The 72089-nt window shown below is 44.7% G+C and overlaps 1 protein-coding gene and 2 long non-coding RNA genes across 5 annotated transcripts in view; 2 read left to right on the top strand and 1 right to left on the bottom strand.

Annotated features, from left to right (window-relative positions):
- LOC127341231 (rust resistance kinase Lr10-like) overlaps nucleotides 1-239 on the top strand; it is a 3993-nt gene extending 3754 nt beyond the window's left edge. For all 3 annotated transcript variants that reach the window (XM_051367026.2, XM_051367040.2, XM_051367054.2), the window contains one exon: nucleotides 1-239. This exon is cut by the window's left edge and continues 1081 nt beyond it. The gene's annotated coding sequence lies outside the window, so the exon portion shown is untranslated.
- A 21944-nt stretch (nucleotides 240-22183) lies between these two features.
- Nucleotides 22184-25244, bottom strand: LOC127341225 (uncharacterized). The gene is made up of 3 exons (XR_007875357.2): nucleotides 24837-25244; nucleotides 23649-24190; nucleotides 22184-23556 (listed from the first exon to the last, which is right to left on the bottom strand). It is a non-coding gene; the product is annotated as an uncharacterized lncRNA (long non-coding RNA).
- A 1323-nt stretch (nucleotides 25245-26567) lies between these two features.
- LOC127341218 (uncharacterized) lies at nucleotides 26568-29353 on the top strand. Its single transcript, XR_007875349.1, has 2 exons — nucleotides 26568-29096; nucleotides 29223-29353. It is a non-coding gene; the product is annotated as an uncharacterized lncRNA (long non-coding RNA).
- The last annotated feature ends 42736 nt before the right edge of the window (nucleotides 29354-72089 follow it).

Genomic DNA, 72089 nt, shown 5'->3' with positions numbered 1-72089 from the left:
ATGGAGCACACAGTACCATGATTCAGTCAGCATTCAAGGGTTTAATTCCTCTACACGCGCGTCGCAAATCTATGCATAGCAAGCAATCTATTTCGGTATTACCATTCCATTAGCTCTGGACATGTACGGATAATCATGAGTCACCACCATGTAATAACACCACAAATTACCGGAAAATTAACAATAATCGTGTGAAATATTTTATTTGGAAGAGATACACGAATCGCAATTGGACTTGACTTGTGTTTTAATAGCTGCTTCCACATTTATATCCAAAAGTTGGTGAATACAGTTATGTGCAGTACGATAATTTGATGATTACCTTGTTCGGTACTTTATCACCGCTCCCCATATTCTCTGAAGGTAATAATGCTTCTATGCCTTCTCCATTCTTCAGCAATCAAACCGAAATCTCCTCTTCACATTTAGTAGAGGCGATGGGCCTGACGGAGCTTTCCATGTCGGCACAGAGCCATGTCCATGAACTAATCTGCATTTCGATAAACGTCATCAACATATCAAGCATCCACACCAATTCATGCTCTACCTATTGACTGAAAATGAAGAGGCCCAAACCATAGCACACGCCGTTTGGAAAAATGAAAAGGCAGTGACTGACATACAACTTATGACCTAAGAAAACAAAATCAGAAACTGTGAGAGGAATCAATCACAAGCTGTTGCAGTGGTACCTCTCGACCTTCGATTCTCACGAAATCGAAGCGCGGCTGTGGTTGATGCTGCTGCTGGGTGGGTGGTATCCGATCCATCCTGCACATGCTTGCTGCCGCTGGGGCCTGGGGGTGAACTGGGCGGCGGACTGCTGACCACAGCAATGTCGGTCACCCGCGTGGGCGGCGACTGCCGGAGATCGGCTTTCGGCGACCGGCGTCATCGTCGACAGCGGTGGGCCTGTGAGGACTGTCGGGGGAGCAGCAGGGGCGGCTGAGATTCAGAGTTTCGTTTGATCCAACGTGAAGGCTATCTCCACCGACGCGCCCTATAGCTAACGTGTTTTGGGGCCACATCGGTATGGCTAATGAACAGGCGCGCTGGCACCTCACATCGTCTTAGCAGCGAGAGTAGCGTGTACCGAATTAAATGCCCGTGTGGAGTTGGCCAGTCGTCGCTACAGTTCCCGAGGCGAGGATAAGACGACCATGCTATGGTTCCCAATGAATGCGACTTGCCGCCCGCTATAAACCGGCCGTCCCTAGCTCCCTGTCTCCACCCATTCCACCACTCCCCTCCTCCATCAAGTACTAGCCGCCGCAGCAATCTTAGCCTCCATCGCCATGGCGCATAATCACGAGGTCGACGGTAGCGGCACCGGCATCAGTGAAGACATGCCGCACAACCCGAGCCTCGACGAGGCGGAGGTGTTTCACTGAGTCCACCTGCTCGTGCCTCCGGAGTACCGCATCATGCACGGGTGGAATTTGTCGAACATCGGCTTGTAGGTGGGGGCGGAGCTTCACGCGCTCATCGACAAGCGCCGGGCACGGATGACTCCGCATCAACGTGCACAACTAAGGTGGTCACGGACAAGCCGCGACTGGGTGGACGTGTTCCACAGGGAGCGCGAGCCGGAGATCGCCGGGTTCGCTGGCCCCGACGCTGACCGGTACAACTGTGTCGGCCGGTGAGCGTGGTGGCACGAGCGAGGTGTCGATGATGTGCTCGTCGCATATGGCTACAGCGGGCGACAGCCTTGGTATCCTCCCCGACGGCCAGTGTGCTGCCCGACGGCCCTGTCCACCCCTCCAGGTGTGCTTTCAAACTCGTCGCGCTCCGGCTCAAGTTCCAGCGGCCGGCAGCGATCGGTGCCCTATCATAGCGGAGGGATCTTCATCCGGGATGGGACAAGGTCGTCTTCATCGGCACCGGTGCCCCTCCGCCCCAAGAAGGAGACGGCGGTGAAGAAGGAGCAAACGCCAATCCTCGGGCGCCGATCCTCTCATCCCAGCCGCCATCGGGGAAGAAGTGGTGGGAGGTGGAGCTGGAGATGCAGGCGGCTGGCCGTGGCGCCGACGACCTAGCGGATGAGTAGGGCCAACATCTGTCGTTGCGATGTTCGTTCAACGAGGACGTGCCGACGGTGAGAGGTAGGCAAGAGGAGTGGTGGTTGGCGATCGACGGCAACATCGTCGTTGACCTTGACGGCCCTGGTACTACTACGACACCGACAGCGGCACCGGTAGTGAAGAAGGAGGAGGGGGCTTCTTCGTCGGATTTCGAGTTCGGCTCGGACGACGACGATGGCAACAGTGCCGACAACGCCCTCGACCGCCGCTAGATTTAGTCTATTTTTTCTAGATTTAGACTTATTTTTTAAACTTTCTATAAATTCAAACGAAATCTGACGCTTTGTGTTTTGGGGATCTACGTTTCGGGCTCGCCGGTGTGTGTGCCCTCTCCCCAAATTGGGGAGCAGGTGCCGGCAGCTCTGGCCTTCTCCCCTGGCTAGCGCTCTGCTCCTATTGGGCAGGGGCTGAAGTGTTGTTGATGTCTGGGGTGACGTGTTGTTGATACCTGGGTTCCACGCCCAAGAGTGGAATTTCAAAGCAGGTGACGTGTTGTTGATACCTGGGTTCCACGTCCAAGAGTGGAATTTCAAAGCAGGTGCTTGGTGAGCACTCGTATCCAGATCGTCTATACCGCATCAAGATCCGTGCAAATTCCTTTTATTCGCCTCTCAAACAATTTCTCAATTTTGTATCTCCAACGCCACACATTGTTTGAATTCGAAAATCTGCGGATCACTTAAACATAACAATTGGAATGTGGAAAACATATTTTAGATTTTTATTTCATTATATATATATATATATATATATATATATATTCAAGAATGTATTTTGAATTTTTAATAATTTAAAATTTAAATTTGCACATAAAAATTCCTAACTATCTTTCCTCCATTATATTAGTTATTTTTGAGTGACTTGCAACAAAATCTAATCGAAATATTATATAATTTGAGAGATAAAAAAAAGAAAAATACAAAAAAGAGAAGGTGTGCGTGGAGCGCACCTGCTCCATTCATGTTTTCCCCCAGCGATCTCCTGGGTGTTAAGGTGGTCTGATCCCTCAATTTCAGTGTATTTTGCCTTTTTTAGTTTAAATTTTTGTGGTAAAATTTACACTAGAACAAACTAAATGTGCAATAAATAAGACTTAGGTGCGATCCCACTTGACACCCAAGGGTGGGGCGGTGAGGTGAACTCCAGGAGAGATCGCCTGCCCCAGACGAGGAAAACGTTTCGCGACTTATAAAAGTGAATCAAGGGAGTACTATGTTTTCTAAAACAGCATATATTCATCTTTGCTACAATGATAATCGAACGTGTTTGAACGGTAACAAAGAAACTTTTTTCTCTCGATTCAAAGAGCTAGCTAGCCAAATAGGGAAAGTTGAAAAGGCACCGGTTCTTTAATAGGGCCCCTTATGAATTTTATGTAATTAATTTTTTAGTAACATCAGCAAGTAAGAATCTTTGGGTGAAGTTCGAGCTAATTTACGGGGACACACTCTTTCCACTATATCGAGGCGCCATGTACAAATCAAATGCTTCCACTTGTGTTTGGGGTCATCCAGGTCTTCTTCTTGCAGATCCCCAACCTCCGCAAGATACCCTCGGAAAGTGGACTTCTTCCCGATATAAAATCTACTAAGAACACACGCTCTTTGGTCTGCCCCGTAAGTTAGGTTTAAGATTTTGTTTCCGGAAGTAAACGATGTGCAGGACTAATCTAGGAGTGGTTGTGTGGGGCAGGCTTGTTTTCAACACCGGTCACCAACATTAACACTATAGGCAACAGTGATTAGGCGAGTCAGCTTCGTTTTTGATGCGATGTTTTCAGTTTCCTCCCACATCTCAAACATGATGATCAGAACACAGAGGCCGGAGGTACCATCGCTTAGCTTGTCTAACTATTTTTCTTTTTGTAGGGAGAGATTGGCTAGTTTTGTTTCACTCTTATTTGGAGTTGCTTATTTATAGTCAAGAATGTAGTAGGAGCTCATCACACAATTGTGTCGGAGTTGGTCATTACTGTTGTGGAGCGTGCTTAATATTGTGAGGAGTCATGCATGCAGCAAGAGTGAAGTCATGCTTTTGTTTTAATCCATGCCAACTGAAGAGACGAAGAAAAATAATATTTGTATTGGGTGCATCTCTGAACTTAATGCCTATCGTGAGTGTTAGTTGGTCATGTGTATCAACAAGGGAAAAGAGGTGAAACAACTGCATGGAGAATGCATGAATGAGTCGGTATTTAAGTTAGAGCCATGTCAAGCCAAACTTGTCTAACAATTTAGCATACATAAGAAGATCAGCAAAGGCACAAAGCTATTGACGGAAGAAAGTTAGCTACCATGCTAATACAAGTAGAGATGAAATTAATGGAAGAAAAATACACTGTGATGTTGGAGAACTGATATAGAGGCGAAGGTTTTTCTTTTTGATCAGTAGACATCTTTGCATTATGTGCTCTTTATCAGCTGATAGTCGGGCCAATAGACGGGCCGGGTCTTCAAAAAGGACAATGCACCCACACACGCCTTGTCATGCTCCTGAGCGTGCGTGTGGAGAGCCTAACCCGCACCATGAGCCACAAGCAAACGATGGCCTACATTGCCTCTTCCATGGCTGTTGAACTTTACAGCTCGTAGGTTCTTGCCAGGGCCGGCCCTGGGGAGGGTCTGGCGGGGCGGCCGCCCCGGGACCAGAAAAATTGGGGCCCATATTTTCTGTATAGGCTTATTATACATTGCAAAAAAAAAGCAGTTTTACGACTTGCGTCAGCGCCTGAAATCCGTTCCATCTATCGATATGTGAAACATTGCCAATTTTCCCGAGCCCGACGCCTCGATTCCCTGCCTGCCCTCATGCGGTTCGTGGCTATCGTGGTTCCTGCCCTCGCTCTCGTCGATCGCAACCGACTGACCGCGAGATGATCCGTTGATTGTTGCCCTCCTATGAACTACAGTGTCATCGCAGTTGGCAGTCCCAGCCCGACCATCGTCAATCAGGCAATCATCCAACCTGCGTATTAGATTAATATTTCTCTTGGAATTATACTATATGCTCGCCTATAATTCAGGTTCTGAATTTTGATTAGCATCCGTTGTTCTTATTTGTAGGAGCGGGGTTAACTGGTTTGGCAACTCTATACATCGACAAGAAGGTAATGGACAAGTTTAATATTGATTCCATCGTCACGTATTTTGCTTCTAGAAATTGGCGGAGAAAATTTTAAGGTATCATATAAATATTATTTTATATGAATATTGAAGTTGTGTATACTTAAAAGTATTTATTTTTCATCATCTCATGCATGCGGAAAAAAAATTGTAAGAGGGGCCCAAAATTTTAGTTTGGCCCGGGCCTTCGAAATGTCAGGACCGGCCCTGGTTCTTGCGGATGACATCTACGATCATTCGGGTGAAGTGTTATGGGTCGTGATGCTGATACTGAAGCCCTAAGTGCCCCGCGCGTGACATCCAACCAAGACCACTATCGTGTTCGCGGCGAACTAAACTGAAGGCCGATATGTGCTCTTCAAGGTGCTATCTGCCTTGCCTTCGCCTTGAGGAACATCACTGTGACTAAGACTGAGAGTTGGTCGCACTGCCTCCGATTCTAACTCCTATTCTTCTTCTACCTCTCAAGTCACAAGAACAAGGGAGAGGCTGGAGTTTGGAGCCGGACTGTCTCACATCAGCCTGACGTTTTCTTTTCTATCTATTCTTGTCAAAGTAAACATACTGATTACAAGAAATATATATAAACTCACACACGCATCCACTAAACCATGTACTCACACCACATAGGCCACTAACTAAGCCACGAACAAGTGGCACAGTCTTCTCCTAGAATCACTCCAAGACATCAGCCGGCCACACATGCAGTTAACAACTACTCCATGTACATGCATGCACCATCGCAACATCACGCGTTCAGGTGTTTAATATCTTCAGCTCCAGTGAGATCATTGGTCCCACACAGAGTGCATTTGTGCCGGGTCCTCTTATCACAGATAATGTGCTGGTGGCCTATGAATGCTTTCACGCCATCAAGAAACGGAGACAAGGAAAGAAGGGCTTTTGTGCGGTCAAGCTGGACATGCATAAGGCGTATGATCGGGTGGAGTGGGGCTTCCTGGAGAAAGTGATGCTAAAAATGGGTTTTGATCGTCGATGGGTCAAACTCATTATGAAGTGTGTGATGACTGTTCGTTACAGGGTTCGAATCAATGATGTGGAGAGTGAGAGGTTCACACCGTCGAGGGGTTTACGGCAGGGGGACCCTCTTTCCCCGTACCTGTTTTTGCTTTGCGCGGAGGGTCTGACGGCCTTGCTAGCAAAAGCAGAGTTAGAAGAAGAGCTCGTTGGGGTGAAGGTCTGTAGGGAGGCGCCAGCTATCTCAAATCTCCTCTTTGCAGATGATTCTCTTATTTTAATGCAAGCATATATGAGTAATGCGAGCTGCCTGAAAAGAATCCTCGATGAATACTGTGCAGCGTCGGGTCAGATGATTAGTGTGGATAAGTCAAGCATCTTCTTTAGCCCAAACACCAGGGTGAGGGCTGATATTTGCACTACCTTGGACATTCTGACTGAAGCATTGACGGATAAATACTTGGGACTTCCGGCTACTGTAGGGGCTGATCGAAGTGATTGTTTTCAGTTCCTTGTAGACCGTATATGTAAAAGGATAATTGGGTGGAAGGAGAAACTCCTATCAGCATGAGGGAAAGAGGTTTTGATCAAAGCAATAGCACAAGCTATACCATCTTACGCGATGTCGGTCTTTAAGATTCCACAAAAAAATTGTAAAGGAATCATAGCAGCGATGTCAAAGTTTTGGTGGGGAGATGGTGCTAATCAAAGGAAGATGCACTGGTTAGCATGGTGGAAGATGTGTGTGCCAAAATCAAAAGGAGGGATGGGTTTTAGAGATATTCACTGCTTCAATTTAGCTCTACTTGCAAAAAAAGCGTGGAGATTAATAGAAGAGCCAGATTCTCTATGTTCCAAGGTTCTTCGAGCCAAGTACTTCCCATCAGGATACTTGCTTAATGCAGAGATGAAAAAATGTAGCTCTTTCACTTGGCAGAGTATATGGGCAGGTTTACAAACTCTTAAAAAAGGGCACATATGGAGAGTTGGACAAGGTACATCAATCGATATTTGGGATGATGAATGGATTCCTAGTAGCAATTCAAGAAAGGTGATTACACCAAAGGGGCAACATATTATTACAAGGGTTAATGAACTCATTGATCCGATCACTAACACGTGGGATATAGACCTGGTGAATCAGACGTTTTCGTCTGTAGATGCAAGAAGAATTCTGGCTATCCCATTATCACAACACATGATGGAAGATTTCGTATCCTGACACTTTACCAAAACAGGCATCTTCTCGGTCCGGTCCGCTTATTTTGTAGAATGGGGAAGCCAGTTTGGTCACAGGATAAATCGTTCAGATGATGGATCAATGAAGGAGCACCCGATGTGGGCGACGATTTGGAAATTGAGAGTACCTAGCAAGGTTAAAATTTGCATATGGCGGGATCATGCAGGAGACCTTACCATGCACGGTGATATTGGCTAATCGGCACTTGAGAGTTAGTCCACAATGTCCGTTATGTCTCACTGGAGCTGAAGATATTAAACATCTTCTTTTTTGGATGCCAGAGAGCCCGCCAGGTATGGGATCATCTGGGACTAGGACAGGTTATCGACATTGCATGCGATATCGATCGTGCGGGGCTGGCGGTCCTCGAGCAGATTCTAAGCAATGAGATCCATGTCATGCCACCAGAGGGAACTGCTAGTATTCCTGAGCTTATCGCGGTTACAGCGTGCTATCTGTGGTGGGAAAGATGTAAGGCGACAAGAGGTGATGCCTTACAGGATCCTGAGAGGACAGCAAGGGCGATAGAAGCCTTATATTCCAATTATTTTGCTGCAAATTCGCCCAAGGCGAAATCGAAGCGGGGAGGCTGGGTGAAACCAATTAGTGATCATGTCAAAGTTAACGTGGATGCCTCCTTCGATGAGGACCAACCGAGAGGCACCATTGGAGCCATAATTCGGGATTGCAAAGGCAACTTTGTCGCGGCATGCAATACGAAGTTAGACTTTGTTCTTGATGTGTTATCCGCTGAAGCACACCCACTGAAACAAGGTTTGATCCTTGCAGAGACTATGGGTTGCAATCGCATCATTATGTCATCTGATAGAAGCGAGGTAATCAAGATTATGCAAGACAGAGGCTACTTTAGCGGGGATACGGCGGCCATCTTTGATGACTGCGACCATCTTTCTTCTGAATTTTCGAGAGTGTTGTTCGAACATTCTTTTCGGGAAGCTAATGCAGTAGCTCATGAGTTGGTTAGGATAGTTAGAGGATCGAACACTCAAGTTTGGACTGATCAAGCTCCAAATTTTCTCTTACCTTTGTTGCGATCTGATGTAATCCTGATAACTGATAAATAAAGTTGGTTCACTTGTTAAAAAAAACATCAATTCACCAGGCTGCCGCATCGCACAACGCCTCTCCGTGCATGCCTATACACGGACCTCGCTGGCCTTGCATAAATCACACATACGTCTTGCCGACTCACCACGAAAAACTCACCTAGGGTTAATATTTCTGTGGGTATTCTTGCCGACTGGCCTTATTTAATGAGTATTTTTTGTCACGTATTACATTTATATATGAAGCAGCCACTTTATACGTACGTTCCGTTCCTCCCAGCTTCTTCCACCTGTGACTGAGTACGCTGCTTGTCATTGACTCATTGTGAATGGAAAGGAGATTGCCAAATTACGCCGTGATGAAGAGGCTAAATGGGCCCAAAGAGTGAAACTGAGGCATATTCAGAAAGGGGGTGGCAATAACAAATACTTTCATCTTATTGCAAATGGGAAACATCGCCGAAAACATATTTTTCAGTTAGAGCAAGATGAAGGGATAATATTAGGTCAATAGAACCTAAAAACTTGCATTTCAAATTACTATAAATCTCTGTTCGGCCCCTCTGATCCTACTTCTGGTACTATGGATGAGACAATAACACATGATATTAAACAAATTTCAGCAGAAGAAAATAACATTTTAACGGCAAATTTTACTGAAGAAGAAATCTTTCGGGCTCTATCTCAAATGGAAAAAAATAAAGCTCCGGGGCCAGATGTGTTCCCCGCGGAATTTCACCAAACTTTCTGGGAGGTTATCAAGCAGGATATCTTGTCTATGTTTGTTAGCTTTCAAAATGGCGAGTTACCTCTATTTCATTTAAATTTTGGGACAATTATTCTGTTACCTAAGAAAGAAAATGAGATTCAAATTCAACAATATTGCCCTATTTGTCTCCTAAATGTTAGTTTTAAGATTTTTACCAAAATAGGGACAAATAGAGTGACAGACATTGCCGAGAGTGTGGTTCAGCCAACCCAAACCGCCTTCATGCCAGGGAGACATATATTAGAGGGGGTGGTTATTCTCCACGAGTCCATTCATGAGCTTCCATAGGAAAAAGTTAGATGGAGTTTTTCTAAAAATAGATTTTAAGAAGGCTTATGATAAGGTAAATTGGTCTTTCCTGCAACAAGCATTGCGGATGAAAGGTTTTGATCCGAAATGGTGCGCATGGATCCAACGTTGTATTGAGAAAGGGAACGGGGGAATTAGAGTAAATGATGACATATGTCATTATTTTCAGACAAAAAAGGCTTGTGTCAGGGAGATCCTCTCTCTCCAATTTTATTCAACATTGTTGCTGATATGTTAGCAATTATCATTGAAAGGGCCAAACAAGATGACCAAGTTCGCGGTTTGATTCCTCATCTAGTGGAAGGGGGATTTCAATTTTGCAATACGCGGATAATACTATCCTATTTATGGAACACGGTTTGGAAAAGGCTCTTAATATGAAGTTGATCTTATGCATATTTGAAAAATTATCCGGCCTCAAAATAAATTTTTATAAGAGTGAAATCTTTTGTTTTGGGAAAGCCAAAGAGGTAGAGAATGAATACAAGATTCTTTTTGGGTGCGATATTGGATCCCTACCTTCCAAATACTTAGGGATTCCTAATCATTTTCGCAAACTTAAGAATGGTGAGTGGAAGCCAGTGGAGGATAGGTGGATAGGTTCGAAAAGAAACTTAGTAGTTGGATATGTAAGTTACTATCTTATGGGGACCGGCTTATACTAATTAATTATGTTCTTACGAGCCTTCCGATGTTCATGTTGTCATTTTTAGAGATTCCGTTGGGCGTGAGAAAAAGGCTAGATATTTTGCGGTCCCGATTTTTTTTGCAAAGTGATGGACACAAGAAGAAGTATAGACTAACAAAATGGGATGTAATTTGTAGACCAAAAGAACAAGGGGGTCTGGGAGTGGAAGTTCTAGAATTAAAGAATAAAAGTTTACTTAGCAAATGACTATATAAGATCATGAATAAGGAAGGGGTTTGGCAAGAGATTTTACAACATAAATACTTGAAAACTAAAACCCTGTCACAAGTTTCAGCCAGACCAACAGACTCCCCGTTTTGGAAAGGCTTAATGAATGTTAAAGATGAGTTTTTTAGTCGAGCCACTATGGTCATAGGAAATGGACAGAAAACTAGGTTCTGGGAAGATATTTGGTTGGGAGATACGCCGCTAAAAGATCAATATCCGATGCTTTACAATATTACGAATCATACAAATGTGACGGTTGCTCAAGCTTTAGCCTCTAATGCTCTAAATATAGGTGAAGAGTGCTAATGCCTTACAAATGGGATAGATGGGTTGATTTGGTTACAAGAGTTATGTCGGTCCAGCGTACCGATAGTGAGGATACTTTTAGATGGAATCTCACAAACTCCGGGTCGTTTACTGTTAAATCTATGTATCTTGATCTACTTAATGACCATACAATGTACTTAAAGAAGTATATCTGGAAAATTAAGGTTCCACTTAAAACCAGAATTTTTATGTGGTTCCTCGATAATGGGGTGATTCTAAATAAAGATAATCTCATAAAACGTAATTGGCATGGGTGTACCAAATGTTGTTTTTGTGATCAAGAGAAGACAATACAACATCTTTTCATTTCATGTCCTTTTGCAAGAATCCTTTGGAGAATTATTCATATAACTTTTAATATTTATCCTCCAGCTAATGTTACAAATTTATTTGGGAATTGGTTAAATGGTGTTGCTAAAAAGGATAAAGGTCTCATTAGAGTTGGTGTGTGCGCTTTGTTATGGGCGATATGGAATATTTGCAATGATTTTATCTTTAATCAAAAAAGTTTTCCATCATTCTTGTAGGTTATCTCTATGGTTACGCATTAGATTCATATGTGGTCCTTTCTCCAGCCGGCCATGGACCGCTTGGACATGGATTCTGGGTGCAACCGTTTGGCGACGGTAGCACGGGATTTTTACAGCCGGTGCGGTTGGCGTTCTGAGCGGCGTCTCACATAGATATGTTTTCCAGTAGTTTTCTGAGTGTTTTTAGGTGGCTTATCCACGTGGAGATGTTGAGTGATCCTTGAGTTGTAACAAGGTTGTAATAATGCTACTTATTTGAGTTCGCAATAAAACGCCGCATGCATCAATTGATGCAGAGGATGGGGAGTTTCCCTATTTCCAAAAAAGAAGCTTGTTTTTTTTCGAAATGGGGCAGTGCCCGGCCTCTGCATCTATTGATGCACATAGCCTTATTTATTTATTGCAGAAAATATAGTATCAAGTCTAGTACATCAAGGATCGGCGAAAGTTGAGACAAGTATCAACCATCGGAAAGTAAAAAACAAAATAAAATTATCCATCTTGGATTCTTCTAGTGTGACGCCACCCAGTAGCCAGGAAGAAGAAATCCTGTGTAACCGTTAGCAGACGGTTGCATCCAGTAGCCATAGTTTCTCGTTGATCCTCCGGGAGAAGGTATGCCCATTGTTGAATCCAATGTGCTGCGCGCCTGATCACCTGCAAGAAATTAGTTCCGGTTTGTTTGTTAAAAAAAAAAAATTATTCCGACTTGTCCAAAGAGACCAGCATAAAGCGGACACTCCAATGCGAATCCTTGCTCTATCATCTTTATTAACCCCATTAAGTCAATTTCCAAACATATTAGTAATATTAGCAGGAGGGTTATATTATACGTACAATAAACCATGCGCCATACGATCTTAGCAAAAGGACATGAGAGGAATAAATGTTGTATCGTTTCAGGTTCATCACAGAAAACACATTTTTGACATCCATTCCAATTTCGTTTTGCCAGATTATCTTTTGTGAGTAACACTTTATTGTTAAGAAACCACATGAAATTTTTTACCTTGAGAGGAATCTTTAATTTCCACAAATATTTTCGAAGAAATCTAGTATGACCATTCATGAGATCAAGGTACATAGACTTCACCGAGAACTGCCCTGATTCAATGAGTTTCCAAACAAATCTGTTAGGGCTCGTGGATAACCTCACCGTCATTAGACGTTGATAGAGGTGGACCCATTGGTTCCACTTATACTCATTGAATGTGCGTCGAAAACTAATATTCAGCGGCGTTTGGGCCATCACAGTAGCTACAAGAACATTTTTTCTCTGAACAATATTATACAATGACGGGTATTGTGAGGCTAAGGGTGTGTTACCCAACCATACATCCTCCCAGAACCGTACCGTAGACCCATCCCCAATTTTAAAAAACCCTCTGTTAAAAAAATCATTTTTAACACGCAATAATCCTTTCCAAAAGGGGGAATCAGTTGGCTTGACCTCAACTTGAGCTAAAGTTTGATTCTTTAGATATTTATTGTGAAGTAGTTGCTGCCACATTCCCTTCTCAGTGAGAAGTTTAAACAACCACTTAGTAATCAAGCATTTATTTTTCAATTGTAACACCTCTATCCCTAAACCGCCTTGTTCTTTAGGCCGACACACCATACTCCATTTAGTTAGCCTATATTTTTTCTTTGCATCATCAGTTTGCCAGAAAAAACAAGACCGAAAAAAATCCAAGCGCTTTCTCACAACCACAGGGATCTCCAGAAACGATAACATGAACATAGGTAGACTGGTCAGTACTGAGTTTATCAACACCAAACGATCTCCATACGAGAGCAACTTGCTGCGCCAACATCCTAGCTTAGCAACAAAACGACATTCCACAGGATGCCATTCCGAATTTCTAAGTTTTCGATGGTGGACTGGTATATCCAGCTCGCCGGGCATAAATCCCGATACCCAAATCCCGAACCCGAATTTCCCGATCCCGACCCGTATAGCCCGAACCCGAAAAACCCGAACACATTTTCGGGTGTCAAATCTGATTACCCGAATTTATTTCAGGAAATTCGGGTTTCAAAACGAGGTACCGAATAGCCTGAATATCCCGAAATATAGAAAAAGCCTAATTACAAAGTCCACCCAAACAGCGAAGGCCCAGCCCAACTAGTCAATTCTGGGTCACGTATATCTACTTTAGCCTATGTTCGTGCCAAGATGTGCTCTAACCCCAAATCCCCTTCCCAGCAAGTCACGACTTGGCCGCCGCACACACCACATGGCCGCTTCCCGCCGGTGGCCGGGCTACCCATGCTGCTGCTCCGAAACAAAAAGCTCCATGTATTCATGTTCAACCTCTTTGGTCTTACCGAAACAAAAAAAAATTGCTTTTATGAAAGTTGATTTTCAGCCCAGAAAGTTGCTCAAACATATAGAGAATTAGTTTCATATTAATAGCCTTTTCTGTATCATGTTCCATAAAAAGAATAGTGTCATCGGCATATTGAAGAATGGACACCCCTCCATCCACCAAGTGAGGGATGAGACTCCCAACCTGCCCTAAATCTTTTGCGCGGGCTATAAGAATGGCTAAAACATCAGCCACAAGGATCACCTTGTCTCAACCCTTTTCTAGTTAGAAAGTTATGGCCGATGTCATCATTAACCCTAACCCCGACACTACCACCCTGTACAAATTGTTGAATCCAGTCATACCATATTGGATCAAAACCCTTCATGCGCAACACTTGTTTCAGAAAAGGCCATTTAACTTTATAATACGCTTTTTCGAAATCAATTTTGAAAAGCACTCCATCAATTTTTTTCCGATGAATCTCGTGAATAGTCTCATGTAAAACGACAACTCCTTCAAGAATATGACGTCCTGGCATAAACGCAGTTTGAGTAGGTCTGATAACTTTGTGTGCTATTTCGGAAATACGAATTGTGCCTACCTTAGTAAATATTTGAAACTGACATTAAGAAGGCATATAGGTCGGTATTGTTGAATTTGAATCGCATTCTCTTTTTTGGGCAGCAAGGTAATAACCCCAAAGTTCAGTTTATATAATGGTAGTTCACCTGCATGGAATTGTCTAAACATCGCCATCAAATCACATTTGATAACACTCCAGAAATGTTGATAAAACTCCGCCGGAAATCCCTCAGGACCGGGTGCTTTATTATGTTCCATTTGTGAAATAGCTTCAAAGACCTCATTTTCGGTAAAATCAGCCGTTAGGATACTATTTTCCTCGGGAGATAATTGAGGAATACCCATTGTATGGTCCTCAATCAGAGAGAAAGAATTATGCTCAGGTTCACCAAACAGCCGTTTATAATATTCTGTGATATAGACTTTTAGGTTATCATCCCCAACAATAGTACCTTCATCTTGTTCTAGCTGAAAAATCTTTTTTTCCTATGTTTTCCATTAGCAATGAGATGGAAGTATTTAGTGTTATTCCCACCCTCCTGTATATGTTTCACTTTTGCCCTCTGAGCCCATTTAGTTTCCTCATCACGACGAAGTTTATTCAAACATTCATGAGCCTTCTTCAAATTCATTCTCTCGGCACCAGAGAGTGGATTATTTTCAGCTTTAATATCAAGTGTATCAATAATCATTAAAAGGCGTTCCTTTTCTTTTCTATATTTTCCACTTAAGTTCTTCACCCAACCCCTCAAAAAACTCCTAAGATGTCTTATCTTTCTTTGCCAAGTCTCAATAGGAGAGATCCCACTAGCCACAGCAGCCCATTCGGCAGCTATCATTTCATGAAACCCCTCCTGTTGCAGCCAAGAAAGCTCAAAAGAAAATCTAGGCTTATTTCCAAGGTGAGCATGATGCCCAGAATCAATTAACAAAGGAGTGTGATCCGAACCAGCTCTAGTTAAAGCCCTCACAGTGACTAGGGGGAACTTTTGCTCCCATTCAACGCTGGTCAAAACCCTATCTAATTTTTCATACGTTGGGTTTTGTCTACGGCTGGCCCAAGTGTACTGTCGTCCCGAGAGAACAATCTCCCTTAGATTCAAATTTTCAATAATGGCGTTAAAAACAAACGGCCAGTGAGGGTTGAAATTATTGTTACTTTTCTCCTCTTTTCTTCGCAAAATATTGAAATCACCCGCTAAAAGTAAAGGCAAAGTCTCATGTTCACACACATACGAACCAGTTCAGATAAAAATTCGGCTTTATGGTTATCTTGGGCTGCGCCATAAAAAGGTACCAAAACCCACTCAAACCCATCAAATTTTGATCGAATATGAAGCTTTACACAGAAATCCCCATTATCAACTTTTTTAACGGTAATCGTTTGTGTGTTAATACCTACTAGTATTCCTCCTGACCGTCCATGGGGTGGCAAACAGAACCAAGTGAAATGCTTACCCGCCGCAAGATTATCCAAAAATGGCACAGTAAAATTGGATCTTCCTGTTTCTAGTAAAGCTACGAAATCAAGAGAATAATCCCGAAGTGCCTCTTTCACAAAAAGATGCTTACCCGGATCCTTAAAACCTTCGCTGTTCCAAGTTAAACCTCTCAATCCCTCCATTGATTTACTTATTTTTCTATTATATTTGATTCTCTCACTTCTCCTAACCTTAGTCTTGTCATAAGACCTTTTTTTTCGTTTTTTGCTTAATTTTTATTTTTGTCAGTATATCCTCCACATGGTTATCATTTACCAGTCCCTCATCCTCCTCTAAATCTTCACATAAAACAGAAGCTCTAGCTACAGCGAGACAGTGAGGAATATCTTCATTAGCCTTTTGTAATTCGGAGTTGTTTAGGAAAATTAGCGATCTCTGTTCCTCAATATTTTTAAGCAATTTCGCCGCCTCAATTTTTTGTTCATGTGTATCACCCATAGATATTCCAATCCTAGCCGCATTATCAACTATTTGCTCATTTGTAAAAGACATGAAAGATAAATGTGAGAGTTTGGGCGTACCAAATTTTTGAGGCTGATCACGCTTTTGGGCAATCATCATTGCCCGCTCCATTTGAGTCGCGTCTGAGTTGGAAAACTCTCAGTTGAACTCAGCGGCACATGAACCGGGCAGATGGCACACTTCTATTGGCTTTAGCTTTTCACGATTGGACCACAATAGTAGTTGTCGTTTTGTAACCGATGGAAAATACGACTAGAAATACATCACTGCGGGACCATGAATTAGAGCGCCATTCCGGGGCATCCTTACTTTTCGCTCTTCCGCTCTCTCCTTATCTCTACAGTAAAGGAGACCGAAAGAGGCGATCGTTTCTTCCGGCTCTGGATCCGGCGTCTCCCCTCCCCTGGCGGCCCTGTGCTCGTCGGTGTGGAGAGGGTCGCCGGATCTGGAGCTCGGATATGTATAGCTGTAGGTTTTTAGGGCCTAGTAGCTTAGGTTTCGTCCGTCTGGCGGCGTGGTCTTCTAAGAACGGCGTCGACGGTGTCGAAGGTCTGCACGTTTCCCCGTTCGTCCCCAGCGACGAGGGTGAAGGTGCTGAATAAATTGGCCTTGGTTCCCGTCAAATCGCAGCGTTTTCCGTTGCGGTTGTGGACGGACCTGTGTGCCAGGCTTCCTTGTGGGTTTGTCGCGGCGGCGGCGGCGATCCTGCTGTGGATTTTGTCCTCCGGCTCGGCCGCCGTAGCCGCGCGCGTTCCCGCGTCACTACGGAGCTTGGGAGGAGTTGTACAGGAGCGGGGCTGGCGGCTGCTGTCCTTCCCCGGCGGCGCCAATCGCCGAACTCGAGGCGCCGGCGGACCCGGTCTTGCCGGGCTCGTGGTCGAAGGTGGGCGGTGCTGTTTGGCCTGGCCGACTACGTCGACCGCTCGGGCAAGACGGCGATCTGGACAAGCACGGGGTCTTCCCCGGCCGATGTTCCCCAGAGCTAGCGACTGCGTCGTTCACGGCGAGTCCCAATAGAGGTCCACAAAGCAGCCTGTCTGCGAGGATGCTTCTCCAGGTCTTGGCGCAGTGGAAGCTCGTCTTCGTCTCCGGCGTCGTCTTCGGCGGCGGCGGTCCTGCAAGCCGAGTGTTGGTGCTCTACGCAGAGATTCCCTGGGGCTTGTTTGTTCTTTCTTGTTGGTTGGGGGTCTTTTGTGTAAAGTATCGTGGTGTGCTGGCGCTTCTCGAGCGTTCTGGGTGGTGCGTGTGTTGTACCGTCTCGACTTGGCTTGAATGAACACATGGTAACCTTCAAAAAAAAAAGAATTAGAGCGCCATTTTTTTTATGCGAACAAGCAGACTACGGCGGCGGCAAGAGCAACACAAGCGATGGCGGCGGCCGCGCTATGCACGAAGGCGATCACTAGACCTATGTACCATCTCCGACCCAAAAGCAATAACATCTTCCACATTTGGCTTGGTCAAACCAATATTTGCAGCCACCTTTTGATCAGTAGAAGCTTGTACTGCAACTAGTACCTCTTGTGAGTGTCCCACGCGGTGGTTAGTGCATGTGACCGAGACGAGAACGTGCCTTTCTCTTTAGATCATCTCCACTCGTCTCCCCGACGAGGCCCCCGAACGACGTTTTTTCCATCCGAACGGCGTAATTCGGCCCAGTCGCGCCCCCGGTTCCTCGTTTTCGTTCGGATTTGTGTCTAAATTCATCCGGCGATCCCACGCCATCCCCGGCCCCCCGGGGAGCGCTCGGGGAGTCCGGACGAAACGAAAGCGCGGGAAACACCGAGGAAGCTTCCCGCGCGTCTGGTGGCCCCAACTTGTCGGCGAGAGAAACCGATCGTCGTCCTCATCGCATCGTCTTCCGTGCGCTGTAAAAGCCTGCCGCCGGTCTGCATTCGCCGGCCACGCGGCGAGTTAATGTCGTCGTCTTCCGCGCACGCATCGTCTTCCGCGCACACTAAAGGCTGCCGCCGGTCAGCTCGCCGCGGACGCGTCGCATTCCACGCGTCATTAATCCCCCGCGCCAGCCGCGCCTATATACGCCGGGCTCACGCCGCCGCGAGGCGTACCCCGTGCTCCACTCTCCCTCCACTCTCCCTCTACTCTCCCGATGGCGTTCTACGACGAGGACGGCGCAGCCAACAACGGCTTCCCCCGCCGGTCGCTCCACGCGTGGGAGGGGCACATCGAGGGCGGAAACTTCCCGGTGCTTACGATGCCCCCTCCATCGAGGGCATCGGCGAGCCGCCGCCGGGGAAACGTCTGGCAGCCACGACGCATGGCTGCCAGCTCGTCGTCTTCCGGATCGGCGCCGAGGCCATCCATCGCGCCGGTGAAGAGGGAGGAGGCGACGTCGCCTTCGACGCCGGTGCGCGTCAAGAAGGAGCCGGCGTCTCCGCCGCCGACCAGAGGGCACAGCAGCGGCGCCCTCGTCATCCGCGACCAACCCTCCCAGCCTGGGCGGAAGAGGAAGGCGGCGAAGAAGGAGGACGCCGCGGCCGCCACCAACGCCGCCGCAAACAGGCTCGCCGAGGAGGAGGCGAAGCGCGCGGAGGACGCCGCCGTGGCGGAGGCGATCGCCAGGTCGCTCAACGACCTGGGGTCCGCCGACAACGCCCTCCCCGCGGACGCCGCCCGGCGTGGTCGAGGCGCGACCGGGAGCGCGAGGAGGCGGAGCAGCAGCGGCGGCCGATGGACCTGGCCGCCGCACGCCGACTCGCCGCCCGCGCCGCTCCAACCGTCGTCGACGACGCCGCGCGCTACCGCCGTCCTGCGACACCTCCATCCGGCGCCGTTGTCCCCGTCGTCGACCTCGAGTCCTCGGACGACGAATGGTACAAGCCATCCCCGGGGTGGGGAGACGCCGCCGGGCGCAGCTGCCGGCCGCCGCGCCGCCGAAGGTCGAGGACGACGGCTCCGACGACGGCGGCGACGACTACACGGTGTTCTACCGCCATTTCGGCATGTAGAGCGCCGTGTTTTAAAATTAGCATTTGAATTCCCCAAGCCGAATTCGAAATATAGTCGAATTCGGCCTCTATGTATTAACTCCGCCCGTTTTTAGTCTAAATATCATTAAATTTAGTCTATATTCGCCCAAATTTAGCCGAAGTTTATCAAGTTTCCGTTTTTCAAACTCGCATCGTCGTCTTCGCCTGGGCACGCGGCTGGGAAACTACTCCTCCCCACGCCAAATCTTCCTCCAATCCGGACGAAAATTTCGCCGGATTTGGGCGTGGGGAGCGCCAACCAGTGGAGATGCTCTTACCCTCACCGACTGAACTACACTGGATCAAGTCATGTGGTAGATCTCTCGCTTGCTCTCTCTCTCTCTAGGCGCTGATGCAGCGGCATATTATGCGATCCACTCGCACCCATGCTGCATTGTCACGCACCACGGTCTCATACCTAATCGGCTCAGGCCGAAGTGTGATTCTGATTATCCTTACCAATTTTCGAATATGGATTCATGTCCAAACTAGTTTTTGAAACGTGTCGACTATCCTAATTAATTTTCGGATAAGCGATGTCCACATGCTATTTGCTTAACCTTATCCTACATTGTATCCATGTACAATTTTGGAATAAGATATCCCTTATCAATCGGGTTCTTTTAAATCAGATATGGTCCACAAAAAATAGATTTTGAAGCCGGGTATGGTGCAAAAATACCATATCCGTTTATAGTTTATACGCCTAGTCATCGCTAAATGTATTGTTATGGATCAATGTGGTGGCTGAAAAAGAACAGCGTATATTCCTTTTAGAATATAAGGGCATCTCCAGCTGATCCCTTATAATTTAACACCTCAAGCGGGTTCTTATGTTTTAACACCTTATATTCGTTCAGCTAAATAAAACGGTTCCTAGCCGAAACACCAAAAAACCTCTTATGCTCACCTAGTCAATCCGTCGAATACTTGGAGGACTGAGGAGGTGAGAATGCCGGCCGGTAGCCTTGAGCCGATGCCGAAGCTGTGAGAAGGCTAGCAGGGCTGTGAGACGGCCAGAAGTCGACACAGGGGCTAGGAGAACAAATCTTGTGGGTCATCGTATGCATTTTCCGGTGACCAAATCGCCGCGGCCGCGGTGGATATATGACCGGTTGCGGCAACGACAACAAGGGTCGAGGGACGACGGGGTTGCGAGATGGCTGCTAGCTTTTTGATACCGTTTCAGCCATGCGCATATGGTTGAGGAAGCTATGTACTAGTACTACACATGCGTCATTCGTGGCAAACATCAGTCGCAGTAAAGATTAAGCAAGAAAGGCATGGGATGCCAGCACTAGAGAGCAATGACAGTGTGCTCCAGTTGGATGCGCCAGAGTTTAAGAGGTAAACTTCGACGCATGGTCTAGAGCAGTGGCGGAGCGTGAACAAAATACAAGAGGGGGCGAATTTGATTTACAAATTCATCTTGTCTTTGATTTACAAATTCCACCAATGTTAAAGCATGGGGAGCAGATGTATCTACAATAACTTCTTCTTCGTCTCGTTTTCTTTTAAAAAAATGATTGCATCTTCTGTTGTTTCCCCATTGCTACACATAAATAATAATTTTTCATTGAAGCAGTGTAATAGACATCCACTAAATTACTGCTAACAGTTCTGGAATAATAAATTTCCATCGTGCATATGTATGTTTTTTTTTTTGATAAAGGATGCTTTTATTACTTCAAGAAGCACGTGCATATGTATGTATCTGTAGCCAGCATTATGTCTGTACGTGAAATAGGCAATATGATGTGTACTGAATCTCGCTTAACGAAAATCTTGGACAGACATTACTTCTGAACAACACTAACATAGTAACATGGATTCAGAAATGCTCAAATTTTAGGACTAAAAACAATTCATGCTGAAATATTCAGAATTCAGAAATAAGGCACTGCAATTCGTACTGAATTTGGGGACCAATTACATTAACCTGTGCGGACTGGCTCGTCGTTTGGTAATGTCCGGTGGAGAAGATAGGGACCGGTCGCCAGTGGCAGTGGGGCGCCGCCGCGCCGGGCGGAGCAGTAAGACGCAGAGAAGGTGATCACAGAGGACGATCGAGGGGAGAAGAACGGAGTTGAGGAGGAGGATCGGGGGGCGAGGACGGAGGCGAATCAAACTGGAGTACTGGAGCTGTGGAGCAAGACCAGAGGACCTAGCGATCTGCCGCCAAGGTGGGCAGGAGGCGACGAGGCGCAAGCGACACAGCCGTGCGCTGTTTGGTTGGTCCTATGCGTGGTCGAATTGGGGATGATGGGAAGAAAATAACGCCGCTCTGTTCTCTTGGGCTGGGCCAGAGTGCTGAGACTAATCTCTATCTCTACTACTTATACTTAGACTAGGACACTTGCCCGTGCGTTGCAACGGGTGCGAAATAATTTGCGTTTCTAAAGCATGACGAATATAAATGTGCAAGAAGACAAGAAATTGGATTACACCTGCAAACAAGAATGTATCCAGATAGCACTGGATTAACATGATGAAGTCTAAAACTATAGTAGCAACCCCTAAGTTGTACTCACTCTGTTTGGATAAAATCGAAGCGGTGTGGTCCCTAGCTAATATAGCATGTACAGGGTGTCCGCCATCGATTAAACCTGAATTGAGGTAGTAGTCAATCAAAAGTGCGAACTGAAGATTGGTGTTATAGCTTAAGAACATCTCCAACTGAAGGCCATATGTAACCAATAGGCGAGGACTCATGAGCGGTGACACTTATGATAGTTCCAATTATTTTTGAACATAGTGTCATTATCCTAGATATTAATAATGAGGTGTACCTATACATATTAATACCCTTCATTTAACCGTTTTTCCAGCGAAGCGAGTAATCGTTGACATATAATTATCCAAATATCGATTGAGGATTGACATAAGGTTACAATACAAACCCCTAGATGTGTCCTTCACAAGACACCAAAATAGCAATCTATCTATTCCAGCAAGCAGAGATTTAGTGGCCAAAGCCCAAAGCTCAAAATAAAGAACAAATACATTAGTTTATTGGCTCCATTATCATTTACCCAACAATTTTCTTCCCTAACCTAAGGAAATAGCTATTACTTTTCGCTTTAGTGTCAAATGCAAATAATAAAAAGAGGATGCAGAAGAGCAATAGTACAATACCCAAGTATGAGTTAGGCATTTGCTGCCCAAGCAAGACTAAATGGAGCTACCTTGGACCATTACAATCAAAAGGACCTCCTCGGCTATAGAATAAAAGGGCCAGGCTTAAGCATAGAAAAACAAATCGAAAGACCAACTATATTCAGATTAAGAATCTCTCTGTGTTTCTCACACCAAGATAGAACTACTCGAAACACCAACCCATTTGCGGTATGCACGGATTCGGGGATTAAAAGTCAAATAGACATATGAATTAGTAATAAACAAATCAGTCTGATGGGAACTACACTGTAATAGTCCATTACCTCTGTATGGTATAACAACACCTTAAATCGGGCTTAAAAAACAGAGGAAATTATCAATCTTTTGCATTTGACATATATAATAAAGCAAGAAGCAAGAACAACTCGAAAGAGGTAACCAATCCGAACATGGCTGCAAGTGGAATTATTTAAATTACTTATGAATTAGAGACACACCAAGTATCTAATGCTTAATCTCAAAGATAACCCTCAATAGCTTTGTTCTTAAGAGAATACACCTTGTTGTTTAACATTCTAGCCTAGGAACAACATTGTTGAATTTTACCCACAACACACACCCCATCAACACCACAACAATCTGGAGTAAGTGATGCAAACGGCGAAAGACAACAGGAGGCGCAAAAAAGTAGTTAAACATTCAGTATTTAGGTATAGAGAAGTTGCCATCAACGCCGTAAAACTGAACTACAGGTCCCTCATAAACTGCTTTCCGGAAACTAATTTTTTTCATTAGTTCCTCCCTCTTGCCAGTACACATCATAGATTCTTTTGTTTATGATTTATGGAATAGAAATTATAGATAAAGGTAATGTTGAATGGAATAAGTCATAACTTCTTGGAAAGGAATAAGTCACACCGGTTAATAGCAGATGCTGCTAAATTATGGAAAGACAATCATAAAAGCTGGAGCATTCGGCAACATCACTGCAGAATGATATAATCTGAACCTATATATAATCTTAGACCAAAAAGAATATCAGCAGGAGAGTTGATATGAGACCTGCCATTTTCCGAAATAAATCAGCAACATGATTGTAAATTTGAAGGCTATCGCTGCAAATGCATAGACTAAAGATATATATAGAAATAGAAATTTTCCGTGTTGATCTTAACATACATAATTCAGTAGGGGGGGGATCCTTTTTTTCCCAGATTCTTGTCCATAGAGAATCAGTCTGATTTTGCACCTGACACAAGCAAATCATCACATAAATCTAGAATGCGGTCAGCAAACTTATGTCATCGGAGCATTCATAAAGAACTGAAAATAGATGATTACCAAAGGAGGATACAGGTATTGACCAGGGAGAACAAATCTTATGTCATTGGAGGCGTCGGTGGGGGTCGTCAACGGAGCGGAAACATTAACCATCAGGCTTGTGTGGCATCTGATGCTATTTAAGCGATCTCCTCAATGGATGTCATTCGTGTGTAGAATACTGTTGGACTCCATGAACAACAACGAAGACGGCTTGCAGCTAGACGCGCATGTATCCATAGCTTCTTGTTTGCCGAGACGAGCCTTCGCCAATTTCCGATGCACCGTCGCGACACATGCATCTTCCCCACCTGCCTAGCACTCCTTAGTTAGCCAATCAAACCTGGCCACATTCACGGCGCCTAGGATTTTGATTCGGTGGTGCAGCCTCGAGAAATCCCCGCTGGTGATGTCCATTTTACCCCACATCGGCAGCTCCGACGACTCCACTCTCGCTCTATCTCTTGCCCTCTCCCGCATCGTCTCCACCCCGTTTCTCACCAGAAACGGACTCTGCTACCGCGTTTGGCCTAGACCTATCTTTAGTAGTATTTAATTAAAATCTGTTCAAAAAGCCAAAATTAATCCCTCTTAGTTCGCTGAATAGTTCATACACATGACATAAAATTGAATGATATTTTGAAAATCCAGGTTTCTCCAAAAATTCACTGAAAACTTTAAAATAAAAGGTATCTTATTACAAAATGTGGTTATTATCAATGTATCAGCATTCAGCAGTCCATGTTCTAAAAAAAAATGAACACAAATGCAGAGTAATGGACAAAGCAGTACAAAGAAAATGATGACAAATGCAGAGGAATGAAAAAAAAAACAGTGGATCGAGTCCACATACACCAAGCATATTTTGTGTCCACAACGTGAAGTTAGTTAAATCAAAGGGAGGCCAATATGGTACTGCCTAACTGCTAAGTGGATGCTATCATTTCAGAAACCAGCATCACATCATCTGTTTCCCCACCGCATGAATAGAAATCCTGCGCGCTATGCTTTCTTTGTCGAGCAGTTTTCTGTTCGCCCAAATGAATCAGCACCTTGCTGCTGCCAGAAAAAAATTGCATAGCCCGCTGATTGCCTAAGCAAGTCACGCATCTGGGAATCAAATCCTCCTCGCGCAGTGTTTTTTCTTTGTCGTAGCTAGTCCCAGACCCTCAGGCGGATCTAGCGATTAGAGGCGAGACCCACTCATACCTCGAGGTAGAAGGGGGCTGGCGACGGCTGCAAGAGGCAGATGGATCCGGGAGCCGGCGGAAGGTCCAGGGCACGCGGGCGGGCGGTCGCTGCATCTGGACGGGAAAGGCGAAGTCGATCAATGGTGGGAAGCCAAGCGTGAATGACGTGGACAGAGAGGTACAGGATAGCCGGTTCGGCGGCGTGGACGGCGCGCTCCAGATTGCATCGCAGTGGTGGTCGGGGTGAGCGGCAGGAGGAGCACAACGGCGGCGGCCTCCGCCTGCTCCTGGTATCGTGAGATCGGATCTAGGGATTGGGGTACGATGAGGAGGTTTCCTGCTGGTTTGGCCACCTGTCAGCGCACGCGAGAGGGCAAACGACGAAGGATGCTTGCGTTTAGCGATCGATGGACGTAGGTAGGTTGTACGACCAAACGTATTGTGGATGGCAAAATAAGGAACCACTTTAGTCTTTTTAAGTAGTAGAGAAAACACGAACGTGTTCCGTCGTCAACCTCGTCCGTCGTCCTTTCGTCCCGCTCTCTCTCTCTTCCTTCGTAACCGTATTACCCACCCTCAATTCACTCGTCATTTTTTTTCGCCCCCCTACAACCCTGAGAGATTAATACGCAACCCATGTTATGGCGCTCACCAACGCCTTGCGTCGGTGGCCGAAATCGAGACCTCGCGTAATCGGTGGTGACGACCCAGACCTGAGCGTCGGCGGCAACCGAGGGCCTCACGGAGCAGCATCCACCAGATTCCCATCGTGCCCTCCGTCCGTCGCGCTGGCGCCACTCATCTCCCTTTTTCTCTCTTCCCCTATTCCGGCCCAACTCCTTCTCCACCACGTCAGATCCCACCTCACCGAGCCTCCGGCAGCCTGATCTGGACGCCCACCACGAGCTCCCCCGCGTTCTCTGCTCCAACCACCAGTTCCACCATGACGCTTGTCACCAGCCGGCCATCCTCGTTGATGGCGACCCGCCTAACACCGGGTCAGATCGAGCACGGTGCTATGGCCGGCGTGCCTCCGTCTCCTGCTGCTGGGAAGAAGGACACTGAGCCGTTGGTGGTGTTGCAGTTGACCCATGGCGCATCATATTCCAGTCTCTGCATCTGGTCGTCATTACCCCCCTCCCACCAGCTCTGTCCTCTCCTATCATATCAGTTTTTGTTTAGTTGTTAATTAATCCATTACAGTTAGCAGTAAACAATCCTAAATTATTATGTTAAATTCAAATTTACACTTGCTTGTTAGTGATGGGAAAGCACAAGTGCAAGCAATACGGTCTGTTTGTAGGTAAGCCAATACGGTCTGTACTTGCACTTGTTTCATCACGATTCAACTAAGTGTGGTTGTTAGGGTCACTTTTCTGAACCTTATCTGTTTAATAGATTTTTTATATTCTTCTGCCTTTCCGTTGCTGGTTTGACCTGCAAGTTCCACATATCACAACTTTGATTTTTTTTTTTCAGTAAATGCTCCTCATTGATTTTTTTTCACTCGGTTGACTACAGTTGAAGTAAATTAGAACAAATTTCCTTTTGTTAATTCATTTTATTTTCTTGGTATTACAAGACTAGAAAATTGAAAGTGAAATTTTTTTGCAGTGTCATTACTGATGGGAAAGCACAAGTTGTAGAATACAAGCTGCCATCTTTATGGAGAAATCACATGTTGTATAACATGTGCTTGGAAAATGCACAACTACTAGGGTGATTTGATGCAATGGTAACAAAGGTTAGTTTCTGATTATGGTAACAAAGGGTATCAGTATCTGTTGTAAGTTTTAAATAGCCCGCAAACTAGACCAGCAAGCAACTGCCCCTCTGCCAGTGGTGGAAAGGTCATATTCTTCTCTGGGATGTCCTGGACTATTATCATTTTAACTCTTGTTGCCCTCTTCTCTATGAAGTAACACATACAAGATATCTGACAAAATGCCTCTACAGGTTGTAGTTAAGAGTAGATACATGAACATGATTTTGGAATAGGTCAGAGAAAGGTCACATGTTTGAATTACTTCAATGGAGTTAAGAAACTGGTTGCACATATTTGCCCCATTTTCTAGCTTGTAGAGGCAACACAGAAGCGTTCTGTAGCGGGCAAAGCTTGGCATTAATTTTCTCTAAACTTTGACATAATGGGGTTTCTTATCCAATCTGATGCCGTATGGGACAACATAGTTATAGAAACCGCTGGTATTAGATGGACAATGCAATCTTATTTAGAAAGAACATTATTCATATTTGTCTAGCCTACCTGAGAATCCATATCTAGGAACTATAGATTTTGGTAATTGAACTGATACAATGCTTATCTGGATGTTGGGTTTTATGATAGCAAAGCACCATTGTACTTCCACCTGTTTCTGTTCAATAGAAAATGCTCATTATTCACATCCTTTTATTTTTGTTCTTGTAGCACCAGTAGCTGCTCCTTTAGGTTAGGACATATATGTTTGGCGCAAAAAGGGCATCCTTAATCTTCATGGTTGTGATAGCCATAATTTGAGAGTTTAAAATGCTGCAACTGGACCTAGCTAGCATATAGCTGCGTTCCTATAGTACATGTCTATTTTTGAACATGCATATGATTCAATTCTGAGTCGGTCAAAATAGTGGATCTAGATTAGGCTTCCATGCTATACTCATTAAATTGAAAGGGGCGAAAACTAGAAGACACGGTTCTGAAGATGTTCCTGTTTTGAGTCCTGATATTTGCATATAGAAACTGATCACTTGCTTTGGACACCGTTATTGGAAGTTAATAAAGGTCTCCGAGTATTAGTAAAAAAAATAGATTATCTGGAGAATCTAATTGTTGAACTCATTTTTTTACTCTTGACAAGAATTATGAAACTCTATAAATGTAAAACATTGGTCAATAGTAATCCCAAGGAAGTAGTATCATAGATTCTACCTTTTATTTAACTGATGGAATAGTTATTACCTTTGATGAGAATTTTTCATCATTATTTATCCCAAGGAAGTAAGGTTCTAGGTTCTACTTGTTAATCATAATATACTAGATGTCTTTTACCATCCAAGCATAAATTTAGCATATCTATTTCTCTAAAAAGTGTATCATATGATGCATATACGGTTGTGTTTGAACTTTAAATAACATTCTTGATTTATTCAATGTTATATCTCATGGTATATATATCTCAAATTCAAGTATCTCATTATTGACATGGACTCGTGCATTCACCTACTTATGCATGTCCTATTAGAGCTGATGCCTGAATCTCAATAGAAATTTTCAGGTTTGCTTGGAGAATTTTACATTGCTCCATAGCAGATCCTGATCCTGCACCCATAGACTCGATCATGTTGTCCTCAACTATTGCTTCTGACAAGCCATTGATTTGAGTCAATCTTTGATTTGGTGAAATCCTTTTGTATTTGATGTGAATGCCACCGGTGCCATTGTTCAATCATGTCTGCAAAGGTAACACATGTTGTTGTGCTTGAGAATGTAGAGCTGGCTATTATTACTTGCTTCTGATGGTTACTCCTTAGATCTGGAAAGAAGTGCATTCTGGCTTCATGGATGGTAGTTCCGCTCAGCTGCAGCTCAAGATTGATTGAAGACAGTTTTTCCCATTAATGAAATCTTTAATTCTGTATCTGTAATTGCAATGCCCCTTGACCACCTTACTGTCATGAAGATTGGGACGATTTCTAAGATATTAAAAATAAAGCTGGGGTGTAGGCTTGGAAATAGATAGTGAATTAGTTATACACCATCGCCCTAGCTCGGACTTTTGAGATCATCTTCCTATAAGCTCTTTGGAAGTATTACCACCTTTCAGAATTTTAATATGTTTTGGAAAGTTAAATTAGATTTATAAAACATAATACATTTAGGAAAGGAGGTAATAGAAGTTACGGCAACAAATGTGTGTATTCTTATTTTTTCTCTGATTACATGTTTTTAGAGATGTCACTATTATGTTGAAGATTGCTTAGAAAACATTACGTAGTCAGAGAACAAAAGTGATGAATGCTTGCGCACTGCCAAATAATATTCCTTGTGAAACTTTCAATATGAGGCCTTGTTATGTGCAGTGGCTCCAAGATAAGCTCTGGAGCTAGACGGAATCAAGAGGCGGGGAGAGATAAGATTTATGTAACTATCTATACATTTCTGTGGTTACACAAGGGCACCAACATGGATGCTCAATGCTTTCTTGTTGTGGAATATGAGTGGAGGGGCCGAAAGGCGATTGAAGAGAGAAAGATATAAGATTGTCTTCTTCCAGTCTATGTGGTAGGAAAAAGATCATCACCTAATAGAAAATGTTGTTGTCCCAAATATAAATATAAAATGACTAGAAATACCACCAATTTGGATTGCTATAAAATGACCTTTTGATAAGCGTCTTTATGTTTTTAGTTTTTACTAGCACAAAGACAATTTTTCTAAGAGATGACTTGGAGGTGTGGAGAACACGGAGCCAGCTCTAGATGGTTGGGTATCCTGGCGGATGGACGGCAACACGAAAACCTAACGTAACCGAGATGAAGGCCTAACAACAACACACACGGTTGTACATTGCAGGAGTGATGTATATAAAACATATTATTTGAAGTTGTTTTCCAGATACGATATATCTAAGTAGAGTCTTATTCAACAAGAGTTGAAGTTCTTGATACGCATATCATGTAGAATTATAGTATACTTTTATTGAGTTTTGTTTTATGTAAAGAATAATCCAATTGTTTGAAATATTATGTGGCAAGAAAAAAAGTTCGAAAATCCCGTAGCAACGCACGGGCATCAAACTAGTACGTACTAATTCTTTTTTGCAGTTTCGGAAGGGGGGGTCGCAGCCCAGTATCGCCTCCACTACGCTTAGAGTCGCTAGAGATGTAGATTTTACACGATCCCATTTCATACATCCAAGCACAAAATGGTGCCAAAAACACCTTGTCTGGTACACATGCGGACGGTAAGAAAAAAAATACAAGTCCATAGGAGAGGAAGCTGCCAGATATCACTCTTCAAGCTTGGGGACTCGGGGCAAGGTGGGTCGCGCGCGCTCGCGTGCAGCTCCACCAGCAACTCGGCCCTGTTTTCATCTGGTTAGGCATGCAACCCCTGGCAGCGCGCGGAGCTCCCCCCTGGTAGCAACCTCGATGGCGTCGCTGTGCAAGCTCCCTCCAGCGGAGCTCCCCCTGGTAGCAACATCGTCGGCTGCTGCCTCGTCGTCGGCCAGTATTCAGCGTCCCTACCTGCACAAAAGAAACACTTCCCCGACAAGTTCTTTCTGGATTTTCAGGCATCTCTCTCCTGTCCAAATTGTGCAACACGAGATAACTAATCTACTTCGTTCTTACGGGTGGTGCTCAGTTAGTGCGGGTGGCGGATCTAGACGATTGTGAACGCCTTGACCGAGGAAGAAGAAGATTCGCTCGAACACACACAATGGACACACGAGAACACACAGTGTGTGCTCGCCCGAGTCTTCTTCCTCCTTAGACAAGGCTATCAGAGTGGCTTGTTTACAAACATGAGTGTGAATGGCTTCCTTACAAGCAAGCGAGTGGGTGGTTTATATATAGGGGGAGCGGCGAGTTCTTCACAAAATGCATGAAAGAAAGAATCAAAGAGAGAATAATACCGTATAACAAAACGGGAAACATATCTGCCATGAACTAGGCAGTTACGATCTGTTTGCTCCCATTGGTGTTGTACTCTTGTGAAATATGGTCATGGCTAGCTGTAGGTAAATGTCTCCACCAGGACACCACGTGAACCAGGGTACAAGGTGGGTGGGATGGAGTTGGGGAAAGGTGAAGGCCGGGGCCATCTGACTCATCATGAATCTCCCGCGGTCCTCCAAAATCACGCTTGGCTCATCACTTATTTTCCCGGTCCCAATAAAATCACAAACGCACTATGCACCTTAGCTATGTTGCATCTACCACCATATATTAATCTCACATGTGTGCCTGGTTCCCATGGATCTTGATACCAGCACATCCTCATCGCACGACAACTTCAGTAAATTTATCGGCTTGATCTTTCCGTTGTCAATAATTTCCTTACTGCCTTGGTGTTAATTTTTTTTTTTGAGGGCAACTACGGCGGGCAAAAGCCTGCCTGAACCTTTTATAGTCAAAGTCTGAAATACATAGAAGAAAAAGCCTAAGGTCCAAAAAAGGAAAGAACAGCTAAAACTAAGCTAAGCTACACTATACAGAAGCATGTACAGAAAGAAACTGGCACAGTATACAGAGGTAGCCAGATTACGAAATCTTACACTCCAGTCAAGGAGAATAGCTTTTTTATTTACATTTCCGCAGCGGTGTGACCAAAGAGAAAGGTCAGCAGCACATCTGCTGAAGACGTGGGCGGTCGGTTGGACAGTATTGTCGAAGACCTTGCCATTCCTTCTTTTCCAAATGTTCCAGAGGGCAGCGATTAGAACAGTTGAGCGAACCTTGCATAGTTGAGCTCCGTCCCACAATTTCTGAATAGAGGAGCATCCAGAGAGATCCTGGTGAAGCGATGGGATGGCAGCCCAGAACTGTTGAACCGACCTGCAATAGATGAACAGGTGCTCCGATGACTCGGACATAGCACAGAAAGGGCAAGCATCCGAACTGGCTAAACCTTTCCGGAAACGATGCAAATTGGTGAATAGCCGTTTCCGGCCAACTAACCAAATAAAAAGCTGACATTTATTTGTTGCAAAGTTTTTCCAAGTCGGAGTTGCAAAAGGAACCAAAGGCAGGTGGTGAAAAGTAAACATGTAAGCCGATTTAGTAGATAAAGCTTTGCCATTGAGACGGCCGACCCTGATGTCTGGAACAACCGTGTCAAGACCTACCGAAGCAAGCAAGGATTGCAGCTCCACCAGCAACTCGGCCCTGTTTTCCTCTGGTTAGGCATGCAACCCCTGCCAGCGCGCGGAGCTCCCCTGGTAGCAACCTCAACGGCGTCGCTGTGCAAGCTCCCTCCGGCAGAGCTCCCCCTGGTAGAACTGGATTTACGTTCAATCTATTGTTTGTGAGAGTGGGTTCAGTCGGACTGCTTCACTGATTCAGCTTGAAGAACTTTATGATGTTTGATACGTTAATAATGTTCAGATTTACCCGGAAAAAAAAATGTTCAGGTTCAGTCTTTGTTACGTTATTCATCTGAACCAGCATGATTTCATGATGCCGAAGCTCTGGCTTTTTGAGTTCTTGCCTCTCGCTCAACCGAGTTGGAGGCAAGGAACGATGCTCGAAATAATCGACATAACCCAGACCCAAACCATACGCACAGGTGCGAGAATCGTTCCTTATGTCGATACGATTGTGCAACACTGCTACAAACCTAAACTTGGTAATATGTGTGAGACTAGTACACCACAGAAGTGGTCCCAGCTGCCGCCGCCGGGAGATGTCCTTGTAGGCGTGGATGCAGCCTTGTTCGACGATTGTTCACGCATGGGCTGAACCATCTTCGTCATCGCCGAAAGGAGAGAACGAAGGAAGTTTCCAAACTCGCTCCCTGTGTCGCCCCCCCGCGGCGACACCGGGGCGCCCCCAATCTCCTATGTCGCTAGGGACCCTCCTCCGCGCCTCTCGTCGCCACAGCGATTGCGGGCCTGCTGCCCTCCAAAGGAAGCGGTATAGCGGGGCAATCTCGGGCTGCTGGTTGCAGTTCGGCCGGCGGGGCGGCCAGGTGCGTCCTCGGCCGGCGGGAGGGGGCAGGACAGCCCCCTTCGTGGAGGATCTGCTCTCCAGGGGCTTGGCAGCGTGGTCTACAGCGGGCCTGTTGCTCTCAAAGGAAGCGGTATGGCGCGACATTGTGGATCTAGATCTGCAGGATCTTGGTCCCTAGCTCGACGGTGCTGCACTTTCCTCTGTTGACGTCCCATTGGTCGGTGGCTGGCGGTGGTGTGCCCTGCCGGCGGCGGAGGGAGAAGTGGGGGCGGACTGCAGGGGGAAACCCTAGGTCCCCTTCTCCTCGCCTCTCGGCGACCGGTGGTGGAGGGCTGGCGTTCGGCTACGGTGGTGCCCAGGCGTATGCGGTGTCTCCGGACTATGCGATCTGCTTGGTGTCTCCGGCGGCAACCATGGCCATCCTGGGATGGTCGTCGGCGTATGCGGTATCTCCGGACGACGTGATCTGCTTGGTGTCTCCAGCGGCAACCATGGCTATCCTAGGATGGTCGTCGACGTGGGGGGCCTGACCTGAATAAAGGCGGCGAGGTTTCAAAAAAAAAATAAAGGCGGCGTTCCTAGGGCCTCTCTTGGGTGAAGATGAAGACTTACCGGAAGCCTGGCCTCTCGATCTAGCTGGAGTGTTGAGTTTCGGAAGGCGCCGCCGGCAAGTGTAACAGTGCTTCTATTGCCTGGAGTTTGCTAGATCGGTGGTATTCGGTCGTGCGCATCCATGCTTTTATTCCGACCGTTTGGTCTGGAGGGAGCGGCGCGAAGCTCTTTTCTGTGTTGACACCAAGTGACAGCTGATCCATGGTGAAGTCAGAAGAAGAGAATATCATAAAGACCGAATTGGAGGACTAGCTAATGGAGGTTCAAATATTTGTGATGTTGAGGGGCTTGCTTGGTGTTCCGGACTTCGCAGCAATGGTATGTAAGTGGGGGTTGTAGCACATGTGAAGTTCGGAGTTTTACCTTTCAGGGTGAAAACCCAAGGTCTGGCGTTAACTAGTTGTGCCTGGCAATAATCTTGTTGAAGACATTGTTTTGAGAGCGAAGACTATCTTCAGGGTGAAAAGCTAAGATCTTTGGCCGGGCGACAGCGGCGCTGGTGCACTCTTTCTGTAGGATAACGTTGCATAGAAAACAAAAAATTTCCTACCGCGAACACGCAATCCAAGCCAAGATGCAATCTAGAAGACGGTAGCAACGAGGGGTTTATCGAGTCTCACCCTTGAAGAGATTCCAAAGCCTACAAGAGGAGGCTCTTGTTGCTGCGGTAGACGTTCACTTGCCGCTTGCAAAAGCGCGTAGAAGATCTTGATCACGATCCCTCCGGCGCCACGAACAGGCAGCACCTCCGTACTCGGTCACACGTTCGGTTGTTGATGAAGACGACGTCCACCTTCCGTTCCAGCGGGCAGCGGAAGTAGTAGCTCCTCTTGAATCCGACAGCACGACGGCGTGGTGTCGGTGGCGGTGGAGAACTCCGGCGGAGCTTCGCTAAAGCACGCGGGAGCTATGGAGGAGAGGGGCGGCTAGGGTTTGGGAGGGGGTGGCCGGCCACTTGGGGGGTGCGGCCAGGTGGTGGTCTTGAGGTGGCCGGCCCCCTCCCCTTGTCCCTCATTATATAGGTGGAAGCCCCAAAGGTTGGACTACAAGTCTCCGAATAAGACCCGAACCCCTTCCATAAGATAGGGAAACCTACCCAAGCTAGGACTCCCACTAGAGGTGGGAGTTCCACCTTCCATGGAGGGGGTGGCCGGCCCCCCTTGGGGGAGTCCACTTGGGACTCCTCCCCCACTAGGGTTGGCCGGCCATGGAGGTGGAGTCTCTCTGGGACTCCACCTTCCTTGGTGGTTTCTTCCGGACTTTTCTAGAACCTTCTAGAACCTTCCATAGAACCTTCCGCATCATTTTAATTCACATAAAATGACATCCTATATATGAATCTTATTCTCCAGAACTCCTCGTGATGTCCGGGATCTTATTCGGGACTCCGAACAAATATTCGAACTCCATTCCATATTCAAGTTCTACCATTTCAACATCCAACTTTAAGTGTGTCACCCTACGGTTCGTGAACTATGCGGACATGGTTGAGTACTCACTCCGACCAATAACCAATAGCGGGATCTGGAGATCCATAATGGCTCCCACATATTCAACGATGACTTTAGTGATCGAATGAACCATTCACATACGATACCAATTCCCTTTATCACGCGATATTTTACTTGTCCGAGGTTTGATCTTCGGTATCACTCTATACCTTGTTCAACCTCGTCTCCTGACAAGTACTCTTTACTCGTACCGTGGTATGTGGTCTCTTATGAACTTATTCATATGCTTGCAAGACATTAGACGACATTCCACCGAGAGGGCCCAGAGTATATCTATCCGTCATCGGGATGGACAAATCCCACTGTTGATCCATATGCCTCAACTCATACTTTCCAGATACTTAATCCCACCTTTATAACCACTCATTTACGCAGTGGCGTTTGGTGTAATCAAATTACCTTTCCGGTATAAGTGATTTATATGATCTCATGGTCATAAGGATTAGGTAACTATGTATCAAAAGCTTATAGCAAATAACTTAATGACGAGATCTTATGCTACGCTTAATTGGGTGTGTCCATTATATCATTCATATAATGATATAACCTTGTTATTAATAACATCCAATGTTCATGATTATGAAACTAATCATCCATTAATCAACAAGCTAGTTTAAGAGGCATACTAGGGACTTCTTGTTGTCTACATATCACACATGTACTAATGTTTCGGTTAATACAATTATAGCATGATATATAAACATTTATCATAAACATAAAGATATAAATAATAACCACTTTATTATTGCCTCTAGGGCATATCTCCTTCAGTCTCCCACTTGCACTAGAGTCAATAATCTAGATTACATTGTAATATACCTAACACCCATGGCATTCTGGTGTTGGTCATGCTTTGCCCTAGGGAGAGCTTTAGTCAACGGATCTGCTACATTCAGATCAGTGTGTTCTTTGCAAATCTTTACTTCTCCATCTTCGATGTAATCGCGAATCGAGTGGTAATGCAGCTTGATATGCTTCAGCCTCTTGTGTGACCTTGGCTCTTGTGCATTGGCGATGGCACCCATGTTATCACAGTAAATGATTAATGGGTCCAATGCACTAGGAACCACACCGAGCTCTACAATGAACCTCTTCATCCATACCGCTTCTGATGAAGCCTCTGAAGCCGCTATGTATTCTGATTCTATTGAAGACTTCGCCACCGTGCACTGCTTCGAGCTTGCCCAGCTTACTGCAGCACCATTCAATATAAACACGTACCCAGACTGTGACTTAGAGTCATAAGGATCAGTGTTCCAACTTGCATCGGTGTAACCGCTTACAACGAGCTCTTGGTCACCTCCATAACAAAGAAACATATCCTTAGTTCTTTTCAAGTACTTCAGGATATTCTTGACCGCTGTCCAGTGTTCCATTCCTGGATCACTTTGATATCTTCTAGTCAAACTAACAGCATGTGCTATATCCGGTCTAGTACATAGCATGGCATACATGATAGATCCTACTGCCGAGGCATAGGGGATATTACTCATCCTTTCTCTTTCTTCTGCCGTAGCCGGTCCTTGAGTCTTACTCAAGACCTTGCACAGTAACATAGGTAAGAACCCTTTCTTACTTTCGTCCATTCTAAACTTCTTTAGAATCTTGTCCAGATATGTACTCTGTGATAGCCCTATTAGGCGTCTTGATCTATCTCTATAAATCTTGATGCCTAATATATACGATGCTTCACCAAGGTCTTTCATTAAAAAACTATTATTCAAATAACCTTTAACACTGCTTAATAGTTATATATCATTCCCGATCAATAATATGTCATCTACATATAATATCAGGAATGCTACAGAGCTCCCACTCACTTTCTTGTAAATACAGGCCTCTCCATGACACTGTATAAACCCGAAGTCTTTGATCACCTTATCAAAGCGTCGGTTCCAACTTATTGATGCTTGCTTCAGTCCATAGATTGAACGCTGAAGTTTGCATACTTTGTCAGCATTTTTAGGATCGACAAAACCTTTGGGTTGTACCATATACAACTCTTCCTCAATGTCTCCATTAAGGAACGCTGTTTTGACATCCATCTGCCAAATCTCATAATCGAAAAATGCAGCTATTGCTAACAAAATCCTCACAGATTTTAGCTTCGCTACAGGTGAGAAAGTCTCATCGTAGTCAACTCCTTGAATTTGTCGGAAACCCTTTGCGACAAGTCGAGCTTTATAGACAGTAATATTACCATCAGCATCGGTTTTTCTCTTGAAGATCCATTTATTCTCGACAGCCTTTCTGCTATCAGGTAAGTCTACCAAAGTCCATACTTTGTTATCATACATGGATCCCATTTCGGATTTCATGTCTTCTTGCCATTTGTTGGAATCTGGGCTCATCATCGCTTCTTCATACGTCGCAGGGTCCTCATCATTGTTATCCACAATCATGACATTTAGACAAGGATCATACCAATCAGGAGTGGCACGTTCCCTTGTCGATCTGCGAGGTTCAGTAGTTTCCTCGTTCGAAGTTTCATGATCATTATCATTAGCTTTCTCTGTTGCCGGTGTAGGCGGTACAGGTACAACTTCTGGTACTGCGCTAATCTGATCAACGAGTATAGATTCATCAATCTCATCGAGTTCTACTTTTCTTCTAGTCACTTCTTTAGTGAGAAATTCTTTCTCAAGAAAGGTTCCGTTCTTAGCAACAAAGATTTTGCCTTCGGATCTGTGATAGAAAGTGTACCCTATAGTTTCATTAGGGTATCCTATGAAGACGCATTTCTCCGCTTTGGGTTCTAGCTTGTCCGGTTGTAACTTCTTTACATAGGCTTCGCAACCCCAAACTTTCAGGAACGACAGCTTAGGTTTCTTATTAAACCATAATTCATACGGTGTCGTTTCTACGGATTTTGATGGTGCTCTATTTAAAGTGAATGCGGATGTCTCTAATGCATAACTCCAAAATGATAACGGCAAATCAGTAAGAGACATCATAGAACGAACCATGTCTAAGAGAGTTCGATTACGACGTTCGGACACACCGTTTCGTTGTGGTGTTTCTGGCGGTGTCAATTGTGAAAGTATTCCGCATTTCTTTAAATGCATGCCAAACTCATAACTCAGATATTCACCTCCACGATCAGATCGTAAAAATTTAATCTTCTTGTTACGTTGATTTTCTACTTCACTTTGAAATTTCTTAAACTTCTCGAAAGTTTCAGATTTATGTTTCATGAAATAGATATACCCATATCTACTCAGATCATCTGTGAAGGTTAGAACATAACGATAACCACCGCGCGATGCTACGCTCATTGGTCCGCACACATCGGTATGTATGATTTCCAATAAGTCAGTAGCTCGCTCCATCATACCAGAAAATGGAGTCTTAGTCATTTTACCCATTAGACATGCTTCGCATCTATCAAGTGACTCAAAGTCAAGTGATTCAAGTAATCCATCAGTATGGAGTTTCTTCATGCGTTTCACTCCAATATGACCAAGACGACAGTGCCACATATAAGTAGAATTATCATTCAATTTAATTCGCTTAGCATCAATGTTATTTATATGCGTATCACTACTATCGAGTTCTAACAGAAATAAGCCATTCTTTTGTGGTGCTCGACCATAAAAGATATTATTCATAAAAATAGAACAACCATTATTCTCAGACTTGAATGAATAACCGTCTTGCATTAAACAAGATCCAGATATAATGTTCATGCTCAACGCAGGTACATAATAACAATTATTTAGGCTTAAAACTAATCCCGAAGGTAGATGTAGAGGAAGTGTGCCGACAGCGATCACATTGACCTTGGATCCGTTTCCAACGCGCATCGTCACTTCATCTTTCAGTAGTTGTCATTTATTCTTTAGTTCCTGTTTCGAGTTACAAATATGAGCAACCGAACCAGTATCAAATACCCAGGTACTAGAACGAGAACCAGTGAGATAAACATCTATAACATGTATATCAGATATACCTTCTTTCTTCTTCTTGACAAGGCCGCTCTTCAGATCAGCCAGATACTTGGTGCAATTACGCTTCCAGTGTCCCTTCTCCTTGCAGTAATAGCACTCAGCATCAGGCTTAGGGCCGTTCTTAGGTTTCACCGGAGGCGTGGCAGCTTTCTTGCCACCCTTCTTGAATTTCCCCTTAGACTTGCCCTGTTTCTTGAAACTGGTGGTCTTGTTGACCATCAACACTTGGTGCTCTTTCTTGATCTCAATCTCAGCAGCTTTTAGCATGCCAAAAAGTTCAGGTAACTCCTTGTTCATGTTCTGCATAATGTAGTTCATCACAAAGTTCTTGTAACTTGGTGGCAGTGATTGAAGGACACGATTAATCCCCAGTCTGTTAGGAATAACTATTCCCAAGTCACTGAGTTTCTTTGCATGCCCGGTCATGGCGAGCATGTGCTCACTAACGGAGCTGCCTTCTTCCATCATGCAGCTGAAGAATTGTTTCGATGCTTCATAGCATTCCACGGCCGTATGAGTCTCAAAAATAGCTTTCAGCTCTTTCATCAACTCATGAGGATCTTGGTGCTCAAAACGTTTTTGAAGATCGGATTCCAGACTGCACAGGATGGCACACTGAACTTGAGAGTACCGAATTTTTCGAGTCTTGTAAACAGCTTTTACTTCATCGGTTTCAGTTTCTGCAAGAGGGTCACCTAGCGGTGCATCAAGCACATATTGCAGATTTCCGCCAGAGAGGAAGATCCTCACATGACGGTACCAGTCGGTGAAGTTGCTACCATTGCTCTTAAGTTTTTCTTTCTCTAGGAACTGGTTAAAATTGATTGGGGACGCCATCTCTACAACATATATTTGCAAAAGTTTAGACTAAGTTTATGACAAATTGAGTTCAAATTTTAATTCAACATAATTAAAAATCTAGGTGAACTCCCACTCAAAACAATATCCCTCGCATTGTCTTAGTGATCTGATGACCCACAAGTATAGGGGGTGTATCGCAGTATCTTCGATAAGTAAGAGTGTCGAACCCAACGAGGAGCAGAAGGTGTTGACAAGCAGTTTCGATGAAGGATTCACTGTAAATGCTCACAGACAAGTATTCAGGGGGTTTTGATGTAGCAGTTGAATAAAGTACGAGTAAGTAAAGTGCGAGAGTAACAATTGCAGCGAGTGGCCCAATCCTTTTGTTGCGGTCAGAAACCCACCGGCGAGCAGCGACGGGCAACACAGTAGAGCCGGGAACAACTTAGGGCTGCGGCTGGCCCTGGTCCCTCCGAGCGACGGCCCGCAAAGACTCCGGCACGCACGTCCGATGCTGGTGCAAGGGCGTGCCACCTGACCTATACCTGGTCAGGAAGGTGATGGAGATGCCTCGCTTAGTTTCCTGCATGGCATACACGTAAACATTAAATACGAGCCTCGATCGGCTCTCAGGTTATCCTGTGAATCGGCTCAAGGAGCCGATCCACCCATGATTCGCACGAGGTGTACGAATATATGGTGGTCCTGCTTGATCAAAATAAAGCTAAAACGATCTACGACGATTTGGGGTTTTCACCGCATAATCGGATCATCCTACAAACGATTGGGCCTCGCGGCCGCGCACGGTGATCGTAAGCCGATCCTAGACAAGGCCTAAAAACCAACACGAGGTTGATCCTCGGAACATCCTGTCTAGGGCTAGCAAACTACACCCTACACGTCGCTGGATCCTCCAACCCTTTGTAAGGCCTAACTATGCAGATATTAAACTAAACCTTGAAGAACAAGGAGCAATCATAACGGATCGGATCTACTAAATAATGATCAAGCGGGGTGCCGCCCCTACACCTAAGATAGGTGTAAGGGCGGCTAGATGTCTAAGGGTTGCACTATGATAGCATATGATACGAAGAACAATGCTAACCCTAACACATCTAAGATAACTACGTTGCTCGCCATCAAAAAGGCTTCAGTACGACCAACGCATGAACGACGAATAAACTTGTACTACCTAGATCGCAAGATGCGATCTAGGCAGCATGATGCTTACCCGGAAGAAACCCTCGAGACGAAGGAGTTGGCGATGCGCCTAGATTGATTTGTGGTGAACGATGATTGTTGTTTTTTTCATAAACCCTAGATACATATTTATAGTCCGTAGACTTTCTAACGTGGGAATAATCCCAACCGTGCACGAGACAAACTCTAACTAACCGACACGTATCCTACTATATTACAGATACACGGGCCAACTAGCCCAAACTTTGCATAATAGGCCGATTCACGTATTTCTTCTATGTATATTCTTCAAATCCATCTTGATCGCGGCCCACCTCTGACTCGGTCAAATTCTGGTGATAACACATGCCCCCCTGGTTTTGGAATTGATAATTCCAAAATCACTCTGCCTTTTCTTCGTCGGGTCATGTCGTGGCAGAACCGTCGCAGTATCCTTCATCATGATGCCTTGCCTTCTCAACTTCTCCGCGTGACCTGGCAGTTTTTTTTTTAGGCACCACTTCCTCGGAAACTGTTGTGGCATTGAATTTCCACTATATCTCCTTTTATTTAACCGCTCCAAACAGTTTACTTCCGCATCTCCTTCGCATTAGCAACTCCAAAAGCCCTCCTGCGCCACCATGTCTTCTTCCTCCTCTGCTCCATCGGATCTTTCCACCCAGTCCTCCTCTTCCCGCGAGCCGACGCCGGAGCCGAACCCGGCGGAGGTCCATGCGGCCAACACCCGCCGTGCCATCGAGGCCGGGGAGGAATCCAGCCATGATTTCTCCGTCTGGTCAGAGGACGACAAGTCCTTGACCGACAGGGAAAGTGACCTCCGCTTCCTCGCAGACGGGGAAACAGAGGAGGAGAGCGATGACGATCACTTCTCCTGCGACGACTTCACCTCTCCCGAGGAGGAGGAGGAGGAGAAGGAGGAGGAAGAGGAGGAGGACGACACCTTCTCCGACGAGCCGCCGGCCAAACGGTTCTGCCCCTGGCCGGGGAACCTCAGCGACTTCGATAGCGACGACGACGACGCTGACGAGGAGGATGAGGACAATGAGGGCCCGGCCGGCGGCCGCTGGAGCAGCGACGACGAGCCCGCCGGGAGTAGCGCCAACAGCGGCGACGACGGCGATGACGAGGGCAGCGACGGCCCGTAGATAGGACCTTTAGCATAGGATTAGTAGTAGTAGATGGGGCAATGTATCCCCTAGTACTTCCTTTTGAGAGTAATCAGCTCTTTATGTAAGAAATCTTGCTTATCAATGAAGAACTTCTCCCAATCTGATTTTGCCGATTTCCGTTGAGCTTAATTTAGCCGATTTCCCCTCATACTGATTTTGCCGATTTGTCCCCTTAACCAATGCTTAACGAGCCGATAGCAACGCATCGGTTCTTTACAATCCATCCTTCAATTCTTCAACTGATGACCTTGAGATCTGGTGGATAATGAGGAATCTTCAAAAGATCCTTTAAATTCTTCCCACCAGGCCCAATGATCTTCTTCTGTAAGAACTCACCATTTTTTGAAGAAGGTTGCAATGAAGGATCAGCCGATGATGCCTCAATCGGCTTCTAAAACAGAGCATCTACCGGGCCAGCTGCCCCCCGAGCCTCAGCCAAGGCAAGAATACGGGCGAGGATGCACAGATCAGACAAAAAGCTTTGAACTCAGGTAATTCTGAGACAGCCACCCTGCCGATTCAGCCGCTCTTGACCCCATCGATTGCCTGCCACCTTTTACGCCAAACTGACTCCTGACAGTCCTGCTGCAATCGGCTCATTGTAGCTGAGGAGGCTCTCATTGTTCACTCCCTCGAGGACGCAGAAGGCCTCACAGCTGAACTGGACCTGGTGAAGATCCGTGTCTTGAACAAGCCGCAAGTAGCTCTTGTGTAAATGTACTAGACTCGATGGCTGTGCATCGGCTTTGTTTCTTAGTTCTAAAGTCGATGTCCTTGCATCGGCTGTATACCAACCATGAGAATTTTTTTTTACTGGCCGATTTTTTCTATCGGCCCCCAATGTTTCATTGCACACATGTTTACCTGCACATGTTCATCTGACTAAGTGCCCCCCCGAGCCGAATCTGTCAGGGAACTGCAGATATCGGCTCTGTAGTTAACCAAGGCTCTTGTATTTGCACGTCGGCTCCGGTAGGACCAATGTTGATTCTTCCTAACTCATCAGCCGACGTAAAACCACTGCCCAGTAGATCGATGTTGAACACCAGCAGAACATGTGGTGAGGATAATTTTGGCCGATTGCTGAATCGGCCTCCATATTGATCGAAGCGCTCAATGAAGGTTTTGTAATGTTCCTTCATAGATCTTTGGGGCCGATCCCAAGGATCGGCCTCGCCACGTTTGCTCATCGGTTTGTTCTTGCTACACGGTCAGGCCTGTGGATAGGACCAGCCTAACTCCATTCTTCGTCAGGACGATGCGTTCGCAGTCGTCCAAATTGATGCCTGAGAGTGGTTCTTGGCCTGCTGTTTCCCAAACATTCATGTCAGCCGTTGAAATTTCGGCTGAGTCATCGGCCTGGACGACCTCTACCTCATCTCCATCCCACTGTATTACGCATTGGTGCATCGTGGAGGGAATGCAACAGTTGGCGTGGATCCAATCTCTTCCTAGCAGAACAGCATAGGTGCTCTTGCTATCGACGATGAAGAACGTCGTAGGGATGGTTTTCCTTCCTACGGTCAGATCCACATTCAGAACACCTTGTGCGTCAGACGCTTGGCCATTGAAATCGCTCAATGTCACGTTGGTCTTGATCAGATCCGAGCTAGAGCGTCCCAACCGACGTAGCATAGAGTATGGCATAATGTTGACTGCCGCTCCGGTGTCTACCAGCATCTTGTTGACATGCCTCCCATCGATATAACCTCGCAAGTACAGGGCCTTCAGATGTCTGTAGCTTCTTTCTCGTGGCTTCTCAAAGATAACTGGCCGTGGGCCGCAGTCAAGTTGTGCCACAGGTGCCTCGTCTAATCCTGGAGCACTGAACTCTGTAGGAAGGATGAACACCATGTTTGTGCCAGCCGATGTCTCATCATCGGCTTTCCTTTGCTTGGGGCGCCACACCATTTTTTGTGGTCGACCCTCTTCATCCAGGGTTCGCTGAATTTTCGCGGCCAGATCAGGCCGCGCCTTCCTTAGCGTGTGCAGGTACAACCTTTCGGCTTCTTCCAAGCCGCGCAGCCGCTGAACCCTACGCTTTTGGGAACGGCTGAGTCCATCAGGGCACCACTTTGGCCGGTGGTACCTGTCTTCTTCTTCTTCTTCTTCGTCTTCCAAATCCTCGAGATCTTCCACCCGAGGGGACTCAGCGCGTTTGCTTCGAGGTGGGAGAGGCCCTAAGCGTTGGAACACGGACACGTTAGCTGCCTCCTTCTTCTTCTGGTTACATTCTGGGCAATTGCCGATTGTAGGCAATCGGCTCATTCCTAAATCCCAGCAGTGTCTGAAGAAGGGGCAGTCCCAGTGCCTATCCTCGTCGTCTTGCTTCCTCGATTCCTCCTTGGCACGGCGCTCGTACTCCTCCTCATCGCGATCATGCCGACGATGTCTCCTGGTGTCCCTAGCCAGGCGGTCTCTATCATCATCGTCGCTGGATCGTCGGCGTTGGCTGTATTGACTCACATACTTATTGAGGAGGTGATCAGAGAGGGGTCGCTGATATCTCACATTCCTTACTTCTCCCTCTGTGATGTAGCGCTTGCCATCGTGGCGGAGCCGATCGCGTGGAGCGGCCTCCTCTGTGTCCTTGCTACGAGAGCAGCTGCCCTCATCTCCATCCTTGCCAGCGTGGTGTCCAGGTCCTACCATGTTGATGCTGAACGAGGATCCTGGCTGGCAACCTTCAGGGTAAGTGCACTCCACCATGTTAACGGCGGGGAAGGGGTGGGTGTCGACTTTCATGGCGTACTGGTTAAAAATCAGACGTCCTTGTTCTATCGCCATTTGGATCTGCTGACGCCACACCCTGCAGTCGTTAGTGGCATGGGAGAGCGAGTTATGCCATTTGCATTATGGCTTTCCGTTCAGCTCCTGTACCGTGGGGATTTTGAGGCCTTCGGGTATCTTCAACTGCTTCTCCTTGAGTAAGAGGTCGAAGATTTGCTCAGTTTTGGTTACGTCAAAATCGAACCCTCTGGGCGGACCTGGTGGCTTAACCCATTTGCAGGACACGGGGGCTGCCCCCCGAGTCCATTCAGCCACTGCTACCTCTTGATCTCCCGCAGAACCTTCGTCTTCATCTGCCTCAACCAGGACTACCGCACGCTTGAATTTGTCCTGGTACAAGTCCGGGTGGCGCTGTTCATATGCCGACAGTTTCTGAACCATGTGCGCCAGTGAAGGGTAGTCTGCTTGGGAGGCCATGTCCTTGATTGGTGATGCAAGGCCAACCACTGCCAACTCGACTGCTTCCTTTTCAGTCACACGAGCCGAATAACATCGGTTCCTTAGATTTCTGAAGCGCTGGACGTACTCAGCCACGGTTTCTCCACGCTTCTGACGTATTTGAGCTAGATCGGCAATGCCGGCCTCAGAAGCTTCTGAGTGAAACTGCATGTGGAACTGTTCCTCCAACTGCTTCCAAGTCCGGATCGAGTCCGGTGGCAACGAAGTATACCACCCGAAAGCCGATCCCGTGAGGGACTGTGCGAAGAACCTCACGCGTAGTGGATCCGATGCTGAGGCCGTTCCTAGCTGTGCCAAATATCGGCTCACATGCTCGATGGAGCTGGAACCATCTGATCCATTGAATTTGGAGAAATCAGGGAGCCGATATTTGGGTGGTAGCGGGACCAACTCGTACTCGTCGGGGTATGGCTTGGAATAGCCGATTGTCCTCCTTTTCGGCACCATGCCGAACTGGTCTCTCAGGATCATACTGATTTGATCCGCGGTGCTGGCTGCAGGAGTCGAACTCTGAAGATTCGCCGGAGTGGCATACTTAGCCAGCCATGCTTGCTTTTCCAGCTCTGAGCCAACTGCAGGAGCTGCGCTCTGGAGGTTTGTTGGAGTGGCGTACTTAGCTAGCCACGTCTGCTTCTCAAGATCTGTCGCTGAAGTTCCTCCTGCTTTCCCAGAAGTCCCTGCTGTTGCGGCCTGGTTTGTGAGCGCCCGATTACGCGATGCGGCACGTATGTGCACATGTACCCGTGAGGGATCTCCTTAGGCACCTCATGCAAGAACTGGCAGTCACTAGGGTCACCACCGATCTTGTAGACGATGAATGCCGGTGAATTCGGCACTTCTGGTGCTGCCAACGCAAATGGCAGCGGTGGACGGGACTGGAGTGGCATCTCTCCTTGGTGTGTCCCGAGAGCTGGTCCTGACGGAGAGTACTGGTGCCTCATGATCTCCTGGATCACCCGAAGAGCGACACGCTCCAAAGTGTTCACCAGGTTCTCAGAGTGGCGGTGCAGCGAGTGAGCCACCAGGTAGTTAATCTCCTGACGTAGGGACCTGGTGCGTTCTTCTGACGGGGCGGACAGGTCTATTCCATCGAGCGCACCATCAGGCGAGAACCCTTTCCACCTGATGCCATGTGAACGGGTCCTGTGAAAAGAGCCGATGAGGTCGGCTTCGAGGATAGCTTTGACCTCATCATACTTCTTCTTGAGCTCGTCGGTCAGATCCTCGTACGTGACTGGAGTGCCGTCCGCCATCTCAGATGTAGATGGCGATGTGGTTGATGTCGAAGATGGTCCCACAGGGCGTGCCAGAATGTGTTGCGGTCAGAAACCCACCGGCGAGCAGCGACGGGCAACACAGTAGAGCCGGGAACAACTTAGGGCTGCGACTGGCCCTGGTCCCTCCGAGCGACGGCCCGCAAAGACTCCGGCACGCACGTCCGATGCTGGTACAAGGGCGTGCCACCTGACCTATACCTGGTCAGGAAGGTGATGGAGATGCCTCGCTTAGTTTCCTGCATGGCATACACGTAAACATTAAATACGAGCCTCGATCGGCTCTCAGGTTATCCTGTGAATCGGCTCAAGGAGCCGATCCACCCATGATTCGCACGAGGTGTACGAATATATGGTGGTCCTGCTTGATCAAAATAAAGCTAAAACGATCTACGACGATTTGGGGTTTTCACCGCATAATCGGATCATCCTACTCACGATTGGGCCTCGCGGCCGCGCACGGTGATCGTAAGCCGATCCTAGACAAGGCCTAAAAACCAACACGAGGTTGATCCTCGGAACATCCTGTCTAGGGCTAGCAAACTACACCCTACACGTCGCTGGATCCTCCAACCCTTTGTAAGGCCTAACTATGCAGATATTAAACTAATCCTTGAAGAACAAGGAGCAATCATAACGGATCGGATCTACTAAATAATGATCAAGCGGGGTGCCGCCCCTACACCTAAGATAGGTGTAAGGGCGGCTAGATGTCTAAGGGTTGCACTACGATAGCATATGATACGAAGAACAATGCTAACCCTAACACATCTAAGATAACTACGTTGCTCGCCATCAAAAAGGCTTCAGTACGAGCAACGCATGAACGACGAATAAACTTGTACTGCCTAGATCGCAAGATGCGATCTAGGCAGCATGATGCTTACCCGGAAGAAACCCTCGAGACGAAGGAGTTGGCGATGCGCCTAGATTGATTTGTGGTGAACGATGATTGTTGTTTTTTTCATAAACCCTAGATACATATTTATAGTCTGTAGACTTTCTAACGTGGGAATAATCCCAACCGTGCACGAGACAAACTCTAACTAACTGACACGTATCCTACTATATTACAAATACACGGGCCAACTAGCCCAAACTTTGCATAATAGGCCGATTCACGTATTTCTTCTATGTATATTCTTCAAATCCATCTTGATCGCGGCCCACTCTGACTCGGTCAAATTCTGGTGATAACACCTTTTTAGCACAAAGGACAAGCCGGTTTGTTTACTTATAATGACCAAACGTTCTCGAGGACACACGGGATTTTAGTCTAGTGCTTTCGCTACATACGGCTAATTAATCTTCATTGTTGTGATAAGTGTTGTGTGGGTGAACCTGTGCTAATGTACCGCCCTTCCTAGGACTAATACATACTTGTGATTATACCCCTTGCAAGCATCCGCAACTACAAGAAAGTAATTAAGAATAAATCTAACCACAGCCTTAAACTCTGAGATCCTACTATCCCTCCTGCATCGATATACCAACGGGGGTTTAGGTTTCTGTCACTCCGGCAACCCCGCAATTGGCAAACGAGTATAAGATGCATTCCCCTAGGCCCATAAAGGTGAAGTGTCGTGTAGTCGACGTTCACACGACACCACTAGAAGAATAACACCACAACTTAAATATCATAACATTGAATATTACTCAACCATACTTCACTACTAACATTTAGACTTCACCCATGTCCTCAAGAACTAAACGAACTACTCACGAGACATCATATGGAACATGATCAGAGGTGATATGATGATGAATAACAATCTGAACATAAACCTTGGTTCAACGGTTTCACTCAATAGCATCAATAACAAGTAGAAATCAATACCGGGAGAGTTTCCCCTATCAAACAATCAAGATCCAACCCAAATTGCTACGGCGGTGACGATGTCCAGCGGTGGAGACGGCGGTGATGATGGTGGAGATGATGATGATGGTGATGGAGATGATGTCCAACTCGATGGCGGTGACGATGGCGTCGATTTCCCTCTCCCGGAGGGAATTTCCCCGGCGGATCTCAGCCCGCCGGAGAGCTCTTTTCTCTCTGGTATTCTCCGCCCCGCAGAGGCGACTGTAACTCTTCGCGAGGTACCCTCTGTGGCTTAGGTCTTCGGGACGAAGGATTTCGCGAAGAAAAGGAGGCGAGAGGGGCTGTGGGCCCCCCTCCTCACTGGGCGGCGCGGCCAGGCCTTGGGCCGCGCCGGCCCATGGTGTGGGCCCACCTCGGGTCCCCTCGGCTCCCCCTTCTGGCTTCCTTCGTCATCTGGAAAAATAGGATTTTTGGTATAATTTCCTTCAACAGTTGATCTTCCGAAATATTGCGTTCTGACGGTGCTTTTTCCAGCAGAATCCTGGCTCCGATGCTCGATCCTCCAATAATCATGAAACATGCAAAATAGATGAAATAACATAAGTATTATGTCCAAATATGAAATATATCAATGAATAACAGCAAATTATGATATAAAATAGTGATGCAAATTGGACGTATCAACCCCCCCAAGCTTAGACTTCGCTTGTCCCCAAGCGAAACTGAACTCGGTAAACAGGACCACATGTTTATGGAGTGAAGAGTCGATCAATAAAATACGGACAAGAAGCATCATATTCATTCACACAAAATATTCTAGTAAACAACTTCCTCATATAACTCAACTTGAAACAAGTATAAGGTAATCACAAATAAAGGTGCATAAGAAATCATAGTTGGTGATGGCAAACTTCGTTCTTGGTCAGAGAACAATTAACAGATTATATTTATCTCATTGAGCAGCATTCTCATGTTAAAGTTTATATGGCACAACTTGCATACTCAATCATAATAGTCTCCGCATGATCATTGATAACTTGCAAAGCTATATTCATTCAGATAAAACTTGTACTAAACAAGGAAGAATAAAAGACATGATGAAGCAAATCACAATATAATGGTTTGATTACAACTACTCAAATGCTTGCTTGAGATGGAGGGAAATAGGTTTACTGACTCAACATAAAGTAAAAGACAGGCCCTTCGCAGAGGGAAGCAGGGATTAAATCATGTGCTAGAGCTTTTTCAGTTTTGAAATCATATAAAGAGAACAAAAGTAATATTTTGAGAGGTGTTTGTTGTTGTCAACGACTGGTAGCGGGTACTCTAACCCCCTTGCCAGACAACCTTCAAAGAGCGGCTCCCATTTTATTTTTATTTTGTGTGGCACTCCTTCCAACCTTTCTTTCACAAACCATGGCTAACCGAATCCTCGGGTGCCTGCCAACAATCTCATACCATGAAGGAGTGCCTTTTTATTTTAGTTTTATTATGATGACACTCCCCCCAACCTTTGCTTACACAAGCCATGGCTAACCGAATCCTTCGGGTGCCGTCCATCAATCACATACCATGGAGGAGTGTCTATTTAGTTTAATTAATTTGGGACTGGGAATCCCATTGCCAGCTCTTTTTGCAAAATTATTGGATAAGAGGATGAAGCCACTAGTCCATTAGTGAAAGTTGCCCAACAAGATTGAAAGATAAAACACCACATACTTCCTCATGAGCTATAAAACATTGACACAAATAAGAGATAGTAAATTTTGAATTGTTTAAAGGTAGCACACGAAGTATTTACTTGGAATGGCAGGAAATACCATGTAGTAGGTAGATATGGTGGACACAAATGACATAGGTTTGGGTTATGGTTTGGATGCACGAGAAGTATTCCCTCTCAAGATGTGTCTTTGGCTAGCAAGGTTAATTAGCAAGCATAAGAGTTGAAAGAAACAAACAAATATACATGTGATAGAAATAATCATGCATCTTCCTTGTAAGCACAAACAGTTTTAACTTCAGAATAATAAGCTATGAGCTAACAAGAAAGAGAGACAATGAAACAACTACATGTATTCCACTTTTCTACTTAAACCTCAAAGTGTTGTTGCTATTGACCAATGATAAGTTTGCCAAAACCAAATAGATTTATTCAATGCTCCCAAAGTGATACCAATACTAACAACAAGGTAAATCATATAGTAGAGATTGCAAACTAAAATAAGATGTGCAATACGTAAATGACAATACTTCTCATTAATATTCCATAACGATAACTCACACCAAGGGATACATAGATAACCAACTAAAGGAGAGATACTTCCAAACTGCAACCCATCTTATATGATAACTTCCCTACTCATGATATGACACTACTTGACAGTAAAAAGTAAAAGGTAGTGATAATGTGATACCGCGGCACTCCCCCAAGCTTGGAACAAACCAAGGGGATGCCAATACCGATGATGAATTACTCCTTCGGCGATGGTGGTGATGAATTCCTGACAAGCTTCTCAACAAGCTCCTGAAGCTCATCAATCTTGTACGTGAGGTTGCGAATCATCTCCGAATTGTGCTCGACACGGTTGAGAAGTATATCCGACGGCGAGTCCCAACTCTTGGAGTTATTTCCCCACTCTTCACCTTCAGGCTTCATCCTTCCTGCAGTGTTAGAACGATCTATATCCCAATTGCTAGGCAATGCTGCCCTGGGAGTCCTTTCAATTTGATTATTGAAAATTAGATTGCGGAAGGGATGGTGAGTGCCTGAGAAAGATGTCTTCGGAGCTAGGTAATGACGTGGAACCCCTCCTCCGGTGCGAATTCTTGCGCTCTTGTTTTCACTAAAAGGGTTGTCCACCACCTTGACGCTTGCAATGGTAGCACGCGGGTGTGCGCGCGAGTCTTCCTCCACCTCTTCTTCATCCTCCTCCTTGACGCTCTTGTCCACCTCTTTCCACTCGGGATCTTGAATATCTTCATCCGAAAGGTCCTTGCCCTTGTTCTTGGAGACCATGGTGCTTCTAGACTGAAAACAGATCCTGGCAGAAACAGCTCAAAACAAAACACGTCGAGAAAACGATATACGGACCTCCAGGGGTCCGGGGGATTATATAGCAAAAATTTTCACAACAAAAGGAAAGTACCAGGTCGAACCAGAGTCGGAAAGGGGCGACGAGGCGGCCAGCACATAGGGCGGCGCGGCCTAGCTGGGGCCCGCGCCGGCCTATGGCGGCACGCCCTCGTGCGTCTCCTCCACTCCGTTTCAATCTCGTAATTTTTCATATTTTCCAAAAACAGCAAAAATATTGTTTGGAAAGTAAATTGCGAACTTTTCATTACCAGTACTGTTACCTATTCAAAGTCGAGTTCTGGCTGACTGTCGATTTGTCCTTTGATGAAAGCCTCCGGTGTTTCCACTCGAATAATATCAACATCAACATTATAAGAATCACCTGAGATATAATGCTTGAGTCTTTGTCCATTCACCACTTGCGTGGCATTGCCTTGGAGAGAGCTAATTTTAATTGCTCCTGAATGATACACCTCCTCAACAACATATGGTCCTTCCCATTTTGAGAGTAATTTCCCTGCAAAGAATCTGAGACGAGACCGACACAATAGGACTTTATCCCCAATATTAAACTCTCTTTTGATAATCCTTCTATCATGCCATTTCTTAACTTTCTCTTTAAAGAGTTTAGCATTTTCATAGGCTTCACTTCTCCATTCATCTAGAGAACTTAATTGCAACAACCTCTTATTACCGGCAAGTTTAGGATCTTTATTTAATTCTCTAACAGCCCAATAAGCTTTGTGCTCTAGTTCTAAAGGTAAATGACAAGCTTTCCCATAAACCATTTTATAAGGTGACATTCCCATGGGATTTTTATAAGCAGTTCTATAAGCCCATAGTGCATCCTTCAATTTACTAGCCCAATTCTTTCTAGTTTTATTAACAGTCTTTTCCAAGATAGATTTAATCTCTCTATTTGATAATTCTACTTGCCCACTAGTTTGAGGATGATAAGCGGAAGCAATTCTATGATTAATACCATATTTAGCAAGAGTTTTTCTAAAACCACCATGAATAAAATGAGAACCTCCATCAGTCATAATATATCTAGGAACTCCAAATCTAGGAAAAATAATATCTAAAAGCATTCTTAAAGAGGTCTCACCATCAGCACTTTTTGTAGGTATAGCTTCCACCCATTTAGTGACATAATCAACAGCAACAAGTATATGAGTGTTACCTTCTGAAGAGGGAAAAGCTCCCATGAAGTCAAATCCCCAACAATCGAACGGTTCAATAACAAGAGCATAATTCATAGGCATTTCATTGCGTCTGGAGATATTACCAACCCTTTGGCATTCATCACAAGATAAAATAAACTTTCTTGCATCTTTGAAGAGAGTTGGCCAATAAAAACCTGATTGTAGAACCTTTTGCGCGGTTCTTTCTCCGGCGTGATGTCCTCCATAAGCACTACCATGACATTTACTCAATATCTCTTGTTGTTCATATTCGGGAACACATCTTCGCATAATACCATCCACTCCTTCTTTATATAAGTGTGGGTCATCCCAAAAATAATGCCTCAAGTCATAAAAGAATTTCCTCCTTTGCCGAGCTGAAAAGGTTGGAGGCAAGTACTTGGAAACAATAAAGTTAGCATAATCAGCATACCAAGGACTGTCTCGCGAGCTCACCTTTATTGCAGCCAATTGTTCATTTGGAAAACTATCATTAACAGGAACAGGATCATAAGCAATATTTTCCAATCTAGACAAATTATCAGCAACAGGATTATCAGCACCTTTCCTATCTACAATATGTAAATCAAATTCTTGCAACAGAAGTACCCACCTAATAAGCCTTGGCTTAGCATCTTTCTTTTGCATAAGGTATCTAATTGCAGCATGATCAGTATGTATAGTAACTTTTGAATCAACAATATAAGACCTAAACTTATCACGAGCAAAGACTACAGCTAACAATTCTTTTTCAGTAGTAGCATAATTTCTTTGAGCAGCATCAAGAGTTTTACTAGCATAATGAATAACATTCAATTTCTTGTTTACTCGCTGTCCAAGAACAGCGCCTACAGCAAAATCACTAGCATCACACATAATTTCAAATGGTAAATTCCAATCAGGGGGTTCAACTATAGGAGCAATTGTTAAGGCCTTCTTTAGTGTTTCAAACGCTTCCTTACAATCATCATCAAAAACAAAAGGTACATCTTTTTGAAGAAGATTAGTAAGAGGCTTTGAAATCTTGGAGAAGTCTTTAATAAACCTCCTATAAAACACAGCATGACCAAGAACACTACGAATACCTTTAACATCCCTAGGTTAGGGCATCTTCTCAATTGCTTCAACTTTAGCTCTATCAACTTCAATACCTCTCTCGGAAATCTTATGTCCCAATACAATTCCTTCATTAACCATAAAGTGGCATTTCTCCCAATTAAGAACAAGGTTAGTTTCTCCACATCTCTGCAAAACTTTATCAAGGTTCCGCAAACAATTATCAAAAGAATTCCCATAGACAGAAAAATCATCCATGAATACCTCTACAATACTCTCGCAAAAACCATGAAAAATAGCAGATATGCATCTTTGAAAAGTAGCAGGAGCATTACATAAACCAAAAGGCATACGTCTATAAGCATAAGTTCCATAGGGACAAGTGAAAGTGGTTTTCTCTTGATCCTTAGTTTTAACAGCAATTTGCGAAAACCCAGAATGACCATCAAGAAAACAAAAATGAGTATTTTGAGATAACCTTTCTAACATTTGATCGATAAAAGGCAAAGGGTAATGATCTTTTTTAGTAACCTTATTAACTTTACGATAATCAATGCACATTCTATACCCTACAACTACTCTTTGAGGTATGAGCTCATCATTATCATTAGGCACAACAGTCATTCCTCCTTTCTTAGGAACACAATGCACAGGACTAACCCATCTGCTATCAGCAATAGGATATATAATACCAGCTTCAAGAAGTCGTAATACCTCATTTCTTACCACATCCTTCATCTTAGGAATTAGACGACGCTAAGGTTCAACAACAGGCTTCGCATCATCTTCCATATTAATGGCGTGTTGGCAAATAGAGGGAGAAATCCCCTTCAAGTCATCGAGAGTGTAGCCAATAGCTCCTCGGTGCTTCTTCAATATTTCCAATAACCTTTCTTCTTCAAACTCTGTAAGCTTAGAACTAATAATAACAGGATATATTTTCTTATCATCAATATGAGCATATTTAAGATTATCAGGCAAAGGTTTTAAATCAAAGACAGGATCTTTCTTTGGTGGCGGTGTTGTACCCAGATCTTCCACCGGTAAATCATGCTTAAGAATAGGTTGGCGAAGAAAAATTTACTCAAGCTCATCTCTTTCTTTCCTAAAAACTTCACTCTCGCTATTCTCCAAATGTTGCTGCAAAGGATTAGTAGGAACAAGAACAATAGATGCACACTGTTCCATTTTAAAATCATTATTAGGCAAATCAGCTTTATAAGCAGTTTTGGTAAATTTAGAGAAGTTAAACTCATAAGATTCACCAGCAAATTTAGTCAAAATTTTCTCTTTCTTGCAATCTATAATAGCTCCACAAGTATTTAGAAAAGGTCTACCAAAAATGATAGGACAATAATCACTAGCAGCAGAACCAAGTACCAAAAAGTCAGCATGATATTTAATTTTACCACATAGAACTTCCACATCTCGAACAATACCAATTGGAGAAATAGTTTCTCTATTAGCCAGCTGAATGACCACATCAATATCTTCAAGTTCACAAGAATCAATTTCGTGCATAATCTCCGTGTAAAGCTCATAAGGAATAGCACTAATACTTGCACCAATATCACATAAACCATAATAGCAATGATCACCAATTCTAACAGATAGCATAGGAACACTAGCTTGCTTGGGTTTATTAGGATGTGAAACAATATTAGAAGCATCTTCACAGAAAATAATATGACCTTCCTCCAAATTTTCAGTCACAAGATCTTTAACTATTGCAACAGCAGGTTCAACTTTTATTTGTTCTTCAGGTTCTATAGGTTTCTTTTCACTTTTATGAACCGCACTATTTATAACAGAGTACTCCTTCATTTTAGCAGGGAAAGGAGTTCTTTCAATATAAGCTTCAGGAATAACATGATCAACAGTTTCAACTACAACGCATTTATTAATAGATGAATCAATTTTATCTTTATACGGTTCATGATACTTATCAAAATTCTTCTTAGGCAATTCATAATGAGAGGCAAAAGCTTTATAAAGATTTGCAGCAACTTGAGAATCAAGACCATAAGTAGCACTCATATTACGAAATTTATCAGTATCCATAAAAGCTTCAATGCATTTATAATCATAATTTATACCTGATTCTCTATCTTTGTCGTTCTCCCATCCTTCAGTATTTTCCTGGATCCGATTAAGAAGGTCCCTTTTAAACTCTTCCTTATTACGCGTGAATGATCCAGAACAAGAAGTATCCAGCAGGGTCTTGTCTTCAAAAGAAAGTCTTGCATAGAAATTATCAATAATAACATTACCAGGAAGCTCATGAATGGGGCATTTGAGCATTAAAGACTTCAATCTCCCCCAAGCTTGGGCAATACTCTCTCCATCATGAGGCCAAAAATTATATATGCGATTCCGATCCTTGTGAATTTCACTTGGAGGATAGAACTTAGAATAAAACCGGGGCACAATATCATTCCATTCAAGAGAATCCCCATTATCCAGTAATTTATACCAATGCGACGCTTTACCAGACAACGCTATAGAGAATAGTTTCTTCCTCACTTCATCCATAGCAATACCTGCACACTTGAATAAACCGCATAATTCATGGAAAAACAATAAATGATCTCCAGGGTGGACAGTTCCATCCCCTGTATAACGGTTACTCACTACGCGTTCAATAATATTCATAGGTATTTTGTATGGTATCTCTTCCTTACCTGGCGCCTCATCCACTACCTTTGCAGTAGTAGCAGATTTTCCAAATAAACATTCAAGAGGAGATCTCTCCATAATGAATTATGGCAGCAGGCAGAAATAAAATCAGCACAAACAGTAGATATTTCCCTTACCAATTCCACTTACCAATAGCGCTTCACTCCCCGGCAATGGCGCCAGAAAATAGTCTGGATGACCCACAAGTATAGGGGGTGTATCACAGTATCTTCGATAAGTAAGAGTGTCAAACCCAACGAGGAGCAGAAGGTGTTGACAAGCAGTTTCGATGAAGGATTCACTGTAAATGCTCACAGACAAGTATTCAGGGGGTTTTGATGTAGCAGTTGAATAAAGTACGAGTAAGTAAAGTGCGAGAGTAACAATTGCAGCGAGTGGCCCAATCCTTTTTAGCACAAAGGACAAGCCGGTTTGTTTACTTATAATGACCAAACGTTCTCGAGGACACACGGGATTTTAGTCTAGTGCTTTCGCTACATACGGCTAATTAATCTTCATTGTTTTGATAAGTGTTGTGTGGGTGAACCTGTGCTAATGTACCGCCCTTCCTAGGACTAATACATACTTGTGATTATACCCCTTGCAAGCATCCGCAACTACAAGAAAGTAATTAAGAATAAATCTAACCACAGCCTTAAACTCTGAGATCCTACTATCCCTCCTGCATCGATATACCAACGGGGGTTTAGGTTTCTGTCACTCCGGCAACCCCGCAATTGGCAAACGAGTACAACATGCATTCCCCTAGGCCCATAAAGGTGAAGTGTCGTGTAGTCGACGTTCACACGACACCACTAGAAGAATAACACCACAACTTAAATATCATAACATTGAATATTACTCAACCATACTTCACTATTAACATTTAGACTTCACCCATGTCCTCAAGAACTAAACGAACTACTCACGAGACATCATATGGAACATGATCAGAGGTGATATGATGATGAATAACAATCTGAACATAAACCTTGGTTCAACGGTTTCACTCAATAGCATCAATAACAAGTAGAAATCAATACCGGGAGAGTTTCCCCTATCAAACAATCAAGATCCAACCCAAATTGCTATGGCGGTGACGATGTCCAGCGGTGGAGACGGCGGTCATGATGGTGGAGATGATGATGATGGTGATGGAGATGATGTCCAACTCGATGGCGGTGACGATGGCGTCGATTTCCCCCTCCCGGAGGGAATTTCCCCGGCGGATCTCAGCCCGCCGGAGAGCTCTTTTCTCTCTGGTGTTCTCCGCCCCGCAGAGGCGGCTGTAACTCTTCGCGAGGTACCCTCTGGGGCTTAGGTCTTCGGGACGAAGGATTTCGCGAAGAAAAGGAGGCGAGAGGGACTGTGGGCCCCCTCCTCACTGGGCGGCGCGGCCAGGCCTTGGGCCGCGCCGGCCCATGGTGTGGGCCCACCTCGGGTCCCCTCGGCTCCCCCTTCTGGCTTCCTTCGTCATCTGGAAAAATAGGATTTTTGGTATAGTTTCCTTCAACAGTTGATCTTCCGAAATATTGCGTTCTGATGGTGCTTTTTCCAGCAGAATCCTGGCTCCGATGCTCGATCCTCCAATAATCATGAAACATGCAAAATAGATGAAATAACATAAGTATTATGTCCAAATATGAAATATATCAATGAATAATAGCAAATTATGATATAAAATAGTGATGCAAATTGGACGTATCATGATCACACGAACCAAATCCACCGCACCTAAGTCCGATCATCACGAGACAAGGTGTCATTTCAATGGCGAACACTCAAAGTGTTCATCATATCAACCATATGATTCATGCTCTACCTTTCGGTATCACGTGTTCCGAGACCATGTCTGTACATGCTAGGCTCGTCAAGGCCACCTTAGTATCCGCATGTGCAAAACTGTCTTGCACCCGTTGTATGTACTTGTTGATTCTATCACACCCGATCATCACGAGATGCTTCGAACCGACAAGACTTGGTAACGGTGCTACTAAGGATGAACACTTTATTATCTTGAGATTTTAGTGAGGGATCATCTTATAATGCTACCGTCGCGATCTAAGCAAAATAAGATGCATAAAAGGATTAACATCACATGCAGTTCATATGTGATATGATATGGCCCTTTTGTCTTTGCGCCTTTGATCTTCATCTCCAAAGCACGGACATGATCTCCATCATCTTCGGGCATGATCTCCATCATCGTCGGCGTAGCGTCAAGGTCAATGGCGCCGTCTTCATGATTGTCCTCCATGTAGCAACTATTACAACTACTTTGAAATACTACTCAACATGAAATTTAAAGACAACCATAAGGCTCCAGCCGGTTGCCACAATACAATAATGATCATCTCATACATATTCATCATCACATTATGGCCATATCACATCACCAAACCCTGCAAAAACAAGTTAGATGTCTCTAATTTGGTTTGCATATTTTACGTGTTTAGGGTTTTCGAGAGAGATCTAATCTACCTACGAACATGAACCACAACGTTGATACTAATGTTTTCAATAGAAGAGTAAATTGAATCTTCACTATAGTAGGAGAGACAGACACCCGCAAAGCCTCTTATGCAATACAAGTTGCATGTCGAACGAGGAACAAGTCTCATGAACGCGGTCATGTAAAGTTAGTCCGAGCCGCTTCATCCCACTATGCCACAAAGATGCAAAGTACTCAAACTAAAGATAACAAGAGCATCAACGCCCACAAAACCATTGTGTTCTACTCGTGCAACCATCTATGCATAGACACGGCTCTGATACCACTGTAGGATAACGTTGCATAGAAAACAAAAAATTTCCTACCGCGAACACGCAATCCAAGCCAAGATGCAATCTAGAAGACGGTAGCAACGAGGGGTTTATCGAGTCTCACCCTTGAAGAGATTCCAAAGCCTACAAGAGGAGGCTCTTGTTGCTGCGGTAGACGTTCACTTGCCGCTTGCAAAAGCGCGTAGAAGATCTTGATCACGATCCCTCCGGCGCCACGAACGGGCAGCACCTCCGTACTCGGTCACACGTTCGGTTGTTGATGAAGACGACGTCCACCTCCCGTTCCAGCGGGCAGCGGAAGTAGTAGCTCCTCTTGAATCCGACAGCACGATGGTGTGGTGTCGGTGGCGGTGGAGAACTCCGGCGGAGCTTCGCTAAAGCACGCGGGAGCTATGGAGGAGAGGGGCGGCTAGGGTTTGGGAGGGGGTGGCCGGCCACTTGGGGGGTGCGGCCAGGTGGTGGTCTTGAGGTGGCCGGCCCCCTCCCCTTGTCCCTCATTATATAGGTGGAAGCCCCTAGGGTTGGACTACAAGTCTCCGAATAAGACCCGAACCCAAAACCTTCCATAAGATAGGGAAACCTACCCAAGCTAGGACTCCCACTAGAGGTGGGAGTTCCACCTTCCATGGAGGGGGTGGCCGGCCCCCCTTGGGGGAGTCTACTTGGGACTCCTCCCCCACTAGGGTTGGCCGGCCATGGAGGTGGAGTCCCTCCGGGACTCCACCTTCCTTGGTGATTTCTTCCGGACTTTTCTAGAACCTTCTAGAACCTTCCATAGAACCTTCCGCATCATTTTAATTCACATAAAATGACATCCTATATATGAATCTTATTCTCCGGACCATTCCGAAACTCCTCGTGATGTCCGGGATCTTATCCGGGACTCCGAACAAATATTCGAACTCCATTCCATATTCAAGTTCTACCATTTCAACATCCAACTTTAAGTGTGTCACCCTACGGTTCGTGAACTATGCGGACATGGTTGAGTACTCACTCTGACCAATAACCAATAGCGGGATCTGGAGATCCATAATGGCTCCCACATATTCAACGATGACTTTAGTGATCGAATGAACCATTCACATACGATACCAATTCCCTTTATCACGCGATATTTTACTTGTCCGAGGTTTGATCTTCGGTATCACTCTATACCTTGTTCAACCTCGTCTCCTGACAAGTACTCTTTACTCGTACCGTGGTATGTGGTCTCTTATGAACTTATTCATATGCTTGCAAGACATTAGACGACATTCCACCGAGAGGGCCCAGAGTATATCTATCCGTCATCGGGATGGACAAATCCCACTGTTGATCCATATGCCTCAACTCATACTTTCCGGATACTTAATCCCACCTTTATAACACTGGTGGAAAAAGGGCCTTTGGTCGCGGTTCGCAACTGCCATTAGTCGCGGTTGCGCAACCGCGACCAAATTAGCGCGACTAAATGCCCCCCCCCCCCGTAGTCGCGGTTGCTTACGAACCGCGACTAAAGGCCCGTCCACGTGGGCGCCAGGCGACCGTCGGGGCGGAGGACCTTTAGTCGCGGTTCTTCTGGCCAGCCGCGACTAAAGGCCGCCGCAGGTTTAGGGTTTTAGGCCCCCCTAAACCTGCCCCCCCCCTAAACATATTTTCTGTTTAATTTGTATATTGTTTTATTTCTTTTGTGCTTTATTGTAATTTTGAAGGAGTTTCACATATTCTACGGTACTACATATATACATGCATATGAATGTACAATTTCAAACAAATTTGAAATTAGAACCAAAAAGAATTCAAGAGGAATATACAATATATATTCAATATCATCGGATGACCATATACAAGTTTGAACAAGTTTCCATACATAATTTAATGCATGTATAGTTCTACGTCCTCGCAATGGTGTTCTCCTTTAGGATCGAGGACTTCCCTCCTGAACCATCCAGCTAGTTCCTCTTGAAGTGGTCGGAAGCGAGCTTCTGGACTAAGCATCATCCGGAGGTTATTCCTCTGAGCATTGAGATCACTCGGAACGCGCTCAGAGGTGTATCTCCGGATCATCTCACAGACATAGTATCCACACAGATTGGTTCCCGGTGGCTGAATATCGCCACCATTCTTAGCCTTTGACCGCATGAAATTTAGCTCTTTTTTGAATTCACCGACCTTTGTATCTGAGAACCGTCTCCAAACCCTACGAGGCAAAGAAAATTAAATGAACAAGAGAGTTATTAGTTAATTACTTGAAGCTTAATTAGGAAATGAACGAAATAGGCCGATCGATATAGAGCGCAAATGAATGAAAACAATTACTTTTGAATCATTTGTCACATGTCGGCCCACTCCGCCTTATCCATATTCAGAGAGCCGTGGACGATACATTCTGATTTGTCAACTTTAATTACTAGCAGAATCCAGTGGAACCTGCGGACACGATACATGCACAGTACGTCATGCATAACTCATCGATTAGCCGGCCACATACCATGCATGGAGTAAACAAAAGAGAATGTGCTCAAGACATAAACACTCACCCAAAATGGTAAGGAAATAGAATATCACTTTTGAGTTCCTGCTTTTCAAGAAACCGCCACAGGTCTTTCTCCATGTCGGCGGGGTGATGCTTTAACGTATATCTATTAACGATGTGTGGGTCAATGAACCCAACATCATGGATGCTCCTTACTCTGCATTCCTTAATCTTCAATCTGCATGTATAATAGCGGACACAACAATATAGTTAGGACATATATATATATAGTGCAGGCAACATGAACGAGATGGGGTAGAAATAAATCACTTACAGAACGTAGCAACTGATGATAGATTTGTCGAGCTCGCGCAGATTGAAAAGCTGGAACAATTCACTCAGATGAATTTGTACAGAGTATTGTTTGAAGTGATGCTCATATCCAACTCCCGCATAAATATAATCTTAGGCGTTTTTATGTTTTATGTAACCCTAGTACCAGTTCAACAGACCTTTCATTTGTGGAGGTAGATCCTCTTCCTGCGCAGGCTCGACGAGAGGCCCATTCTTCACATATGAAAGTACTACCTCCTTCACTGGCGCCTCATCAAGGCCTAACAGTTCATGAAGAGTAATACCTAAGTTGGCCGCTTGTTCTCTGGCACTCGTTACAGTCAATCCCTGTGTTGCCGCAGCTTCTATGATTTCGGGGGCATCCGGACCGGCGGCTGTCACTATAAGCGGGGCAATCGATTGTTTACTTTGTTCCCCGAGCTGGGCAACAACTCGTTTCCCACTTTGTGCACTTTGTAATTCCGCTTTATCGGCCTCCTCTTTCTTCTTCTTGAACATGCGTGCCTGATTCTTTAGTTCACGTGCATAGTCGTCAGGCATATTCTTCGCGGCTTGGGACGGTGTGTTAAAAAATGACTTAGCCCACTTCTTTTGCTCATCAGAAAATACTGGCTTGGGCTCGGGCTCTCTTTTCATCTTGCAGCCCGCCTTCCATTTCTCTAATTCAGCAGTCGCGGCCGCCTCGACTTCCTCGGCACTACGTTCCCAAGGCCTCGTGGGGAGAGGCTTCAGTGATGGCTCCGGTACCTTTGTTTTCTTAGGTACGTAAGGGTCCGGGTTAATAATCCAGGACTGCTGCTTCTGCTTCTTCGCCGGAGGTGGATTGGGGGGCGGCGTCTGCTTACCCGCCCGGGGCGGACTAGGGGGCGGCGGCTGCTTACCCGCCGGAGGTGAATTGGGGGGCGGCGTCGGCTGACGTGAAGGAGATGTAGGTGAAGCACCACTGATACGTCTCCGACGTATCGATAATTTCTTATGTTCCATGCCACATTATTGATGATATCTACATGTTTTATGCACACTTTATGTCATATTCGTGCATTTTCTGGAACTAACCTATTAACAAGATGCCGAAGTGCCAGTTGCTGTTTTCTGCTATTTTTGGTTTCAGAAATCCTAGTAAGGAAATATTCTCGGAATTGGACGAAATCAACGCCCAGGGTCCTATTTTGCCACGAAGCTTCCAGAAGACCGAAGAGGAGACGAAGTGGGGCCACGAGGTGGCCAAACCATAGGGCGGCGCGGCCCAGGTCTTGGCCGCGCCGACCTGTGGTGTGGGCCCCTCGTGACGCCCCTCGACCTGCCCTTCCGCCTACAAATAGCCTTCGTCACGAAACCCCCAGTACCGAGAGCCACGATACGGAAAACCTTCCAGAGACACCGCCGCCGCCAATCCCATCTCGGGGGATTCAGGAGATCGCCTCTGGCACCCTGCCGGAGAGGGGAATCATCTCCCGGAGGACTCTACGCTGCTATGGTCGCCTCCGGAGTGATGTGTGAGTAGTCTACCCCTGGACTATGGGTCCATAGCAGTAACTAGATGGTTGTCTTCTCCCCATTGTGCTTAATTTTCGGGTCTTGTGAGCTGCTGAACATGATCAAGATCATCTATCTGTAATTCTATATGTTGTGTTTGTTGGGATCCGATGAATAGAGAATACTTGTTATGTTGATTATCAAAGTTATGTCTATGTGTTGTTTATGATCTTGCATGCTCTCCGTTACTAGTAGATGCTCTGGCCAAGTAGATGCTTGTAACTCCAAGAGGGAGTATTTATGCTCGATAGTGGGTTCATGTCTCCGTGAATGCTGGGAGTGTGAGAAACCTCTAAGATTATGGATGTGCTGTTGCCACTAGGGATAAAACATTGGTGCTATGTTCGAGGATGTAGTTACTGATTACATTACGCGCAATACTTAATGCAATTGTCTGTTGTTAGCAACTTAATACTGGAGGGGGTTCGGATGATAACCTGAAGGTGGACTTTTTAGGCATAGATGCATGCTGGATAGCGGTCTATGTACTTTGTCGTAATGCCCAATTAAATCTCACTATACTCATCATAATATGTATGTGCATGGTCATGCCCTCTTTATTTGTCAATTGCCCAACTGTAATTTGTTCACCCAACATGCTGTTTATCTTATGGGAGAGACACCTCTAGTGAACGGTGGACCCCGGTCCAATTCTCTATGCTGAAATACAATCTACTGCAATACTGCTCTACTGTTTTCTGCAAACAATCATCATCCACACTATACATCTAATCCTTTGTTACAGCAAGCCGGTGAGATTGACAACCTCGCTGTTTCGTTGGGGCAAAGTACTTGGTTTGTGTTGTGCAGGTTCCACGTTGGCGCCGGAATCCCTGATGTTGCGCCGCACTACATCTCGCCGCCATCAACCTTCAAGTGCTTCTTGACTCCTACTGGTTCGATAAACCTTGGTTTCTAACTGAGGGAAACTTATTGCTGTACGCATCACACCTTCCACTTGGGGTTCCCAACGGTCGCGTGCTGTACGCGTGTCAAGCTAAATTTCTGGCGCCGTTGCCGGGGAGATCAAGACACGCTGCAAGGGGAGTCTCCACATCCCAATCTCTTTACTTTGTTTTTGTCTTGCTTAGTTTTATTTACTACTTTGTTTGCTGCACTAAATCAAAATACAAAAAAATTAGTTGCTAGTTTTACTCTATTTACTATCTTGCACTCTATATCAAAAACACAAAAAAATTAGTTACTTGCATTTACTTTATCTAGTTTGTTTTATTTACTACTGCTAAAATGGGTACTCCTGAAAATACTAAGTTGTGTGACTTCACAACCACAAATAATAATGATTTCTTATGCACACCTATTGCTCCACCTGCTACTACAGCAGAATTCTTTGAAATTAAACCTGCTTTACTGAATCTTGTTATGCGAGAGCAATTTTCTGGTATTAGTTCTGATGATGCTGCTGCCCATCTCAATAATTTTGTTGAATTGTGTGAAATGCAAAAATATAAAGATGTAGATGGTGACATTATAAAATTAAAATTATTCCCTTTCTCACTAAGAGGAAGAGCTAAAGATTGGTTGCTATCTCTGCCTAAGAATAGTATTGATTCATGGACTAAATGCAAGGATGCTTTTATTGGTAGATATTATCCCCCTGCTAAAATTATATCTTTGAGGAGTAGCATAATGAATTTTAAACAATTGGATACTGAACATGTTGCACAAGCATGGGAAAGAATGAAATCTCTGGTTAAATATTGCCCAACCCATGGACTGACTACTTGGATGATCATCCAAACCTTTTATGCAGGACTGAATTTTTCTTCGCGGAACTTATTGGATTCAGCTGCTGGAGGTACCTTTATGTCCATCACTCTTGGTGAAGCAACAAAGCTTCTTGATAATATGATGATCAATCACTCTAAATGGCACACGGAAAGAGCTCCACAAGGTAAGAAGGTAAATTCTGTCGAAGAAACCTCTTCCTTGAGTGATAAGATTGATGCTATTATGTCTATGCTTGTGAATGATAGGACAAATATTGATCCTAATAATGTTCCATTAGCTTCATTGGTTGCACAAGAATAACATGTTGATGTAAACTTCATTAAAAATAATAATTTCAACAACAATGCTTACCGGAACAATTCTAGTAATAACTATAGGCCATATCCTTATAATAATGGCAATGGCTATGGTAATTCTTATGGGAATTCTTACAACAATAATAGGAACACACCCCCTGGACTTGAAGCCATGCTTAAAGAATTTATTAGTACACAAACTGCTTTTAACAAATCTGTTGAAGAAAAGCTTGGGAAAATTGATATACTTGCTTCTAAAGTCGATAGTTTTGCTGCTAATGTTGATCTCTTGAAATCGAAAGTTATGCCTAATGAAAATCATCATAATAAAATTGTTACTACAGCAAATGCCATCCAAGTTAGAATTAATGAGAATATAAGATTGATGGCCGAATTGCGTGCTAGGTGGGAAAGAGAAGAAAATGAAAAAGAAGATAATATAGCTAAAGTTTGGACTATTACCACCACTAGTAATGCTAATGCTACACAAGTTGCTGCACCTCCTACTAATACTAATAAAAGAATTGGTGTTAGCAATGTTTCCACTTCTAATGTAAAGCGCGAGAAACTGCCTGAAACTGCTAAAACTGCTGAAAGTGCCTGTGATAAAACTGCTGAAATTTTTTCCAACATTGGGGATGATGATCCCATTGCTTTAGATTATAATGGTTTGAATTTTGATGATTGCCACATCTCTGAAGTTATAAAGTTCTTGCAAAAACTTGCTAAAAGTCCTAATGCTAGTGCTATAAATTTGGCTTTCACGCAACATATTACAAATGCTCTCATAAAAGCTAGAGAAGAGAAACTAGAGCGCGAAGCCTCTATTACTAGAAAGCTAGAGGATGGTTGGGAACCCATCATTAAGATGAAGATCAAAGATTTTGATTGTAATGCTTTATGTGATCTTGGTGCAAGTATTTCTGTTATGCCTAAGAAAATCTATAATATGCTTGACTTGCCACCGCTGAAAAATTGTTATTTGGATGTTAATCTTGCTGATCATTCTACAAAGAAACCTTTGGGGAAAGTTGACAATGTTCGCATTACCGTTAACAATAACCTTGTCCCCGTTGATTTTGTTGTCTTGGATATTGAATGCAATGCATCTTGTCCCATTATATTGGGAAGACCTTTTCTTCGAACTGTTGGTGCTATCATTGATATGAAGGAAGGTAATATAAAATATCAATTTCCTCTCAAGAAAGGTATGGAACACTTCCCTAGAAAGAGAATGAAGTTACCTTTTGATTATATTATTAGAACAAATTATGATGTTGACACTTCGTCTCTTGATAATACTTGATACACACTTTCTGAGCCTAGCTGAAAGGCGTTAAAGAAAAGCGCTTATGGGAGACAACCCATGTTTTTACTACACTACTTTGTTTTTATTTTGTGTCTTAAAAGTTGTTTACTACTGTAGCAACCTCTCCTTATCTTAGTTTAGTGTTTTATTGTGCCAAGTAAAGTCGTTGATAGTAAAGTTCATACTAGATTTGGATTACTGCGCAGAAACAGATTTCTTTGCTGTCACGAATCTGGGCAAAATTCTCTGTAGGTAACTCAGAAAATTATGCCAATTTACGTGAGTGATCCTCAGATATGTACGCAACTTTCATTCAATTTGAGCATTTTCAGTTGAGCAAGTCTGTTGCCTCGATAAAATTCGTCAATACAAACTGTTCTGTTTTTGACAGATTCTGCCTTTTATTTCGCATTGCCAGTTTTGTTATGTTCGATGGATTTTTCGATTCCATTGACTTTCAGTAGCTTTGTGCAATGTCCAGAAGTGTTAAGAATGATTATGTCACCTCTGAACATGTATATTTTGATTGTGCACTAACCCTCTAATGAGTTGTTCTAAGTTTGGTGTGGAGGAAGTTTTCAAGGATCAAGAGAGGGAGATGATACAACATGATCAAGGAGAGTGAAAGCTCTAAGCTTGGGGATGCCCCGGTGGTTCACCCCTGCATATATCAAGAAGACTCAAGCGTCTAAGCTCGGGGATACCCAAGGCATCCCCTTCTTCATCGACAACATTATCAGGTTCCTCCCCTGAAACTATATTTTTATTCCATCACATCTTATGTGCTTTTCTTGGAGCGTCGGTTTGTTTTTGTTTTTGTTTTGTTTGAATAAAATGGATCCTAGCATTCACTTTGTGGTAGAGAGACACGCTCCGCTGTAGCATATGGACAAGTATGTCCTTAGGCTCTACTCATAATATTCATGGCGAAGTTTCTTCTTCGTTAAATTGTTATATGGTTGGAATTGGAAAATGATACATGTAGTAATTGCTAAAATGTCTTGGATAATGTGATACTTGGCAATTGTTGTGCTCATGTTTAAGCTCTTGCATCATATACTTTGTACCCATTAATGAAGAAATACATAGAGCATGCTAAAATTTGGTTTGCATATTTGGTTTCTCTAAGGTCTAGATAATTTCTAGTATTGAGTTTGAACAACAAGGAAGACGGTGTAGAGTCTTATAATGTTTACAATATGTCTTTTATGTGAGTTTTGCTGCACCGCTTCATCCTTGTGTTTGTTTCAAATAGCCTTGCTAGCCTAAACCTTGTATCGAGAGGGAATACTTCTCATGCATCCAAATACTTGAGCCAACCACTATGCCATTTGTGTCCACCATACCTACCTACTACATGGTATTTCTCCGCCATTCCAAAGTAAATTGCTTGAGTGCTACCTTTAAATTTCCATTCTCCACCTTTACAATATATAGCTCATGGGACAAATAGCTTAAAAACTATTGTGGTATTGAATATGTACTTATGCACTTTATCTCTTATTAAGTTGCTTGTTGTGCGATAACCATGTTCACTGGGGACGCCATCAACTATTCTTTGTTGAATATCATGTGAGTTGCTATGCATGTTCGTCTTGTCTGAAGTAAGGGAGATCTACCACCTTATGGTTAGAGCATGCATATTGTTAGAGAAGAACATTGGGCCGCTAACTAAAGCCATGATCCATGGTGGAAGTTTCAGTTTTGGACAATATCCTCAATCTCAAATGAGAAAATTAATTGTTGCTACATGCTTATGCATAAAAGAGGAGTCCATTATCTGTTGTCTATGTTGTCCCGGTATGGATGTCTAAGTTGAGAATAATCAATAGCGAGAAATCCAATGCGAGCTTTCTCCTTAGACCTTTGTACAGGCGGCATAGAGGTACCCCTTTGTGACACTTGGTTAAAACATGTGCATTGCGATGATCCCGGTAGTCCAAGCTAATTAGGACAAGGTGCGGGCACTATTAGTATACTATGCATGAGGCTTGCAACTTGTAAGATATAATTTACATGATACATATGCTTTATTACTACCGTTGACAAAATTGTTTCTTGTTTTCAAAATCAAAGCTCTAGCACAAATATAGCAATCGATGCTTTTCCTCTTTGAAGGACCTTTCTTTTACTTTTATGTTGAGTCAGTTCACCTATTTCTCTCCATCTCAAGAAGCAAACACTTGTATGAACTGTGCATTGATTCCTACATACTTGCTTATTGCACTTATTATATTACTCTATGTTGACAATATCCATGAGATATACATGTTACAAGTTGAAAGCAACCGCTGAAACTTAATCTTCCTTTGTGTTGCTTCAATGCCTTTACTTTGAATTATTGCTTTATGAGTTAACTCTTATGCAAGACTTATTGATGCTTGTCTTGAAGTACTATTCATGAAAAGTCTTTGCTATATGATTCACTTGTTTACTCATGTCATATACATTGTTTTGATCGCTGCATTCACTACATATGCTTACAAATAGTATGATCAAGGTTATGATGGCATGTCACTCCAGAAATTATCTTTGTTTATTGTTTACCTGCTCGGGCCGAGCAGGAACTAAGCTTGGGGATGCTGATACGTCTCCGACGTATCGATAATTTCTTATGTTCCATGCCACATTATTGATGATATCTACATGTTTTATGCACACTTTACATCATATTTATGCATTTTCTGGAACTAACATATTAACAAGATGCCGAAGTGCCAGTTGCTGTTTTCTGCTGTTTTTGGTTTCAGAAATCCTAGTAAGGAAATATTCTCGGAATTGGACGAAATCAACGCCCAGGGTCCTATTTTGCCACGAAGCTTCCAGAAGACCGAAGAGGAGACGAAGTGGGGCCACGAGGTGGCCAAACCATAGGGCAGCACGGCCCAGGTCTTGGCCGCGCCGACCTGTGGTGTGGGCCCCTCGTGACGCCCCTCGACCTGCCCTTCCGCCTACAAATAGCCTTCGTCGCGAAACCCCCAGTACCGAGAGCCACGATACGGAAAACCTTCCAGAGACGCCGCCGCCGCCAATCCCATCTCGGGGGATTCAGGAGATCGCCTCCGGCACCCTGCCGGAGAGGGGAATCATCTCCCGGAGGACTCTACGCCGCCATGGTCGCCTCCGGAGTGATGTGTGAGTAGTCTACCCCTGGACTATGGGTCCATAGCAGTAGCTAGATGGTTGTCTTCTCCCCATTGTGCTTAATTGTCGGGTCTTGTGAGCTGCCGAACATGATCAAGATCATCTATCTGTAATTCTATATGTTGTGTTTGTTGGGATCCGATGAATAGAAAATACTTGTTATGTTGATTATCAAAGTTATGTCTATGTGTTGTTTATGATCTTGCATGCTCTCCGTTACTAGTAGATGCTCTGGCCAAGTAGATGCTTGTAACTCCAAGAGGGAGTATTTATGCTCGATAGTGGGTTCATGTCTCCGTGAATGCAGGGAGTGACAGAAACCTCTAAGATTATGGATGTGCTGTTGCCACTAGGGATAAAACATTGGTGCTATGTTCGAGGATGTAGTTACTGATTACATTACGCGCAATACTTAATGCAATTGTCTGTTGTTAGCAACTTAATACTGGAGGGGCTTCGGATGATAACCTGAAGGTGGACTTTTTAGGCATAGATGCATGCTGGATAGCGGTCTATGTACTTTGTCATAATGCCCAATTAAATCTCACTATACTCATCATAATATGTATGTGCATGGTCATGCCCTCTTTATTTGTCAATTGCCCAACTGTAATTTGTTCACCCAACATGCTGTTTATCTTATGGGAGAGACACCTCTAGTGAACTGTGGACCCCGGTCCAATTCTCTATACTGAAATACAATCTCTTGCAATCTTTGCTCTCTTGTTTCTGCAAACAATCATCATCCACACTATACATCTAATCCTTTGTTACAGCAAGCCGGTGAGATTGACAACCTCGCTATTTCGTTGGGGCAAAGTACTTGGTTTGTGTTGTGCAGGTTCCACGTTGGCGCCGGAATCCCTGGTGTTGCGCCCCACTACATCTCGTCGCCATCAACCTTCAACGTGCTTCTTGACTCCTACTGGTTCGATAAACCTTGGTTTCTAACTGAGGGAAACTTACTGCTGTACGCATCACACCTTCCACTTGGGGTTCCCAACGGTCGCGTGTTGTACGCGTGTCAACCACCACCACCACCGCCACCGCCGCCACCACCACCACCGTAGGGGGGTGGACTTGTTGGCGCCTCGCCTGGAAACTTGATAAACTTCTTCTGCCATAGAATGAACTGGCGCTTGACATCTCCATGTCTTGTCGCCCCTTCAGGTGTAGCAATGTCAATGTCCAGGTCCTCAAACCCTTGGACTATGTCCTCCACCGTGACACGAGCATAGCCATCTTGGTTGGGGTTGTTGTGGTGGAGTGCTCCAGGTGGTAAAGCACTGCCGATGGCTACCTTCATGGACATGTTCCCGATAGGATAATACAGATGACATGCTTTCATCTCCTTTATATCGTCCACGGGGTAGCGAGGAGGCTCCGGTGCAGTAATTTCGACCACCAGAGGCTCCGGTGCAGTAATTTCGATCGTCGGTGCACCAGCCGGTGGGGCCTCCGTGGAAGCCACGCTGCTTCTCCGCTGCTGGCTTCCGAGATCCAATGGATGATCTTCATGCTGCGCCCGAGCTGCATCTCTTTCGGCTACTAGTACACTCACGGTTTTCTTCATCACATCCATTTCCGATGCCAACCGCGCCACAACATCTGCTTCCCGATCCATCTTTCTCTTACGGCTTCTGTAACCGTACGGGTCATCGTTCTGGGGGAACCCTACTTTCCACGGAATGTGCCCCATGCCTCGTACACGTCCTCCGTGTTCAGGATTCCCGAGGGCTTTTGTCAGGGTGTCGTTCTCTCTGTGGAACTTGATCCTCCCCTCTTGAGCATCCCTCATTGCCTCAATAAGCTTTTGGGTGGGTTTAATTATTTTGCCCTGGTAAACACACTCCCCTGTCTCCGGGTTCAGTGATCCCCCATGCCCATACCACCAGCTTTTGGCCCTTGGGTCCCATCCCTCCGTACCTGGACGGATTCCTCGCGCCCTCAGCTCGTTCTCCATCTTCTCCCACCTAGGCATCCAAAGGCGATACCCTCCTGGCCCCATAATATGATTGTACTCCTTCTTGGCCGCATTTTCCTTATTTTTTTCGATATTTGAAGGAACGGCTCCGATTTCTTTTGCTTCACAAATTCTGGCCAATCATGTTGCAGTTTCTCATATTGTCCTTTGAAATCCGGAATCTTGCCCTGCTTGACAAAGTCATGGGCTAGATTTTGCTTGTATTTCCGGAATGCGTCGGACATCTTAGAAAGAGCGAACTGTTTGACTAGCTTGCACCTCTCCTTGTTTTCCTCAATCTTGTTACCCTCCTCATCGTATTTGCGGTATTCCGGAGGTAGAACGAAATGTTCCATAAGCTTGTTGAAGCAATCTTTTTTTGTTCTCTTATCGACAAAAGTGGAACCAAGACGTGCCTTCTTTGGCTGATTCCACTC

Source organism: Lolium perenne, chromosome 1 (genome assembly GCF_019359855.2).
Source record: "Lolium perenne isolate Kyuss_39 chromosome 1, Kyuss_2.0, whole genome shotgun sequence".
Taxonomy (NCBI): Eukaryota; Viridiplantae; Streptophyta; class Magnoliopsida; order Poales; family Poaceae; genus Lolium; species Lolium perenne.
This window is presented reverse-complemented; position numbering and strand designations above follow the sequence as displayed.